The following is a 72,089-nucleotide window of genomic DNA, read 5'->3' on the forward strand; positions in this document are numbered from 1 at the left end:
TGTCTTCAGTCCTTTGGGACATCGTTGCACTTAAGTAGTAGTTTAAAATCAACAAAACAGTGTAGAGATTATAAAGATGAAAGGACTTGAGCTATGTCTGTCTTTGTGCGACTCCTTCGAACGTAGATTATAAACCACGGAGCAGCGCTGGGTGTGTGTCATGATTAGCACACATCTGGCTCCCGAACAGCATGATTTTTTTGAATCATTAATTCATTCTTAAAAGTAGAAAATGCACATTTTTTTTTTGTTTTAAAGTTAAATTTAAAAAATCCTAAAACTTTGGGTCAAAAGTTTATACAGATAAACGTCAGAGACAGAAAAGTTTAACTGGCTGCATTTACTTTCTTTTTAAAAGTTTCAGGTACTTTGTGTGTGTGTGTTTGTGTGTTTGTGTGCACACATGTGTACTTATGTGCATATGTGTATAGAGTGTGTGTGAATGTGTGTGTATGAATGTGTGGATGTGCATGTGTATTTGCCTGCGTATGTATATATGTGTGTGCAGGAGGAGGTGTATGCATACTCTGGTGGGTGTGTGGAGGTCAGGGATAACTTTGTGGGGTTCATTCTCTCCTATGTTTGAGTGTGCTCTGGGGATTGAACTCAAGTACTCTGGCTTGTGTACTAAGTGTCTCTACCTGTTGAGCCAACTTGCCCGCCCTAGTTTTTCTTATTGTTTATCTAACTTCATGTTTTGTTTACACCTATATTGTGTGTATGTGTGTTATGGCATGCACATGCACACACACACACACACACACACACACACACACACACACACACACACCACACTTGGTAAGACAACATCTTGTCTTCCTTTGGCATTGCTTCCCAATCTAAACTCTGCCTGCCTAATTCCTGTAGGAGCAGTAGGAGACGTCAGGGCGTCTCATTACTAAAAATTCCAACCACAATCTACTCGGCTATTTCTTACAGTCTATAATATCTGGAGATGGAATTTATCCCGGGGGCCTGCCAGCAGCTAGGAAGACGATGATGCCCCTGCTAGCATACCTCAAGCTGCCGGCTCCATGGGCTGTCTTAGGTTTTGAATGAAAATCGTTCTTTTGTGCTCTTGGTATGAACAGGCTGGGCTACCTATGCTCTAAAGCAGTTTTCCATCCTCGGGGAGGGGGCAGGTAAAGGAGCCAGCCATTGAGTTCATGTCAGAAATAGTCCCTGTTCCCTTTACTAGGAAACCCACTTGGTTACCGAGCTACCATGGGCTACATCCGAGCGGGGGTTCTAGGTTATATCCATATGTTGTCCTTGGTTGGAGAAACAGTCTTGCTAGGCAACAGAGGAGGACATGGCAGTCCTGAAGATACCTGATAAGCTAGGGTCAGATGGAAGGGAGGAGGACCTCCCCTAGCAGTGGAATTTGAAAAGGACAGGGAGGAGATGAGGGAGGGAGGGTGGGATTGGGAGGGAATGATAGAGGGGGCTATGGCTGGGATACAAAGTAAACAACCTGTGATTAATATAAAAAAATTAAAATTAAAAAAAGCAGTTTTCCAGCCACAATCAAAAACTATATTCAGGAAGTTTAAAGTTGAGACTTAGTTAAAATTTTTCATTGTCCCTTCTTTTCATGAACATGTTTGTGAAGCAACCAGTCATAACTGATGCAGGTTGCCTGTGTTTCTAACTTAATGTGCTCAATTTAGCACACACAGAATCTGTCTTATTTCTAGGAATTAAGGCTACCAGAGGTTAGACAGATGTGATGGTTCATACCTTTAATTCCAGACTCAGGTGGCTGATCAAAAGAATAGCTGTGAGTTCTAGGACAGCCTGGGCAACAGTGGAAGAGTATGTCTTTTAAAAAAATTTGTGAGAAGTTCTTAGGTAATATATCCTGAGAAAAAAATTAGCTCTTCCAAGCATCAGATTAATTTTTAGGGTAAAAAAAAATGGGAAAAACATTTATAGACTCCAGGAGGCGTGACCCATTGCTTGGTTCTCTTTCCCAAGTGATCTTTGAATTTAGGTGTTCAGAATTAAGGTTTTTTTTTTTTATCAGATAAATTTCAGAGAAACTCATACATTCATACTTTAGGTCAAAGCTACACTTCTGGATCCTGTGTCTGGTTGATCTGCTGACTTGCCTTTCAGCATGAGAGCTGGCTTCTTCTCCAAAGCCTTTGTGGGATAGAAACTTGCTCAGGTGTCGGCACAGTTTGATACAGCCTGACATCAAGCTGGCAGCTGCTGGGAAATCTTGAAGATGCATTCACTGCACAGGCTGGCCTCTGTGCTGAGGTAACAGACTTGAGAAATTAACAGGCATGCTCTATTTTTGTGTGTGAGCATGTTTTAGTTGGATGGGGGATTTGGGGGAAATTATCAAAACTGTGCTTGTGTTTTCATTTTCCAAATGTAAGAGGGACATGGACAGAGTCCAGCAGAATGCTGTGTCTAATCCCAGACTTGTTTCTGTTGCCCTCTATCTCCCTAGATAGGGGAAATGTCCCCCAAGCCTGGCGAGGAATGAGAAGAGAGCTTGGAAATGAAAGGGCAGGATAAAAAATGGCATATTTTGGAACATTTTGTTTTAACTTGGAGATCTGAAAATTGAGCAGACTTGTGCCAAATTGTCCTTTAAGGCCTGGACAGTCTGAGATTTGTAGATTGCATCTCCCTTGCCCTCACAAATGGCTGTCACACGCAGAAATGGTACAAGGGCAGTCAGAGCTGATAAAGTCACCCCGGGGTGCCTGGGGTCCCAGAGTGCACAGAACAATGCTTAGAAGTGTTTAGCAAACTGGGTGAACCCTAAAGAAACAATATTTGTATTTTGAAGTTTATACAGGAAGTGACTGATGAAATCATGACCTATCTGATTGGCAGTTCTGTCTTCCTGTTCATTCACCAAGACTCCTATGGCACATTTGAACTTTTAGTGGCTCCGTTAGTATGTACTAAAACAGATGCCATTAGATTTGCTTCATTGGCTAAGGTGATGTGGGAATGTCTTCAGAGAAGCAGATGAAGTTTATTTTTGATGTGTGGTAAACCCTCAGTGAGCACCACGGTCTCAGAGGATTCCTGTTTATTTACCGTAGACATGCCACTGCTGTCGGGGCCTTTTAGAAGGTTGTGACGGTTTGGGCTGTTATAATACAAAATCGCTGGGAGAGAGGGGGGGGTGTTTAAAAGTCTTCTTTTCAAGTCATTAAGAATGAAATCTAAATAAGTCTATAATAGTTTCCAATAAGAGTTTTGGCATTTGTGATTTTCCTCATTGATTGGTTTCTCACACACATAAATCTCAAAAGTAGCCATTTCTTGATGGAACATTCTGTATATATCTTATAGAGTATGACTACACTGAATATTTACAGTTACAGTCTATAACACACGTATGTGCACACACACACACACACACACACACACACACACAAGCCATTACTTTCCAAGCTCGTGCATGTTACTGTGTGTCAGAAGAAGATCCAGGTCCTGCCAGGGGTTTGCAGGGATGGTCCTAATAGAATTTCTGCACTCCTGGCCTGGTTGTTACTGCCGTTTATTTCATTTGTATCTTCCTTCCCACTTCTTGGATTTCTCATCCTGAGTACTTGGTCTTCTCCTGAAGCTTTCTGCGATGATGAGCAAGTTAAAAGAGCAGCTGCATAGTGAGTACAGAACGCTGAGTCCTGACCCCCTTCTAGAGTTTGGGTTCATCCAAAGAGGCGGTTTTCAACACCAGGTCTTTCCTCAGTTCAGTCCTGCAAGTTTACACTGCTCTGAGGGAGGTAGGAGTCAGCTGCTCTTTGTTTCTGTAGCTGTGGTTTCACTGGCCAGTCACAGGGGAAATCGGGGCCTTTAGCTTTCCATTTTGCAAATAGAACACAGGAACTAGTTTCCATTGTGATAAATCATGTTCTCATTTTCATTTGTCTCAGATGCTGTGCTTTTGGAAGGAGGACAGGTAGGAGTCTGACTTTAGTGTCCGTGAGTCCTTCAGTCACGAACTAAGATTCTGGTATTTGAAATGAAGACACAGAACTAGCAAGGAGTGATAGAGCCAAATATATTCTACCACCGTGTTCAGACACACACACACACACACACACACACACACACACACACACACACACACAGAAACTTGCTGCTTCATGAAAGACATATATTTTGTTTTTACCAAAATCAATGGTAGCTTCAAGTAAGCCAAACTTAAATGAGTTTTGAGTTTGGATAAGCACACTTATGAGCCCTTAAAAATTTCTAGAAAATCAACCCATCCTCCTATTGCAATGACTGAAGTCAGAGACGGGCTTTGCTCTCCCACAGCCCACACTTGACAGCTCTGCAATGCGCATGGTTATATTTAAACACCTGAAAGTTGCCTCATTGCAGCCTGTCTCCACTCTGAGGTGCAGTAATGGGATAAACCCATCTATTTGATTAGAAGTTGACAATCAGCCAAAATAGTAAAAAGCCTCCATTTCATTTGCATCTGCCAACAATACTGTATTTGTTATAGGCATTTAGTTTTCCTTTAAAAATGCACATATCACCTTTACTTTTTATTTCAGGAGGGCATATGTTAACTTGCTTAAGTCTGGAAAGAATTTCAAAGTGTAGGTATCAAAATTTATCAGTAGCTGTTGGCACCCTTCTGTTTTCTTTTGTCCCCTGTAGCCTGGCCAGCAGCGAGCCAGAAGCTTCAAATTGTGATGAATTTTCTTGGAAACAAACTTAACCTTGCAAAGAACAGAATCTATACTGAGCACCCTCACAGCCAGGCACCCTAGGCTAGACCACGACAAATCCCCTAATAATATGTTTATAATAATAATATAATAATGTGCTTTTCTGACATATTTGTCATTTTATATTTTTTCCTTAAAAGTACCCCTCTTTTGTCTACGCTTCATATACCATAAGACCAGGGTCCACCTGTACCCCTGTGGGCCTCTAAGCCTATGTGCTATTTTCCTTCCTGTAATGTAGGCAGTAGCTGGCCTGACCTGAGCAGCTATGGCTAATCCTACATTCTGGTGTTCCATCTTCTGCAGCTGGGATAGCTGGCTGACTTACCCTGTGTGGATATGACTCTGTAACAGGCATTGATACATGTATGTTTAGTCTACACCATCCATGTCTGTAGGAGAGAGGGAGAGATTTGATAAGGGATTGGCCCATCCTGTCCTTGTGGAGGCTCGAAAGTCCAAAAGCTGGAGCACAGCATCTCAGTTCGAGCCTAAGGTCGTTAGGCTGTGGTGAAAGCAGCAGAGGCAGACCCTCTAACCCAAATGCTGATGGCTGGGGGAGCATCAGGCTTTGGCTTCATTCAGATGTTCAACTGTGGAGAGCACCCATATTTTGGAGGTCTGTCTGCTGTACTTAGTATACTGGGTTAGATATTAATTTCATCCTCAAACATCCAGAATATTGTTTGACCAAATATTTGGACATTGTACTCTATCAAATAAACCAGCTGTTATTTCTACAAAGGATCTCTTTATACTCGGGTTCATAATGAACATTTTTTAAAAGAAAAGATTTGGGATTCTGTTTCATGGATGGATTATATAAAATGTCATCATCTGTCCTATGTTTACAGAAACTAGAGCGTGACGGGAGAACTGCCCTGTGTTTGAGGACTCCTGAAACACTAACGTACTGAAATGGCTCAAGGAGAATTCAGAGGGAAGGCAATGGCCAACTCCAGCTCCACATGTAGGTTCGGAGCTGTCTTATCTCAGGGCAGAGCCTTACAGAAGACATTTGACACTAAGCTGACATAACAGAACAGTGTAGTTAAAGAATATGTCTGCAGAGGTGTAGAACACAATGCAGAGGAAGTCTAGTCTGGCTGACAAAGGACCAGACTGTGACTACAGCAACTTCTGCAGACAAGCTGGGTTATGGATCGGCAAAAAGAGGAATTTTTGCAGTGGATGTCTTGTAAGGTTTAAAATTAAGAAGCACCCTTGCAGCAAAGAATTGATATTTTTCTGAAGATTTCAAGCTGAACTCAGGGGAATGGCAGCTATGAAATAGGCAGAAATTTTATGACAGGACTTCTTTGCTCTCGAAAAGCCTGAAAGGTTTTATTTATTTTTTGATAATGTTAGTCTGTGTATGTCTCTGAGAACTGTTTCCCCTCCTCCTTGAAGCTAATTGAGAATACAAAGATAGTAATTTTGACCTTAAAATGTTCCCATTATTATGTTTTCTGTTGCCTTTAAGAACTATGCTTTTAATAACTATGCTATGTTGGTGGTTTCAGATTCTGGTCTGAGGATACCCCTGGGGAAGGGGGCATTATATTGCATATACTGTCTTACAAGCTTAGCTTCTGTCTGAAGAGTTGTTTGAAGATAAAGATTCCTTACTCCTTTAACCAGCCATGACAGCAGTTGGAAGCTGAGGTAGGTGGGTTGCTATGCATTTGAGATCAACCTGGGCTACACTTGACCTCCTTGTTTCAAAGACGACACATAAAAATGCCCTCCAAAACAGAATGATGACCAATAAACAAACTATCCAAGCTACAACCACAGTTGATTTTATAGCTATTGAGAACATTTAAAAACCTAGATTAATAAAGCTCACAGAAGTATGTGCATGTCTGTGTGCTGGGTGGGCAGGAAGGGAAGGAGAGAGATGACAGAAAGAGGCCCTTTGACTTGTCTAAACATTTAGACACAGCATCTCATTTACTACGTCTTGAAGGCTCATTGAGAAACACAGGTGATCATTTGATGAGCAACCCAGATAGCTGAAGGGCCAAAGCAGCCAGCACTTTGATGAGATTAGAACAGAAATATTAAGAAGTTGATTTTCTTTCCAACTTTTATCAGCAGTATGTTCGAGAACACCCAGATGAGAATCATTATTTAGTCTACCACTCAGTTAGGATTTCGTTGATTATTGAGTCTAGAAAACTCTCTACCTTTCAGATAAGTCAGGAACTTGCAAAGCCAGACAGATGGCTATAGAGACTGGGCAAGGGGCATTCCAGTCACACCAGCCTGGCCTTCTGTCCAAGGAAAATGGGAAGTGTGATTTGAATGTTTCACTTATTATTGCGTTTATGTGTTTGTGTGTGTGTGTGTGTGTGTGTGTGTGTGTGTGTATGACACACGGGCTAGTTTGAGCATGGGAGGCTGTGGGTGTGGCACAGCGTGTGTGTGTGTGTGTGTGTGTGTGTGTGTGTATGTGTGTGTGTGTGTGTGTGGAGGTCAGAAGACAAATTTCAGGAGTGAGTTCTCTTCTTCCATTATGGGTGCCGAGGAGTGAAACTCAGGTTTCAGGGTTGTTCAAGCAGCCTAACTGTCTCACCAGCCTTAGAATGTGATTGTTTTTTCTTTGTAATAAGAGCAATCCATTTTAGATCCTCTGGCTGACTCCTGTACTGACTCCTGCAATGGTTGTCAAACAAGGGTGATTTGGTTCCCTAGAAAATCCTTTAATGTCCGGGAACATTGTGTTTAATGACAGTGGATTGCTTCTGGCATCCAGGAAGGAGAGGCAGAGCTGGGCTAAGCAGCTTCCAATATGTAGAGCGATTCTACTCAGGGAAGAATTATCTGGTTCCAAACGCAAGCTGCCCAGAGTTGAGAACCTTAGGTCTAAGCAGACCTATTAGGTCTGAGTTGATGCTGAGTGTCTGGTTTCTCGAGCACTTGTTATTGCATTCTTCGCTGTAGGAAAACGAGAGGTGCCGTCTGTGGCCTCAGCTGGAAGACAGGCACGCAGGAATCCAGCTTAGTTCCAAATCATAGACGCCATGTCTCTCGAAAGCGCGCAAAAGGACAACATCGAGTCACTCCTGTGTTTGCATGTAACGTAAACAGACGCTCATCCCCACCTCCGGGCTTCAAGGAAAAGATTAAAGTAAATTATAAGCAGTGAGGATAGTCTCTGAATGTCAGATGTCAGTTTAAGTGGCGCTTTGCTCTATTGACTATTGGAATGCTTAGGACCAAAAAAAAAAAAAAAAAAAAAAAAAAAGAGTTTCTCCCGGAAGTGAAGACCAATATTTGTAAAAACACCACCCACCTGCTTCAGGGTGAAGGTTGTAACTGCCCTGGCAGCGCTGCAGGGAAGCCTTTGAGTGCCCTCCCTGCATCAGCAGCTGTCAGAGTTGGTACCCAGTAACTACTGAGATATAAACCTAGAAACACGAGCAAGGAGCTTGGTAGTTTCATTTTTGAGCATTTGTAGTGAGAGAATGTCTCCATGATTGAGAGTTCTACCTCCCCCCACCCCGTAAGCAGAGTGTCCGGGTTGCTCCACCTAGGCGACCAAGAGGACTGTTTGTTTAGCTTCAGCTTTGCCTGACCTTGGGCTGACATCGTGCGTACCCTGTTACCTACCTCATGATGACATTGTTTTTTTTTTTTTTTTTTTTTTTTTTTTTATCATCAGCTCCTGCAAAATGTTTTGGCTACAATGAAAGCTGATATCTCTTACTTTGTTCAAATGGATTGGGAAACAAACTAGTTAAAAAAAAAATCCTAGGGTAGAAAGGGAACCTGAGTGGATTAGAGCTTGGTTTTATGTCACCAGTTCTACGGCTATGGCTTAACGTTTGTAAGCTGGAAACACAACCTGTGTTGAATCGCAAAAGGGACTCCAAATACGCTCGCGTGTAAACTGGTTTACAGGCCATTCTTGAGTTTGCCCTTTGTGTATTGTAGCCTGGTTTCTACCGAGTTATGAAACAGGGCACTTCCCAGCCTTAGGAGTGGGTGTAGTACGCAGAGGCCTCGACACCCCTTTCAGACGGGGCCAGAGTGTAAGGCGACCTCACTGTAATCGGTAGCCTTGCTACTATAAAGGAAGGAGTGTCCAGAGATCACCCTTAGGTCCTTTGATAAAGAGGACTGACCTAGCAGGACAGACTCCCAGGAGGCCCGAGTGAGCCTGTAATCAGAGAAAGCGCAGGGCAGTGTGAGTCCCTGCCTTTGGCACCGAGTCTGCTCCAGTGACAGCACCCTTCTCCAGGGCCAGTGTGTGACCCACAAAAACGGCTCAACGCTGGACCCGTGCTCTAATCAGCCCTCTCTCTCTCTCTCTCAGGCACTAGCAGGAAACAGTTTCTGTTTATTGCTGTTACTCCTTTGGGCTGCTGGAAGACTGGCCAGCTCAGAGCTTAACACCTCCAGGGCAATGTGGTTTTCCTAGAGGCTCGGAAAGCCCTGCCCCTTTGACAACTCAGAAGCAAGGGTGATGAGCATATTGTTTTTCTTTAGTACATTGCTACACTAAAAAAAAAAAAAGCACTTTCCATTTTAATCATATCTGGGGCTGACTGAAGATCATTGCCTGTCTGGAAATTTTATTTAATTCTCAAACCAGAGGAACAGGAATTATCACTAGTTTTCCATTGCTTGGAACTCATCCTGACTCTGGGAGACGAGTTCCAAGACTTCAGGGCTGTGTAGCAACTCGCATCAGCCCACTGGTAAAACTAGGTCTCAGTCATCCTGAGAGCCGGGCATCATGGTTCCTTTACAGGGGAAATAGAAAATGAAGAAACAAAGATTTTTTTTTTTTAAGTACAATGATATTGAATAATTGAGTTGTGATTTGCTTTAGGTGTTTTGAGTCTGAGACACACTGCTCTTTTTATTACACTCTTCTGAATAAAATTATTTAGTGCCATAACTGACCATGCAAATATCTATAAAAAAATTTCATAGTAAATTATGCTTAGGTGCCCCAAATGTTCGATTGCTTAATATAATCTGGGTAGCATATTTTCTGTGAACGTATTTCTCTAGTACTTTTTCCTGAAACTAGAGCTGTAGTTCACCATGATGTCTACCTTGGTATGTGGCTCCTGGCTGCTCTCTGAGGCTCACTGGCCACAGAGTCTGGGGTTGTCGCTATTTTTAACTCATGGCTGGACCTGTATCTGTAGCCAGTTGCTCTCCATTCTATGATCTCCTCCAGGACCACATGTTGGAAGAGGTCAAGACTGGGAGAAACTTAAAAACATACTGGTCTTTTCTTCTCAAATCAGGAATGGGTTTGATCTGTCTTTCACCCCACATAATTCTTTCCTCTATGAGAGCCCTATTTAGCCATATTTCTACCTAGAAGCAATTCAGTAGCACTCTTCAAGCCAAAAGATGGCCTGACTGGGTCTTGAAGCAAGACTCGCTACTGCTAAGCTGTAAACACAGGGAGGCTCTTCGCCTGGGACTACCATGTATGCAGAGGCACTTCTTGTTTCCATCAGAAGGTTCCACTGAAGATCGGAGCTCAAGGCATTCATCCAGCAGGGCACATAATTATCCATCAGTGAGACGTTCTAAAGGACGCCCTGCAGACCTCTGTGGGAGAAGGTGGTGGCACAGGAGGCCTGTTGTCGTACGTGGACGTCGGAAAATGAGCTTCAGTGCTTAAAACGCTTCATAACTCCAAGTCAGCCCCTGAGAGGCTGTGACTGTGAGAAAAGGCAGCTGATAGTTACATGTCCGCCCATTTAGTCCTTGCTCCCTCTTCCTGAAGCGGGTGCTGAGGCTCAATGGAGGTTCCATGACAGTTTCACGGTCACATCACGGTCACGCAGCCGGGGGGTCCCCATCCCATACTCTTGTTCTAGAATCTACACAAAGACTGCAGGGCTTGGCTCTTTCTATACCCAAGCAAGGTCACTGCAGGTTGTCCACTGAAGAGGCAGTGGTGAGAGGTCATGCTGGTGAAGGAGCCGAGCTTGGCCCAGTCTAAATGTTGGCATAGGCTGGGTCTGCAGCAAAGGTTATCGCTACAAACAGATTAGCCCTCCTGGCTGTCGTGCCAGTGGTGTGGCTGACGTCAGCATCAACCCACACCAGCTTTTGTTTGTTTGGAGCAGAGGCCCACAGGCACCTCTCACAGCAGATTGGTCCCTGTGACAGGCCTCTGCCACTCCTAGAGACATCTAGCGGGGTCCTCCCAGCGGGAGGGATGAAGCAAGCAGGGCTCATTTCTGATGCAATATTGACAGCTCCCTCAGCTTGCGACCTCAGGAGTCAGTGAGTGCGCATGCCGCCCATTCCTAGTCGGCTGCAAGAAGCAGACAGCGTAACAGTCCTTCATATTGCTTTGCTTTAAAATCGTATGTATTGATTTCTGAGTGAGTCCCCTTGGAGATTCTAAATGACTCTGGTTTTGAGTCAACAATATATAGAAACCACAATTTTTCATTTTGTTGGATACTTCAAAATAGATAACGTCCAGTTGTTCTCATTTTTCTTTTCTTCTCAGTTTTTAGTTCATAATCACTTAACTCTGCAATCCTGCTAGGCTTGGAGGTAGGGGCAAGGAAACTATGGAACCCAGAGAACTTCAGTGAGATTGGAGATTACAGGGCACTGCAAGCAGATGTGGGGGAGGGGCTCTCTAGACCGGGATCCTGCCAGTCAAAAGCATCAGAGTTGTCCGTCGGCAGCAGCGGTGATTTTCTTCCAGGTCTTGCCATTCCTGGATGCAAAACGCTCCATGGCTTCCACGATGCTCATGCCTTCTTTCACCTTCAACAAGACCACGTGTTTTTCATGCGGCCGCTCGGTGCTCAGCCCGAACAACTGGGAACCATTTGTGTTTCCTCCAGCATTTGCCATGAACAAGATGCCAGGACCTAGACACTTCAGGATGAAAACCTCACCTTTAGATTTCTCCCCGTAGATGGACCTGCCAGCAGTGCCATTATGGCACGTGAATCCTGGAATCTATCTGTCTATCTATCTATCTATCTATCTATCTATCTATCTATCTATCTATCTATCTATCTATATCTATATCTATATATCTTTCAAATAAATGAAACAAACACGTGGATATGCTCAGCACAGGAGGCTAAGATCTGTGGGGAGGGGTGAGCTCTACCAGAGGAGGGGAGCCTCTGCCTGGGTTTTGAAGCCACTGAAAACTTGGCAGTCATGTGCACACAGGCAGCTTAGCTATCCTTTAAGGGCTTCCGTTTCTGGAGAATAAAATGAAAGCAATTGAAATGATAGCTTAGAGTGTTGGAGCAAAGTTTAAATGTCCCTTCCAAGGGCAAAATTGTAAATAGCGGAATTGGCTTTATTGTCAATTCAAGAATTAAGTCACATATCATATATACATATATATGATATATGACAGAATTATTTTCTTATAAGGCTGAACCTGACCAGTAGACACAGTGGCATCTGTATGTGATTAGGCCATCACGTGAATGGTCGCACAGCTGCTGTGGCTTCCGGCACAGGACCTGTATGTGACCCAGCCTGTCAACACTGTAGCCTGGAGGAGGAAGAGGGCCATGAGCCCTTAACTGAGGAGCTGTGAAACATTGGCGGCCTCTGGGGAAGGAAGAATCGGTGTCCTTTAAGGGCGTGGCTCCTGGTAGGCCAACCACCCTTCTGTGAATGTTCTCATACCCAGGAATATTGGGGCAGTACAAACTGGAGTCAATGGGTTAATAAAAAGATGGAGTTGGGGTGGGTAAATGACTGGGGACAGATCTGGGAGGAGTTAAGGTGACTATGATTGAAATACATTGTTGAAAACTTTAAAGTATTATTAAAGCTACTTGAAAGATTTTCATATATCGTAATTTTAAGTGAACACACCAAGGAGCAAGGTTTTCTTGTGGTATCTACACACACTTGGTTTTAGCGATTTTCCTCTGCTCCTTTCCCTCACCTCACTGTCCTACCTGCATCATATCTTTGTTTATACCTTCCTGCTCCTAGGACCCCTGCCACATTGCTGTATTGTTCTCCCTACTGCGCATTCTGTAAAACTCCTTTCCCTCTCTCATAAGCCCCTTCCTAGTTTCCTGGCCTCAGCCCATACTCACTCTCACACAGAAACACACGTGTGAAAGTCAGAAGCTAGGATCTGCATATGGGAGAGAAGACGTGGCTTTGTCTTTCTGAGACTCACTTGAAATCACATTTCCCAGTTCCATTCATTCCCCTAAAATTGTCATAATTTTGTTTTTCTATATGGCTGAGTAAAGTTCCGTTTGTGCACACACACCACATTTTCATTATCTCTTCATATGCTGATGGCTGTCTAGACTGCTTCCCTCTCCACGATGTTGTGAATAGGTCAGGAATAAACATGGATGTGTGAGTGTCTCTAGGATAGAACAGTCTCTTGTTTTCCTCAGTGTTCTTGAATGAATGCTTCAAATCACTGCACGCCCCCTCCTCCCATGAATCCCTACTGAAGCTAACTGGTTTCTTCTCTGACTGAAGGTAGAAGAGACATATATTACTCATCCAGAGGCTAAGGAGAATTTTGTGTGCCTCTTGTGGAGAAGTCTCCCCTGAGAGGGCTTCAGAACAGTGGTGGGCCGGTCTGTTTCTCCTGTCCCCTGTCATAAATCACACACTGACATCCTGTCTCTCGGTTGATGTGCGCGTCTGTGTAGGAATCGTCTGATTTCCTCCCCTAGTCAGTTGATCAACAACAGTGCGTTTATTCAGCCCTGTCGGCTCTTCCTACTTAAGGACTTTTCACACTTGTGTGTCTGTGTCTCACCCTGAACCCTGTGCTTCTTTATTTGCTTTCCTTTGCAAATAAAGCCCTGATAGCACAAACCTCAAAGCAAGGAAAGCAGCACAGGGGAAAGGAAACAGCTTGGAGCGGTCCAGGTGCAGAAGGAGCCAAGAGCCAGCCCTACCTCATCCTATCTCACACGGCTGTCCTCCCCGGCCTTGAGAGTACATGACTCTGTTCCAGTTATCTTTTCCAGGCCTCACGCTACCACTCAGGCTGGCCAGGCTGTGTGCACCCAAGGCCACTCCACCAGAGTGTACCAGTCCTGTTCATGAGAGAGGTTGCAGGAGCCATAACGTCCCATGCACCTGTATAAACACTCTGAAACCACAAGACAAAAACAAAAACACAAAAGGAGAAGACGTCGAGGCTGGAAGTCTGGCTCAGCGTTTTAGGGCCTTGCTGCTCTCGCAGAGAATGGGATTTTGGTTCCCAGAATCCATACAATGGTTTCCAGGAGATCAGCTCCCGCCTCCTCACCTCTTCTGGCTCCTGCACATGCGTGATGTACACATATTCACCTGGGGTTCACACACACGCACTTACATTTTAAAAAATAATAATTCTTTTAAAGACGAAAAGAGGTAAAACTCAGCTTAAGGAGACTTTCTTCGAACTCTCTGAATCCACATAGTATCATTTCAACACAGTCAATAACTGAGCTAGCTTAATCTTTTCTTCTGCTGACTCAATCTTTGATAGTGAGCACTCAGGCCGCACCTTAACTGTGTCTGCTCACATCATGTCTGGTGACAGCACATGACCAGTCAGTGTGTTTTTAGCTTCGGGCTGTGCCACAGATATCCCAGATAATTAGATCTCTAGAGTCAGGGGGACGTGGGGAGGTGTTTTGTGCTCTAATTTGTGTAGAGAAGCCGTCTAGACCAGTGGAGGCCTCGCTCCCACTGAGTTTTTACACACACTGCTCCTCTGCTTCCGGGTCCATTCTGTCCCACCTGCTTTGACCATTCATCATTCGCTCGTGTTTCTATAGCAGTATCACTTCTTCTGGGAGGCTGACCTCCATTCTCTCTGAATCCCATTTCTTTGCTTCCTATAACTTATTTGGATTTTTTTTTTTTTTATGATACAGTTACCGGTGAGAGGACTTCATTAAATGTTACTCTGACAGAACAGACAGGTCGTACAGGACAAGTTCACATATGGTTGTGCTCAGCCTGAATCCCAGTTGGAAGCAGAACCCCTTGTGCCTAAAAGGGGCTCGGCTGTGATGCCCTGAGTCAGCACCAGGGCCGACCTCATGGACGTATGTCGGCCTGTTCCGGCAGTACTTAACGCTGTTGTTCTGTATATAAGCCCTGCATATAAACACTTCATGCAGCGAACAGAAACCGGAGTGCTGCCAAGGTCTCTGGGGGGAAGAAAGCCCTCTGTTTAATACCGCTCCTGGTCAAAGGGTGTGGGTACCTCTGGCAAGCACCCCTCTATTCAAGCACCGCCTTCATCTGTTCCCTGGTGCAGCCGCCCTGTTTTCTCACAGAGGTCAGTGAGCCCAAGTTTTTATCTCCGACACATTCAAGGCACTTCATCTTTAACACCCACTTTAAAACAAATGCGTTTGGAAAGTAGGTCGGTCAGTGGTGTGAAAGGCTGACAGCCCAGGTGACAACACATGCAGCGTTTTGAAAGACAGGGTTGTGCAAGTTCTGATCAGAATCTCGGGTGCTGGGAATCTGCGGGAATAGGCACCGTTGCTCCATGTCCTGTGTTCCCTCTCCCCATCCTTCTAATACTCCTGCCAGCAAACAAAACCCTCATGCAGGAGAGCTGTAAGTAACGACTGTGAGATGCGTTACGGGCACAAGGTAAAACTGTTGCAAATCATTGTGTGTTAATGATAAGCATATCATGTTCACGGTGGTGGCTATGACTTGGTTCTCTTATGCTATTAGACTAATGATGCTATTAGACTCAATTCCTGGCCCTGAGTGAGCATTCAGGAACTCTCTCTCCTTTGTTCTGTCTTGTTCATTCTTTGCCTGTTTGACTCCGTCTCTCTCTCCCACCCAATAAGCCCTTTACACGAGATCTGTTGTGGCGTACCTGTGCAGGGCTGCCTAAAGGTTCCCCCAACCCTCTCTGCTTTGTCCTATCAACATCTACTTTTACATCTCAGTGAAACTATAATTAATATGCGATTGCTTTGCTTATCTGTGGGTCTGGCTTGCACCATATTTATTTAAAATGGCCTCCTGGAAAGAAGTCTGCCTAGACATTTCGTGGGTGATGAGGCTTACTATCTGTGGTGATTTGAATGAGAAATACCCCCCATAGGCTCAGGCATTTGACCATTTGGTCCCCGGTTGGTGGCACTGTTTGGGGGAGGTTTAGGGGTTGTGGCCCCCTGGGAAACTACATCACTGGGAGTAGGCTTTGAGAGATTCAAGGCTTAAGATGCTTCCCCCTCTTTTTCTCAGCTTCATGCTTGTGGCTAAGGATATGAGTGCTCAGCTTCCTGTCCCTGCTACCATCATGAACTCATCCCTCTGGAACCATACACCAAAATATACTTGCTTTCGTAAGTTGCTTTTGGCGGTAGTGTTTTACCACAGCAACAGAAAGATAACTAATACGCCATCCAAGACATTACTTTTATTCACACCTAGTTGGTTCCACGTCCCTTTGCTAATGGTTTCCTCCCTTCCGTCACCACAGCCAGAGCTCCAAATAATGGGCTCATTATTTCTACCGTAAGTGGCCCTGTCCTACAATTCTACTTCTCTAACTACACAGGGACATCTTGGGAACCTGATCCCCACTCTGCCCTGTTCGCTTCAGTGGCCATCTTGTGCTAGTTTGAAGTGTAGTCTTCACACAGCTGACAGACATGTCTTACAATGTGGACCTTATTTTCTGACACTCTTTTACTGAATACTCTTGTATAGTTTTCTGTCTTGCAGGTTGTAACTCTTTAGCCTGCTGTAAGCCCTCGTGCTGGGCCAGAAAAGCCTAAGTGGATTCATCTTGCACTGTCCTCCATGTGATAGTGCCAGCCACATCCTCATCAACATTAGGTTCCACAATTCCACAAAAGGAGCTAAGAGCCTCTCATTTTGTTTCTTTTTTTTTTTTTAAGTGTGATTTTCACAGCACTCCAATTAGGTGGGGACTGTCATCAGCTCCTTTTCATGGCAGTGGAAATGTTTCTAAGTTGTGTGTGTAGAGAACTGAGATTTTATGTGGGCTCCTTTCTAGGGCTTGGGTTTGTACCAATTTCCATTTTCATCATGCTCCGTGTACCTAATTGTGGCACATGTGGTCAGTCACCAAGCATTTGCAAACAAAACAAAAACAAACAAACAAACAAAAAACCCAAACAAAAAACAAAAGCCAACCAAACAAAACCCCCAAAACAACAACAATAACAACAAACCCTCCCTTGACCAGCTGTGGCCTCTTCCACCTTCTTGCCATACTTTCCTTTCAGGGATTCTCTTTACACAGCATTTCCTCAGAAGGGCTAGTCCCATGGGCCGCAGCTCAGCCTCCTCTGTCACACCTGTCTCCCCTCTCCTACAGCTCCTGCAGCTCCTGCAGCTCCCTACAGTGTCGGTGCTTCCAGATCTAACAGCCCCTCTGGATTTCCTAAGGAACAGGAAGCAATCTTTATCATTTGCAGTATTCCGGCGCCTGGTAACATGGGAACATGGCAGGTTGCAGAGAATACCAGAGAAATGAGTGGGTATAATTGGAGGTGGAAACAGGGCTAACCTTCCTTAGTCACTTGCTTCACTAGTGTTAAGTTGATAGAAGTCTTTGTCTTTTATCTGCACAACTCTTCCTCTGAACTTGTCCAGCTTCTATAGTCAAAGATGAGTATAAATCATTTATTCTCTCATTTATTTATCTTTAAAAACACATATTGAGTTCAAGTAAACCTCAGCTCAATTTTGGGATGCCAAAATGAAGAATAGGAATCTCTGACCGCAAAGTCCACTGTTAGGGAGAGTGAAGACAGCTGACTAATGTATGTCCTTGCAGAAATACGTTTTGTTCAAGACTGTGGTGGCCTCCGTGCAAGTCTGTGGTTATGAAAGATTCTTTTGTGATATTACTATCAACCAATTATGCCTGTGTAGGAACCTTTTCTTCATATGTGTGGTCTCTCTCCCTTTCTGTGTATATATTCTTGAATGTGTGCATATGTGAAAGATACCAATAGCTATCTAGAACAAGAAAGCACATGCTTAGCATGTGTATTATGTAATGGAGTGAGGGGGCATGAAGAAAGGGATTTCTATTCCATTTAAAGATACTAAAGAGGAATTAAAAAAAAACAATAAGAAGGAGGAATATGGAAGTTGTCAGAATCAAAATGGAGTTGCTAATGCCAGTGCCACCATTTTTTCATCACCACCAAAGCAAAGCAAAGCAAAGCAAAGCAAAGCAAAGCAAAGCAAACCAAACCAAACCAAACCAAACCAAACCAAACAGCAACAACAGACCCCCAAGTGTCTGGGGACATGATTCAGTGAGTAAAGTGCTTTCCAGGCAGGCACAAGGCCCTGAGTGCAGATTCACTGCGCCCATGTATAAAGCTGGGTGCACCTGCATGTGTCTGTACTCGGAATTGTGGAGAGCAGAGACAGGCAGATAGTTGAAGCTGTATGGCCAGCCTCGCTGCATCCATAAACAGCAGGAGAGATGTTAAAAAAAAAAAAAGCTGAAGACACATGACATTGCTTGCTGCCTGGCTTCCACATACATGCACACACATACCCCACATATAATGGAAGGGTTTCTACATAGTCGTAATTGCTTGATAGTAATATCACAAAAGAATCTTTCATAACCACAAAGTTGCACAGAGGCCACCACAGCCTTGAACAAAAAGTACTTCTTCAAAGACGCCTGCGCAGGCACTGTCTGTTCAAGTCAGACTGACGCCACTCTCGTCAATCATTATGGTCAAGAATTATAGCTTCAAACTATCTGATACCGCCTTCTTCATTTGCCCCTTGCCTCAACCCCTTTGAATAACTCATAGCTTTCTGCAGCATGCATGCTCTCATTGTAGCGGTCAATCTGCTACTCCCCAGTCAAAACCATTCTCTGGGGAATGTCTGCCCAATACAGACATCTTTAGATTCACGTAAATCTTAAAGGATGCATTGCAGAAGAACTAGGAGGGCACTTCAGAATTCAAAGAAAGCTTACATTGAAAGGTGATAATGAAGCAGCAAGAATGCAAATACGTAAGTACAGTAGCTTGTGGGTGGCAGCCTTGCAGGGCAGGAGCTGACTATGAGAGGCAAGTGGAGCCCAGGTCTACAGAGATTTGAGGCACCATGCCCCAAAGAATACAGACTTGATTCTGAAAGCAGTAGAACAGCAGTGGAAGCATTTGGGTGAATGAAACGCTTTCCACTGTTTGTGGTTCTAGAATGCTTACGCTGGGATCCAGGCGGAGCCCAGGGAACAATGTCCTGAGTTAGAACAGCCGCTAAGGCAGTGGGGAAGATGGAGCTGAGAGCTGCCCAATGGCCAGCTCAAACAGAGCTTGCTAGCCCAATCCACTCGAGGCTGCTCCAGTGGGAGGTGGATGCTGTGACTCCAGTGGGGGTTTGATGGTCTTGGATCCTCAGGAGAAATCATGATCCAGAGAGTGTTGAGGAGGAAGAATGGTTTGAAATTGAATTTGTTTAACCCACTCAAGACAGTCCCTTAAAAACATTCTTCTTTCAACTATTACTTTTAAAAACACTTCAAAAACTTTTACAACAAGAGTATCTTCAATAAGTTTCTTTTTATAACAAGCTCAATCAAAGTTATTGTGGGTTCTGCAGAACACTGGGGACCCTGGGACTCTGAAGGATGTAGGCAGGCAGAGGTCCTGGCCATGCAGTGCTGCCTTAGCCAAGACACTGCCATCTTAATTTCTTCTGACACTGGTAATAGATTCGTTTGGAATTCTGGAAGTGACTTTGGAGCTTGGGCTGGGGCAGGCATGTATGAGGCCTGGGGTTTGAGCATCTGCATCCAGAGAAAGAGGAGGCACATGACTCTGAAGCTTTCCATCTTCAAACCCCCCAGATTGAATCTCAGTCACTCAGTCACTCACACGATTTGTCACTGTCTGGAACGCAGTTCTGTGTTTTGGGGCATTTGTTTTATTCTGTTTTTGTTTTGTTCAAGTTTTTGTTTCTAGCTCAGAAAGTGGCGATCATATTGGGAGCTTCCTTTGTAATTCTACTGTACTTATCTGATTCTTTTTAATTACAGATGAAGTTGTTTTTTGATATGAGAAATATGCAAACATCTCAGGCCATAACGGTCCCTGTTTCTCTTAACAATGGCATTCAAATAAAACATGTGTCACCAGAACAGGCTGCAGGGTCCCTTCTGCATGACCTCCCCCTCCCTGCTCAGCCAATGAAAGCCAGCTAAGCCACAAATCGGCCGACAATTAACACATGCTGTGTGTTTGCGTTTTTCAAATATTTTCCAACTCCCATCGTGTGCTTTTGTGTTCAAGCCCTGCCAAAACCTCCTTCGGGGCCATTCCTTCTAGGGTTCCACCCCACCAAAGCCTCCTCCAGTGCCATTCCTTCCTGGCTTCCCAAGTCCTTTGGACAACAAACAAAAAAAAACTTCCCATAGGAAGAGAAAACACAAGCTACACAGGGCTTAACGCAACTTTCTCAAGTTTCTGCTCCTGCAAGCACTGTTTCTTAAATGTGTTATGCTTGTATCCCTTTGATTGAACACTTTAGCTTTTCAGTGTGCCTGTTACCTGGATGAACAGCCAGAGGACTTCTGGGAGGGACTGAGCTGAGCACTCTGTGAATCCTGCTGGTAACAGGTGCGCCTATTCTGCTGGCACACAGCATTCCCCGCTGGTCTCAGGACTCAGGTAATCTCATTTTTCCACCTACACTTATGGCAACTATATAAAAAAATCCATGAAAATAAAATAAAGATGTTAAAAGTACGGATTAGTATTTAATAATTAATAGTGTAGAAGCTGATGCTCCCTTGCCCCAAAGGAAGAGATAACTGTTATCCATCTTTGTCAGGAAGATTGATGTCTTAGTTGATATCATTATGGAACAGGTGGGAATGGCCTCCCTCTTGTCCCCACAATTCCTGCCTGCTTTTCAGCTTACTAAGTGGGTCATTCTATTATTACAGCCAGAGCGTGTCAAGCCTTAACGATTTCTTATACAAAATGTCCTTGAAAAAAAGACAACGAGGTGTCAAAAGGCAACAGAAACTTGTTATCACTGTACTACACATCTCTGGAAACGTATTTGAGTACGCCTTCATCTCTCTCAGTGTATGTTACCGTCATCAGATCTAGCAACAGCCAGCTCTAATGCTCCTTCCATACTTTGTGTTCTCATTAAATTTCACAACATTTAATAAAAATCATTAACATTATAAATTTAAATTCAGCTCAGGGTTTTTGAAACAAGCTGGTTCTACTGTGTATCCAGAAGAAGGGGGAGGAATAATATTATAAAATTTAGGGATGTCTATTCCCTATTACTTTAAATTGGTGTTCCTTTTTCCCTCTGTTGATTTTTAAAGTAGAATTTTGTTCTGCAATTTTAAGGCAATGGAAAAATTGGAGGGGGGTAGCAAGAGGCACCTCTGAACACAGTAATATTTTAAGCCTCTTTGGTATGTACAGATAAAATCTGCTGTAGTCAGTGTGTGGGATCTTGATTATGCAGGCTTGGATTATTTAAACAACGTTTATGCAACATAAAGAACAATTGTCTAAAAATACTGCAATCATGTCCTCACTCTCACGGCTACGAGTTCACTGGTGTCCCTGCTGTCATGGAGGGACACCAGCTCTTGACAAGCCTGCTTTCAGACCTGCTGCTTTTTGATGCAGAATTCCAGCTAAGATCCCCAGTTATCAAGTTTCTCCTGTGCATGGAAACAGGATCACACACAAGAAACAATGACCCACATGCAACGAACTCCAGGTTGCCATCTCTGATGTGCAAGTACCCCTTGTTTCCACAAATGTGTAAGACGGTAGCATTGAGTTGATCTCGCTTCCATAGAGGAGGTAGTATAAGAAGGTTATATACAAGCTTATATACTTCTTAAAAGCACAGTAATTTAAACTTAAAACACAACGTCTTTCTTGATGGCTTGACATCTTATTTTGAAAACTCAGGGGCTCGTTACAGAATGTGGAGCTCACTGCTTCAGCAGTGCAGGCTAGCAGCAGGCCTTGGGGACCTCCCCATCTCTACCTCCCCCAGCCTGGGATTAAATGCACAAGATACCATACCTAGCCCCAGGCTCCAAAAGTTATTGTAGGCTTTGCTTTGCCCACCTTAAGGCCTAGCTTCCTTCTGCTAATAATATGAGTTTTTCTGTTTTTTTTTTTTTTTTTTCCTTGTGAAATAACTCAGTATGTCTGTGAACTCATAGTTGGTACTTTGAATTTCTTCACTGTACCTAAAAAAAGATTTTGGGGGTTGAAACGAATGCAGAATAATCTCTGTTGTTTTTAATTTTTATTTTTTCATATGTTAGAAGGCCCAGAGAAGAATGCCCATAAAGAAGGCTTTTATTGTGGCTTCAAGATGGAAAATTTGGGCTAACCCATAAAATTACAGAAAAAAAAAAATGCACTCTTTACCTTGAAGAAGGGAAGCCATTTTTAATGGTCCAGCGATAAGGTGAGAGTCCACTCTACTGGATGTAGCATGTGTCTGTTACCTGGATGAACAGCCAGAGGACTTCTGGGAGGGACTGAGCTAGCACTCTGTGAATCCTACTGGTAGCAGGTACTTGTATTCTGCTGGCACACAAGCATTCCCCGCTGGTCTCAGGACTCAGGCCTTCAGCATGGAACACGTTCTTCGAAAAAATAAAACACAGGAATGCATACTGGGGAGGCACTAGACAAAGTTCCGAGGTTCCGGAATGAAGATCTACTGCTAGGAAACAGGATTGCTACTTTTAAAGTTTCCACATGCATGAATGGAGTTACAGGAAGACATACCTCGTGAGGTAGGAATTAATATACATAGAGATGTTAGACTGAAGCCTAGCACAAGGAAGTTATCTGTTGGCTAGCTGCTGTGGCCACTGCCTCAGTGCCTTATTGGTGACACACTGAAGGTTGTCTTGGCTTTATTCAAGCAATCACACGTTGAGATGGAATTCTGATTAGGAGAGTCTGCTAGGAAGCCTGAGCCAAGGCAATCCAGAATCTTTTGGGCTCGCATGCAGAACATCCAATTGGAGAAGATTTTCGATCAATAGATGATAGTGACTTTTTTTTTTTTACTTAAATACCAAAATGCATGATAGTCTTGTTCAACTCCTTCCTTTTGTAATAAACCAATAAATAATTTAGCTAACATTTAATATTCTAGTAAGGAAACAGAAAGTAGTTCAGGAAACCAGTCTAAAATGAGCCTATAAATCCTGAACTGAAAAAATGTGCCTCATTTTAAAGGTGAATGAATTGGAATATACTTAGTAGTAGGGTATGCTGCACCACAAAGGATCCAGGTGACGAGGAAAGGGACATTTGGATCAGGGCACAATAATAACATGTGTAGTATGTTTTTAACTCTCTTCACTAGCTCACCCACTCAGTAATGTTTAACAAGGCTTTATTGATTAGAATAGCCTTGATTTGTAACTGGGAACAGAAGATCACATTGTGGGCACCTGGCCAGTTCTTGTACACAAAATCTGCAGGCCAAAGATTTCATTAATAATTGATTTGAAGGGGATTATACAAGCCCTCGTGGGCCTGTCTTTTGCCAGCGTATTTCATTATAATGCACAGCTTGATTTATGAATAACTGTGGGATATTAACTCAGGAAGGCACTGTGGACTGGGAACTGGAGGACCTATTCAAGGGCAGAGCTAGGTTTTCTGTCTCCTGTTGCAAAGCCTTTGACATGAGTTGTATGTGGGCTGTTTCATCAACAGGATCTTGAACATTGGCCGCAGATAGAAAGACTGTGAAGCTCAATAATTTACAACATTTCTACAAGAAGCTGACCAGACTAGACCCAGATGCTCTGAGCTTCGGTCCCTGGCAAGTAGAACATGATCTTGAGTGGTTCATCTCATAGTTTACAACTCCATCAACACTGCATGATGTATTCACGTTGAAACTGTAGATTCTGCTCTGCACTGCACCCAGAAAGTGAACTACAGTTAGCTGGTCATGGCTGCTCTCCCCTCAACCACGTGTCTGCTGGCGTCTGAAGGCCGAAGATCTGTACTTGGAGCACTTGAGGTTCTTGGCGTGCTGTCTTCTGGCACTCATCTGGCATCACTGATGCCCGACTTCTTCTCTTGAGTGTTTATAGGTTATGATGGCTGTTTCACCTAGACTGCAGGATTAATGTTGGTTTTGGTTCAGTTTATTCTCACCTCTGTGGCTGGTGGCCAGCATCAAAGTAGTCCTGGTCCTTCCTGACGGGTGTCTGAAGGTCTACAGGTTCCTGTCCTCTGGGAGAGGAGTTCTGAAATTCAATCCTTGACAGGAGTTTATTGGTTAGGTCCATGGATGTAGCTATGCTAATCCCTAGATTGCTGTGGTGGTTCCAGTTTTGGATCCACTTTCCGCCATGACTAGATTCACACAGCTGAGTGCTCTAGAACAAAGGAACACAGTAGATTCTGTGTCTATCTGATTCTGGCTGGAGAGGAGCACTGGACTCCTGCTACCCACAGCTTACTAGCACTCTAGAAATACAAATGCCATGCTTCAACCTGACCAGTCAGTAACTCCACCACCATGTTCTATGGCTGGTGAGGCTGGTAGAGAGAACAGATTCTCTGTCAATGCACAAAGCCTTAGGATAGAAACACAGCAGTGTGCCTACACAATGTAGGTGGTTCTCATCAGGCTCTACCTCCAAGAGCAGGGGTGCTCAATCTGTGGGCCTTGACCCTTTTGGGCGGTCGAACAACCCTTTCACAGGAGTGGCCTAAGACCATCAGAAAACACGCATAATTATATTACAATTCATAACAGTAGCAAGCTTTCACTTGATGTAGCAACAAAAATAGTTTTAGGGTTTGGGGGGGTCACCACACCATGAGGAGCTTATTAAAGGGTAGCAGTGTTAGGAAGGTTGAGGAGCACAGGCCTACAGCTAAGGAGTACCTATGAAGTAGCGTGATCTCCACTCTCTCAAGTACTTGTCTGGTGTCTGACCTTTAAACGTGCAAAGCCTTCATAAAACATGCAAAGCCTTCTTAGGAACACCTGCCATAGAGCTTACGAACTTGGTTTGTACAGGTCCTCTTAGCAGGCAATGGCAAACATTTTATCAGAAATCTAGATAAGAGATACATCCTCTCTGGGCCTGATGTTTGTAGAGCGAAAAGTGTCAGAACATGAAAATGAGCTGCCATGCTTGTGTTCCTATACATCTTCTTCATAAACAAGTCCACGAACCATAACTTGTAGACACTAGACATGTGACAATACTCCTGTAGGCTGCTCTTGAGGAATATCCTTGTTACACTTGAGTAGAGTCGAAACAGCTGACAGGGCTAACTAAGCAGGGGAAAGAATGTCAGTGACTCTAACTGTGGGCATTCCTGCCTGGGGCAATCAGAGACCTCCAATTCTTTCTGGGATTTATCTCATTTCTCTGTGTGAAGCACCTTGATTCCCTGCTCCACCTTTTAAAACTCTGTGTAAGGACTGCTTTCTCTTTGAGGCTCTTATTGTGTTAGACCCAAGAAAGATTGGCTCTCTTAACTATGTGTTACCTTTAAGTTCCATGAGAGCGTACCACTATCACAGCACCATGTCTGGCTCGTGGTAAGTGTCCATTTATGACCTGATGTTTTGTACTTGTTCAGAATTGCACTGAAATTCTCCTTGGTCGTGGCACTCTAGTGAGTGAGCAGTTCCTTTTGACCATGGCATTTAGCTTGTTACAGCTACCCTGGAGGTCTGACGTCTCTGCCTTGTAATAATACAGAAACCCAAGGCCTCCACTTTCAATGGACTCTGAATTTCAGTCCACTGAGTCCTAAGTCCCATTATGAATGTGTAGAGCTTTAATCTTTTATAGGTCAAGCAGTTAGAAACCATAGAACGGACAATCTCGAGAAGCCAAGCGTGAAGACAGAACACTCTCGAAGTCTATGGCCACTGGCTCTGTTTACACATGACAAGGCGATCCAACAGGACCGTAGAGATGCTTACATACTCCAGGGTCCTGTCAGCTACACGCTGTCTCTGGAAACAGTCCCAAGAAGGGCCAAGTGCCGGCAGAGCTGGCTGTGGGGAAGCAGGAAGTTGGAGACATCAGTCAGACCTCAGGCCATTTCCACCTCCCTGTGGTCAGTCCAGGCAGCCCACATTTTGAGGAGGATGTAGAAACGAGACATTCTAGTGTGCCAGCTGACTCCAGCGAGGCAAAGGAGAACCTGTGCACGTCTTGTTATAATCTGTGGCCTGGCAGCTTCACAGCCATGACAGCCCATCTTGTTCCCTAACCCCCTGGGTGTTCGTTTGATGACTGGAACGCTGGCCTCAACATAAAACACTACAGTAAGTGCACCAGCCAACGCGTGGAATCATGGGAGTCTGGCTTTTAGTTTTGCGAGAAATGTCTGGTATGCCTGTGCACGTGGAGAAAAAACGTCAGCCCAGCCTTCTGTCCTGGCAAGTCACGGAAGATGGAGTGGAGTTTGTGAGGCCTGACACTTGAATGGGTACAGCTAAGGAGAGGGACGGCAGCAGGAGCAGCGGAAGAACTGTTTTTTTGTTTTGTTTTGTTTTGTCAAGATTTTAGTAAGCAAATATTTTAATTGCATGAGCACTGCAGAAATACAAAGTGCTGACCAGGTTCATGGATGAAATTCTTACGAAGACTTAGAGGTTTCGAGACCATCAAGTTAGAATTGGTTGTCGTGATTGTCTTATTAAACAATTTCGAGTTACTTTTAAGTTAGCGTACAAAATAATGAGCTTCATGATGAACTCGCTCCTCTTATTATGTCCTGAGGACACCCGCTGACCACCTTTTCCTCTGCGCTAATGGGGCTAATGTCTTTGCAAAGTCAACAGAACCAGAGCTGAGCTCGCGCGTAGCCGTGCTCTTGTGGTGATTTAAGTAGCCTCCTGTTTTTCACTCCACAGCTTGCTTCTCCTTAGGTTTTGGAAATTACCTTTTATGGGAGTGTTTGTATTTCTTAGATAAGTGGTTTAAGTAGAATGTCTATTAAATCATCATTTCAACTAGAAAGCAGACTCATGTTGGATGATGATGATGTGATTGCAAAGGACAATGTGAATATGCAAGTGTATTTATAGCCAATAAATTGGAAAAACTGAAGGACAAACAGGAAGTTTCTGACTTGGAAATTATTTTATTCTTCTAAAAATATTTCATGTTCTACCAAACTTTATTACAATGAAGTGGATGCAATATATTCAAAACCTTGTTCCGATACTGACAAACAACTCATTTTCAGGGCTTCTGTTTTGCTGGCTATTAAATGAAGGGACCATTTTCTGGAGGAAATAGTTTCAAATGGCAAGGATGGCTAAAGTATTGTGTTTCCTACAATCCTGCATGTCATGTTTTTGCTCTGGTACATGATTTGGTGGAATCTAATTGTACATTGTGGAGAGCTGAGATTCAGACGCCATCTAATGGCGCTGACATCCGCCCTCAGAACTGTAAAGAACCTCTAGAGCGCATGTGCGAGTTGCGAAAGCACGCCAAGCCACTGCCCGAGCCCGGGCAGTCAGACGGGGTGATGAGTGAGCAGCCAATCAGGGTATGACACGTCACTTCACGTCACTTCACATCACTTAGGTGCGACCAGGGCTTATATAAACAGCGCCACTTCGGGGCTCAGCGTCTTCCTCCTTTCATATAATAAAGCCTGCTGCAGAAGGATCCTGTTGTCCGTGTGCGTTCTTGCTGGCGAGACAATCACGTGGCTCGCAACAGTACATTAAGGCCAAGTTCTTCCGAATGGCATTTAGGCATCTTCCTACTGTGGTTTCAAATTGCCTTTCTATCTCATTTCACTTGTGGCTGCTTCCTGGGATCTTGGTTCTTTCTCAGTGTTTCTAAAATTTCTTCTCTTAGGGAGATTTTAACAGTGGGTCTATTCCTCCCACAAAGGTCCAAAGGACAAAATGAGGTATGAATCTGCCAAAACTGATTCTGGCGTAATCTGTGAGTTTACTAGGCTTTCTGACAGAGCAATGGAGTTTGCAGACAGCAGCGCACACAGCCTTAAAGCCACCACCCTGGAAAGCCTACATCCAACAGGAATGACACCAGGAATGACACGTGGAGTCACGGGAGTTTGGCTTTTAGCTTTGTGAGAAATGTTAGGTATGCCTTTCTGTAGATTGTGCCCCTCCCCAGTCCTTCACAGTATATAAACTTCTAGCTCTCCCTTGAGGTCATGTGCAACTAGGGCAAAAGAGCTTGCCTCTAAGTGGGAGGAGTGGCTGGACACTCAGGTGATGGTCCTGTGACCCTCCCTGACCACCGTTCTATGAGAGAGGTCAAGGTAATCAGCCCAGCTGTGGTGATCTGTCACAAGTACACACAGGTACACCATCATGAAGATGGTGGCAGGTTGGCTCTGAGACCAGTCCTCTACAGCACTCCTCCAGTGAACACTCTCAAGTTGGGCTTCCTGTTCCTCATTACCCTGGGATGCTGCACCCAGTTAAAAAAAATAACAACCCCCCCCAAAGAAAAAACTAAGGCCCTCTCAACCTTCAAAAGTTAAATCAAGTGTCTCCTCTTTGGACATCGTTTGTCTAGCTTTAGCAGAATGAATTTCCCTCTTTGCCCTGTGCTCACCAACAGTAGGGCCTTTAGCTAACAGACCATTCTTTGTTCCATATTTTGCTTTTCTTTCTTATCTCCAACGTTACGATACTGATGTGGGAACAGGTCTGGCCTCTCAGACATAGCGAGGCCTGCAACTGTGTGAGAACCAGAAAGATGCTCTGGGCTGACATTCCTCTGCACGGTTTGTTCACAGCACTGTCCAGGGCAACGCCTGCATCAATTTCAAAGGCTAACAAAGCGTCCTGACTGGGGGATAGGAAGGAGAGGGCAAGCCATCGATGGTGGCCAAGCCTCTGAAGGAAAGCAGACTCTAGACCCCACGTGCAAGACAAAATAGCCTTGATTTGACCACTATTCAGTGGAAAGCCTGAAGTCACATTTAAAAGTGTTATTTTGCTGAAAACTTGAAGCAAGACACATGAGGAGTCAGTAGTTGAACTGGTCCTTGAGGCATAAGAAGAATCTGAAAAATGTGTTAGGCAAGGGGGCTTTCGGATGGCATGACACTTGAAGATTCTCAAGCTTTGGAAAGCCGGGGAAGAGAAAAACACACTTAAATATAATTAATTGTCTGGGAAATTAGGGCACAGAAAAGACAGTTCAGTTGTAGCACAGCATGGCGCGGATACTGATGAATTGCCACTAGGTGACGCTGTTTCCTCATCTGTGAATCCCTGCCGTCCGCAGCCCGCAGCTGGGTTGAGAGCTGGTTAAGATCGATGCCAGGATTCCGGCTTTGCCCAGCCCCAGCTGGAGCAAAGGCCAGGATAAGGGACGTCCTAGTTTCACTTGCATTCCTCCTTTGTAAAATGAAGAAGCCTGGTATTGGCAATTCTGAAAAACTTCTCCAATTACTTTTTTTTTTTTGTTAACTTTAAAATGATAAGGTTGGCTTATTGGCTTACTGCCTTTTTGTGAAAGCAGACTCTTGCACACAAGCGCTGCTCTTCAGCCAAAGGTCAGTCAGATAATTAGACAGAAAACACACGGGCGAGAATCAAGTGAACAAGGGCACATCTGTGCACGTTGGTTCGCTTCCTGGGCCTCCCACACGGTTCCGACACTACGACCTGATTTGCGCACACAGCGGATGCAGAGCTACACGGAATCTTAAAGGCGTACAGAGGGCTCATCCTCTATCTCCGCAAACGCCTCTCCAGGGGAAAAGGCTGCTGTTCTGTCACCATGCTTTTTCTTTTTCTTTTTCTTTTTCTTTTCTTTTTTCTTTCTTTCTTTTCTTTTCTTTTTTTTTTTTCCAGCTTTGTAGTTCTAGAACTTTCTTCTTGGCCCTGGGTCAGCCGGAGCCTGGGCTTCCCTGTGTGAATCTCATACAGGAGTTTAATGTAATTGCTGAATGACGTGGACACCCAGATGCTGGAGTGAACTATGGTTCCTGGCTTCACCTTTAGCAGGGATCCAAAAGGAGTGCTTTGCTGCCGACGTTTTCAGTCATGTGGTTATCATGCCGAGAGTGCCTGGGCCAATCACCTTGCTTGTCTCTTCCTAGCTGCTCATTAGTGGAGCCCAGATCTTTCCAGTGCAGAGACAGGCTGTTTTCCCCTTGGAGGGCGTTTGTCTGCTGTTTCTTAGCAGTTGTAAACAAAATAGCCCACCCTTGGCCTACCATAAAAATACCACCTTGGTAGGAGGGGAGACCTGGGGACAGTTAAGGAGAATTGGCAGCGTGAGTATGGGGTGGGGCAGAGCAACAGAGTCTGAAGATAGGAACATTTAAGTCTACTACCTACAAAGGCGTCGCACGCCTTTTTCCATTTGAGTGATGTTGGGTTTCAGCTTTCTCCTTCATCTAACGTAATGGCAGCAGCTTTATTTTTAGTAAATATTGAAGTCCCAGTTCTTTAAAAAGAAAGACAAAAGTAACAGTCTTCAAGTGCCCCAACGCCTGCCTCTCTCCTCTCTGCCGATGGCCCAGTATCTTTTCTCACCAGCTCAGTTCAGCTCCAGCGTTCACAGCTAACAAGGTTTCATTACCGTGGAAAGGGAATTTGGCCTTTGCTTCCAAACATAGAGTTGAGCTTGATACAGCCTCAGCAGGAGACAGATTTCCCTTTTTTCATCTCTGTGCTTCCCTGGTGTGTAATCTTGTCTTTTGAAACAGTTGCAATCAGAACAAATTACCTAAGGAGTGGGGAATGGAAAGCTCTCACAGCCGTTGTGGGTATTTTTTTAGTTTTCTTTAACAATTGGCACCTTCCCTCAGTAATTGAAAATGATCCAGGAAATCTGTATGTCCCTGGCAACACTTCTCCTGAGTGAGCTAGGCTTTCAAGGTGACAGCAATTGTTTCATCTGGTATGGGGGGGGGGTAGGGAGACGCTGAGGAAAAAGAGAACCCCATCTCCTGGCCTGGTTCCCTTCCTTCAAGGTGGGCAAAGTTTTTTTTTTTTTTAAACCATTGGCTGCTGGGGCTGGGGAGAAAGAACCATGGCTTTATGTTTAGTCTAGACCCAAACTTCATAAGCCTCCAGTCAGGTTGGGTATGAGTGCTAGTCAGTGGGGTCGCCGTGTAGCTGTTTCCCTAAAACGAGCCTCCGAACTAGGAAGTTCAGGGTCTATGGTTCTACCCTTGGTGTGTCAAGGCCCACGAGGTTGGACTTCCAGCACAAACGATAAAGATGGTAACCCTCTGAGTCTGTCCTCAACTCTTCCTTGGTCCTTCAGTCCCACTAGGACCCACATTAGTGTCAGGAAGACCTCATTCTGCCTCAGAAGCACTGGAAAATCTGTTTTCTTCCTGGAACCAGAAAGACGGTGTCCTGGCTAGTTTGTTCTGTTTTGTTTGTTTGCCTTTTTTTGTCACCTTGACACAAACTAGAGTTATCTGATAAGAGGAACCTAGATTGAGAAGCCACCTCCATCAGGTTGCCTGCAGGGAAGGCTGAAGGACATTTTCTTGATGAAGAGTAGATTGTGGAGGGCTCAGCCTACCGTGTGCAGGGCCACCCTGGACAGCTGGTCCTACGTTGTGTAAGGAGGCTAGGCAAGCCATGGAGAGCAAGCACATAAGCAGCACCCTCCATGGCCTCTGCTTCGGTTCCTGGGACAGGTTCCTGACCTGCTTGAGTGCCTGCCTTGACCCCCTTCAGTGATGGACTGTGATCAGGTCATGTGAATCAAACCCTTTCCTCCCCAAGTTGTTTTTTTAATGGTCTTTATCACAGCAACAGAAAACATGCTAAGGCAGGGCAGAGGCTGTCTGATTTCACTAGTCTTCAGTGGGTGTGGGACCGCTGGGAAAGGAGCTTGAAGGATCGGTGTAGGAGTTCATGATGCCCTTGGGAAATGCTTAGAGGAAACACCTGCCACTTCAGGTGCCATTTTTCCACTTTGTACTTGAGCTAGAGATGCGTGGAAATAAAGGCAGTAAGGTTATTTTCCTGGACTGAGTGATAACTCATTCAGAATGCCGAGGGAAGCATATAGAGCTGGGTGTCACGGGGAGGTTTACTGCTGTTCACTAACAAGAAGTCAGGTGGAGAAGGCCTCACACTGACCAAGTTCCATCCTTCTCTGTCAAAGACTCCTTCCCTCTCTGTAAGGCTATGTGTGAGCATCAGTTTATAAGGCCTAGAACAGAACATATTACCATTAGTTGGATGGAAAATGAGCAGTTATTAGAAGGAATTCTGAGCCTTGTGTTAACCAAGACTAGTGAACTGACAGCATGGGCGTGTCTGCAGAGTTTAAGGAGAGTTCAAGGCACAAGAAAGACTCAGGTGTTTGGAGTGGAGGGGATTTAAACACACACACACACACACACACACACACACACACACACACACATACACACACACCCTGGTTAGTGTCCTGGTTAAAATTAACTGCCAACTTGACAGCCTACAATTACCTGAAAAAAGAAATGTCAGTTGAGTAATTGTCATTATCATGTTGGTGTGGGTGTGTCTGTAAGGGATTATATCGATTGTTAATTGATGTAGGAGGGGCCATCCCTCTTTGGGCCATCCCATTTTCCCGGACAGGCTTTTCTGGGCTATGTAGGAAAGCTAGCTAGTGGGGTCCCAGCACTGAGAGGGGGAAGTGGATCTGGGGTCTCACCCCTCGCCAAGAAGCAGTTTGCAGTTGACTCCTGCTGGCAAAGGGAAATTCAGTTTTCTCCAGTTGAGTGTCACTGGGTACATCAACCACACTCCAGGTTTGGCGCATGCCTGATAGTAGTTGGTCAATGCAAAACAAACTCTGTAGGTTTTTATTGGTGGACTTTTTGGATTTTTTTTTTTTTTGTCTTATTGTTCCTTTGCTTTTTTGTTTTGATTTTCATTTTTGAGGGATTTTTGGTTTGTTTTTTTTTTGAAAGAGAAGGTAAAATTGAGTGGGTAGGAGACATGGAGGGTCTGGGAAGAGTAAGGGGACAAAAGCATGATCAAAATATACTGCCTGAAAAAATGCTTAATTTCAAAAGGAAGGAAACTTAGATAAACGTGCGTCCAAGAGCAGGCCAGCAGATACCATCCTCTTATGGCTTACACTTCACAGTCTTGGGTCTTGCCTGAGCTCATGTCCTGACTTCCTCAGGGACGGGCAGGAACCCGTAAAATAAAACAAAACTTTTACTGCCCTGTGCTGCTCTTGGGTGGTGTGGGTTTTTTTTGTTTTGTTTTGTTTTGTTTTGTTTGTTTTATCACAGCAACGTGAAGTAAACTAGACCAGACAACAGTTTAGGAAAACGAACTGGCATGCTGTAGCGTGTAACACCAGGAGAACACCGAGTACAGTGGGCTCAACAGCCCTGGGGTGGGGTGGGCTTAAGTAGGGAGCAGTGCGGGTCAGTTTTGCAGGTGTCAGAAGGAGACACTTGGGGCTAGGAGGGTGGAGGACTGAGGGGGCACTCTTGGTTTTCCAGCAACTGAGATGCTGGGTATGTCGCCACCTAGCACAGTCTTTGGGGGGCCATGCAGTGCTCAGTGTTCAGCCATTAGTGGCTGTGGACTCTGGGGTCAGAGTTCAGTAACCAGTTTTTATCAGGTTTCCTCCTCCTCCTCCTCCTCCTCCTCCTCCTCCTCCTCCTCCTCCTCCTCCTCCTCCTCCTCCTCCTTTCCCTTTTCCTCCTCCTCTTCTTGACTTTCTCCTTATGCTGCTCTGATGTTTGAGGCTTTAAGCACTCTTCTTGTCTTCCTTTAGTCAAGTCTATTTTTAAAATGTTTGACCAAAAGCTAATGAAAGACCAGGATAATAGCAAGAGTTGAGGGTAATTTCTGTTTAAAAAGGAGATGAAATATAAAAATTACTAGACTGTTCTTTAAATATAGAACAGCAGCATCACCTCCATCCACTCAAACAAAGCATCACAAGAAGTGTAATTGTAGATCGTAACAGCTGCAGCTGAACAGCATCTCACGTGGACTCCCGAGGCAGCCCGTGTGAAAAGGGAGGCGGTGAGTCACGAGCCCAGAAGTATTGGCTTCTGAAGAATGTGTCAATTTCTAAAACTGATCATGAGTAGAGGCGTGTCACAGTCAGCTCGAGATGTTTGCTGTGTGTGGATCTGCTACTGCAGAGTAGGAACGGTTTGTAGCTGTGATGACGAAGGTGGTGAGAAATCTGCCATTTGCAATGGCACAGCCCATCCTGCTCTGTGGAGGCAGAGCTGCCTGGGTGACGCTGGTGGATGTGGCAAGGGCCAGTTCTCTGCAAGGGCACCTGTGCAGAGCCTCTATGTGGACTTGGACAGTTTTGTCCTTAAGAGTCCTTAGAACAAAGAATAGTGACAGACTATCCCTTGTTGCCAGGTCGGGGGGGGGGGGGGGGAAAGGCATGCAGCATTCGATAGTGTTGCTTTTGTTAAAATTGTCCTTTTCTTATAAAAATTAGGAGTCTGGTGAGAAAGCAACTAAGTAGCCGTACATATAATAGCGCAGTCACCGGGAGCCTCTAAGAGCTGCGAAGATGGGCGGGTAACTCGAAGGTGTGGCCAAGCATTCTTAGCTAGCGTGGGGTGGCAGCAGCGTCCTCAAGAATACACGAACTGATGTCTAAAGGGTGGGAAAATGAGAGGATACTGAGTTTAGGGAGAACCACACCACTTTGGAAGTCCTGTGAGTCCAACATAGCTAGAGGATAAACGGCAGAAGGAGACAAGTGAGCGGGGAGGCCAAAGAATGGCTTCAAACTGAACCCGCAGGGCCGTATATCCAGTGGAAAGAATGTGTTCTTTAAGAGCAATTGGAAAGTCCATTAAGGCTCTTAGAAGGAGGCTAGCATGACCCAGTTTCTACTTCTAAGGTAATCACCCTGACTGGAAAACGGGCTGGAGTAGGGCAGCCGTGGGAGGATGTGGGGCTAGACTATTCTGAGGCCACCTCTTGGCCATGGGTTAGGAGTGGGGAGGTGAGCTTAAGAATTATCTTACCCACTTTAAGACCACGATTTGAGAATGGCTTGTGAGAGGAACGCATGTTGGGGGCAGCAGAGTCCATTCAGTGTGGGGGGCTTGGGGGAGCTGAACAAGGAGATGACATCTGATCTAGAGACTGAACAATGAGAAATTAAGGGTTATTCTAAGAAGGAGTAGCAAGAGTAAATTCCAAAGTAAGTCAGAATGCTTCAAGGAATGGCAAGCAGTCTTCTTGTCTGCATCTTTCTGCCAAGTCACACTACTGCTACCTTTTAAGACCTTGACTTAGACTGTTCTTGAGTCACGCAAGGGCCAGGAACTTATCAAGGGCTTCAGCTTCCTATGATGTCTCCACCGCCTATGTGATCTCAGGTGCCCAAACAAAGTCCTAGGAACCATCATTACCATTGCTTCCGGGCCTTCAGCACACCTCCGGACCACTAAGCTTTACCTTAAAGATCCAAACACCTCAAAACCAAGTTTTCTCGAAATCTATGTATTCTGCCTTCTGCTCAAGCAGCTGCCACAAGCTGTTGCTGCTCACACACCCGTTTACTCTGGTCTTATTTGGGATAACTAAAGTCTGGGAACTCTCAGCGTAGTTGTTCCAGTGACAAAACAGAATCAGCAGAGCGGATTTCGAATGCTTCCTCACCACCTCCCCACAGCCCACATCTGAATCCCTAGCTTTTGCTGCATACACTGCACCTCCCTCCCCACAACCCACATCCGATCCTCCAGCCTCTGTCTGGAGCTCCCACTGCCCCTGTTGAGGTGGCCCATCCCCCATCCAGAGCTCCTTTACCTGTTCACCTTGGCCTTACCCTTCCAAAGGAGATCCTGGATAGACTATTTCTTCTCTCTCGTTAATGTTCCTCTCTGCTGAACTTCTGCAATCTCCACGAAGTATGTGTCTGTCTTAACAGAAAAGGATCACCCCTGCCCCGTTACCCTGTTTCCCTAGACAGCGAAAACATCACCAAGGACAGATCTTGGGGAAAAAAAGACATGAAGGCAGGAAGAGGGCTGGGCTTGCAGGAGGAGGAAAGGGGACAACAGGAAAGGGTAACCAGGGAGGTGAACTAGATCAAAGAACATGCGATATGTATGTAAATGAAGAGGTTATAATAAGAGGGCTGGAGGGGTGTCAGAGCAGGTCAGAATACGATCTGTTCTTGCAGAGGACTTGGGTTTAGTTCCGCGAATGTTCCTACTCAGGGTGGTTGAACCCACTGTTCTTGCAACATTTCCCCATACATAACATCACTTTCCCACAATGCTTCTTCACTCTGCCCATGTCGCTGGCTGAGGAGAGCTTCCCGAGTACTCTGCTTAGGTAACTAATCTCCATCTGCAACATTCCTCATTTCCTCTCTATGTCCTACTGTTCTTCATGGTGCTTATGTACAGTGCTTATGGACATCCAATACACAATGCTGTTAGTACCCTGGAAGCATGAGCCCCGTGTTTCTGTCAGGGAATGTATCTCATGCTTGTTACGTGCTCCTTTAACAGTCTGTTGCCAGATGGTGGCTGGTTTTCCTTGGCCTGGGATTCGGGCACCCACATGCTTCCAGTCTGAGTCTCGGTCTTCAGGAATGAAGAGTCCATTGTACTGAGGGAGACCCAGGGGAAGAATGATAAGGGGCACACCAGGTTCTTACAGTGCTTGTTAGAAGCTGCACACGTGTCACTTATGTTCATGTCACGTTGCTGAGGGCTCTTCAGATGGACTCTGCTCAAGACAAGAGAGGGTGCTCCTAGCAACAGGTCCACGCAGGAACTGTGGCACGCCTAAGATTGCCCCTGCCAAACACTTTACGAGTGACAGTGCCTTTCACCTGAAGGAAGGCACCCTGGAGACATGCTCACACCTGCTGCCTTCTAGCTTGTAAAGCACAGAACAAATAATACACGGGAATTACTTGTCTATATTTTTCTTTTCAACGAGTCCTTATTTTAGAGGAGGGGGGCTTTTTGCTGGGTGTGGGGGTTGCTTTCCTGTGGCTTTGTAGCTAAGCAATGATGAATCAGCCGGGATGTAACTGTTTGACTTAACTGCCCTCATATGCAAACGGCCTGTGTTCCTCCGTGGGAAGCTTTCACTTTGTTCAATGGTCTGGATGTTAAATCTGGGGCACAATTCCAAATTGTTCCTGTGGGTTTTTTCTTCTCCTACCTGTTCTCTTAACCTGTTCAGTTGAATTAGTGTAGCTCAAGAAAGCATAGAGTGTACAGTTCCAGCACTCCGGGCTGAAGTAGTGTGATGGATGTGACTTTGGACTTGAAGCCAAGTTCCAAGGCTGTTATCCAACCTTCCTTCTGAATTGTGTGGCTCCCTGCAGTAGATAGTTCATGTTGAGTGCCTTTAAGACAACAAAGTAAGAGAAAATACGTATGGACCTTTGGTGGATTAAGTGACCAAATATTCCAACATTTGAAAATGTTACAGCATTGGTTCAGCAGTAGTCAGGTTGATGTAATCTATTTACACTTTTAGATGTTTCTAGTGTTTATATCTTTGTAAAAGTCAAAGATATAATCCCCAAATAGGTTATAGAATGTGAATGATTAAAATATGCACAAAATGGTGGTTTTATAGAATCTTTTTGTTAAAAATCGGAAAGAAGGAATATTATTTGAGGATAGATAAGCCCAAAGTACTCACCAACCAAGACTGTGGACATGAGGCTGAAGGACATTACTGAGAAATGTCTAAGGGAGAATATGGCAAATGTCCCAGAAACCCCTCAGGCTCTGATTCTGAAATTTTCAATTGAACAACCACAGTGTTTATGAAATAGTTTGTATCTTGAGGTTAAGTTTGGAGAACATCTTCTTTGACTTTGGCCATGTAACTGATGTTTGGCTATATAACTGAGATATGGCTACTTCTATATTTCAGATTAGCCATCAGGAAAAAAGGGGAAAGCCCACAACCTCAGAAGCCCAGGAAAGCCAGGTATGCCGCTGGAAGTATGCAGGAAGATATCTTGGTTGTTGCTTATATATTTTAGATGACTTCATTGATCATGCATTTCTAGTATATAGTAAGGATTAAATATTAGGAAGAAAAAGATTGATGGTAATATATGGCATTTTCCCCTTAGGTTCCTTCCTTCCTTTCTTCCTTCTTTCCGTCCTTCCTTTCTCTTGGTATTTTTCCTCAGAACTTCAAACACTAGCCTGAACTGAGTGAGTTAGTTGTCTGAGTCGATTGATTGCAGAGACACCTGCAATCCTCAGAGCTGTAACTGCCCCAGTTGCTTTGGTGATGGGGGATTTCTTTATGTTTTCCTCCTTTGCTCCAAATGTTGACTATAATCTGATCATCCACGCGATTCCTTTCTGTTTTAGCTTTCTGAGTGTATTGCGATAAACCATACGCCATGCAGCTTAAACAACAGAAATCTAGTATCTCATAATTTTGAGAGGACAGATTGTGGAAAAGATCTGTACCACACCTGATCCCTAGTTCCTGGTAGTTTGTGGTTATCTTCATAGTTCTGACTTACAGGACTGTCTTCCACTCCGGGCTGATTTCCACGTGGAGTTCTTGCTGTGTGTCTGTATCAGAATTTCCTTCTCTTTTAACTGAACCCATCATGATTGGTTATGGGTATGCTCTACATCCATAAGAGCTCATATTTCAATCTGCGAAAATTGATTTCCATAACCACATTCTAAGGTATAGGTGGGAGAAGGATCAATATATTGATTCTCTAGTTTTAAAAAGTATTTAATAGTCATACATGCATATAATGTATTTGGACCAAATTCATTCTCCATTGTCTCTCCCCCAATTTTCCCCATTCCCCTATAACATTATTTCTGATTCCATTATCTATCTATCTATCTATCTGTCTGTCTGTCTGTCTGTCTGTCTGTCTGTCTATCTCCTCACCTTACTTGGAAAGCACTGGTTGGATAGCCTTGTGGGCTGAATTATACCCCTGAAAATCCTTGTGCTGTACATGAATGGTGGCTATCGCAGGCACAAGACTTGTACAAAAACAATCCAGCATGGATGAGGGAAAGGCCCATGAAGCTCCATACCTTTCCGAGAAATTATAAGAAATTGATGGATGCTGAGAAATTGATGGAAAGAGAGTCAGTTTTCTTCAGGGATGTGAGCCCTGAGAGGCTACCCATGCTCCAGGGTACAATCCCACAGCCATGCGCAGTATAGATGAGAGAGGAGGAGGCCTAGCAGGTGACATTCACATTGTGTTGTTTTCATTAGCTTTTTGAAAGTTGGTACAATGTGTGTTTTGATCTCATTCCTCCAACACTCCTTAGATCAACCCAGAATTGTACCCTTTCTAAAAAAGCCCTTCAAGGCCAGTTTGTGCCGCCCAAATAGTCTTGGATATCTGAACTTCCACTGGGACACTTTCCAGACTCAGGGAAGACACTCTTAGAGAAAACTGTCCCTTCCCCTCCCATCTGCTACCTACTGCCCTTTGCCCCACAGCTGGGGCGGGACTGTGCCCAGCTTCCCTCAGCATGCTGGTATTTGCTCTGGCTGGAGCTTGAGCATGGCCTGTGCTCAAACTGCTGCCACAGTGTCTATGAGTTCATACGGGCAGCTGCCCTGCTGTATCCAGAAGATAATACTTTCTCATAGCTGTTCTCTGCTTCTGGCTTGTTCACTCTTTTTGCCCACACTTCCACAATGACAAGGGGCTCTGGGAGGGAGTGCAGTGTACCCCTTCTCCCGCTTTTTGCTCTGTATCCAAACCTGTTTCTGTTGTTGTTTTGTTTTAGTTTTTGTTTAATTTTATTTATTTATTTATTTGCTTCAGTGATATGTTTTCCCCCGAGAAAATGCCAGAGGATACTTCATATTTCCTTTCTCTACTGAAACAGTTTGTGCCCATCTGCAAGAAAGATGTAATATCTGCCCTACATCTTACCTGGCAGGTGTCTAGTAGGATGAAATGAAGCAAAGCTGAATTTGGAAAACCCGAATGGAAATGCCTGGTGTATCTGAGTGCTTACGTTGCTTTTATGTTCCCTGGTGTTTGAAGCCTGCCTTGCAAGCTTTGTACTTACAGAGATCTGTGACCGCTCACAGGGTTTCTAACTCCATGTGCCTGGAATGAGGCCTAGGGAATAGTTTTAAGTGCCCCCCCCGAAAATGCTGATGCTTTGCCAAGATTGGAATTACTGATCTCAGTCAACTTCTCCTTTTAGAGAAAGCATAGTCGATAACATATTTAACTATATTACTCACATTGAAGAGAAAAGTATTGATCATTGGTTCCAACAATAGTTGCTCACAGTTAGTTTTAGGACAGAGATTTTGTGGCTATTTTAAGGGTTCCAGGATGAAGTTGGATGGGAGTTCCTGGATTTCAGTCTTGTTTTACATATGAAGTATATCTAAGTACCCTGCTTAGATATGCAGCCAAAAACTACTAATAGAAGGAACGAGCCTCTCTAGGCAGATTTCATTACAAGTGAAATGAGGCTATTAATGCCTGCATTGCAGGATTGTTGGAACACTACATTGGATAGCTTATTCAAAGTCGCTGGAATTTAAAAAATAAACTTTCATTAATGATCATTCCCCCCCCCCCAAGGTGACAAGAATATTGCTCAGCCTTAAATAAGGCATTTAGTCTCAGTGAAAGCTTTGGAAGACAGGGAGAAGGAACGTAAGTGCTGTGAGAGAAGGAGAAAGACAGTGAAATGCCAGGTTCTGGGGATGGTGTTCATGGCCCATTGAAACCATGAACTTACCATAGCTGCTTTTACCTACAATGGCCCTGTACAAGACTGGTCCAGTCAACTGTCAGCTGACTGACAGGGGAGTGGCTCTTCCTCACTGATGAAATACTGGTTACCAACAGGTCCCTGAAGACGGGGAGTCATTGTTTTCAGTTCCATACTTTGAGGTGGGCTGACCATGTTCCAGGGGATGGTTTCAATCCATGGTCACACAGATGCCCCTGGCCAAACTAAGTAAGTGGGTCACAAAACACAACCTAACAAAAGACGCGAATGTAAGACAGGACTTCGCAGGAAGGAGGGAGGTTTAACAGGAACGTTAAGGAGGGAAAAGCACAAGAGGACCGGAATGCTTCGTATACCTATATGAAATTGCCAAAGAATTGTTAAAGAATAGCCTTAATAAAAAGACCATTTCTTTTTATTCTAATACTTTCATATAGTTGAGTCATAATCTTTTAATTTTCAGAAATGGAGAACAGTTAAAATTCATTAATTTTGACTGCACATTTTTGCTTTTTCTTTTATACTGTTTGATTAATATCTCCTGTGTTCAGAGTTTGAAGTGTGTAATTATTATTACTTAATATTTTCAAAGTACACCAGGTCCCCATACTGCTAGATTAATCTTGTGGAAAAGTGAGAATGTTGGCAATAAGTCTTGCATGCTGAAGTAGTGGTAAGCTAAGAAAAATCCGGTGTGACGAATGACCCATTAGCGATGGAGGTTTCAGTACACGCCGCAGGGCAGGACAGAACCGAAGGCACTGGACCAGAGCAGGGTTAAGCATTAAGCCTTAAATACGGTGTAAACGAGAGCGCCCCAGCATTCCTGTGAAATGTTTTAAGTAAGCATCTAGCTCTTAATGAGTCGCCATTATTAATGAATGCTGGTCTTCTGCTCTTGGAGTCTTGGAGTTATTTCTCTTCCAGCAATGCCTCTGCTGTAGCGAGAGTTTTCACATTTAGGAGGAAAAAACAGGAAGAATAAGGGAAGCACAAAGTCTATTTGCATTTAGTTGGGTCTTAAAAGCTAAATTATCGAACTTTTCAATGCAAACTCCGTGTTCTCTCTAAGTTGACTCAGGTGTACTTTGAGACACCCAACCAGAAAGTCTAAGAATATTCTTGATTTCAACTTCTCTAAATGCAAGTTGGCAGCAGATGTTAGCACGTGCTTTTGGTTCTAAACCACTTCAGATTTTTTTTTTTTTGCCTCGTGTGGGATTCCACATTCTTGCTTACACCCATATTAGAACTGTTTCACTAATGATCACAATTAATAATCGGGGTGGAAAAATTCAAATAGCATAAACCTTTAATTTTTAATTTTTACATATATTTCTGGAATTAGCAGTCCACAGCTCCCCATAGCTCAGCTCCAGACAGAACAGGACATTTCTGTCACTCCCTGCAAGGTACAGGAAACATTATGAGGAAAGAACAGACAGAGTACAGGAGATGAAATTAGGGAAGCATGTTCTGAAACACGCTGTCTGTATATGACACAGCTGTTGCATGAACGAGTTCAAAGCGTCTGTGGCTACCTGCTCAAGCCTGTACAAAGTTGGGCCAAAGACATATGGGGCCCTACCCCTCCCTAAAGGAAATTAATGGTGGCTGGGTAAAGAGAAATCATTTTTCTCCATGCTGTGGTCACTAGTAAATGTGCAGCCCCATTCTCATGTAGGCACTAAATGCAGCAGGACACAGGTATGCGTGCACACACACACACACACATGCACACAAACACACTCATGCATGCGTGCAGTAGGAGGTAGATGGGAAGAAGTAGGGGGGAAAGAGGATAAAGAAGGAGAATGAGAGGACATGATTAGAACACATTGGTTCTTCTGATCACGTTCACATTTATATGTGAAAAGAGTGAACAAGTTTAAAAAGATACTGCCTTCTTCTTATGTTTACTCCATCCTAACAGATATGGGTGCTCCACGCTAATGCATGTTAAATATGTAGTCAACTCTCTTCTAAACATACACAGTCCATGGTGGTTTTTCCTCTTCGGTTCCCAGATAATTACAAAGAGACAGCATTTATAAAGCAAGTGATAAGATGAATGAAGAAAGGAGAAAAAATGGAAAAGAAGGAAGTAATTTAAAAATTCCAAGAGATTCCTCCCAAACAGTATAGGCTGTTGCCATTGCTCCTGGTTACTTCCAAGAACTTGAAGGTCAGACACCACATACTTCTTGCAAAGGACTTGGAAGAACCGAGCTGGAAGCCTGCTACTGAGGACCAGCTCTCATAGTATTGGAAGATGCTCTGTAAGCCGCCAAGGGAGAAAAGCAATCAGTAGTCCTACCCAGCTGTAAAAACTGCAAACCACGGCAAGCACAGGCATGGAGAGATTTCCCCAATGGCGCAATCTATATCTTGGTGTTAACCCATAACTGCCTAATTGAACTTAAGCCTCATGGAGCAGGAGTGAATTCATGCCTCGTACTGTAAACCTCTCCAACCCCCCATGGCTCATTAGATTGTAGACCTTAGAGGAGAACCTATTGCAGTCTCACTGCTACTTTCCTGAACCAATATCATCTCTAACTTTCTCCTAAATACTTAGCCTTCCACCCACAGAGAAGCCTAGCTCTCACTCCCAGCAGAGAAGCTTCTTTTCTTTTCTTTTCTTTTCTCTTTTCTTTTCTTTTCTTTTCTTTTCTTTTCTTTTCTTTTCTTTTCTTTTCTTTTCTTTTCTTTTCTTTTCTTTTCTCTTTTCTTTTCTTTTCTTTTCTTTTCTCTTTTCTTTTCTTTTCTTTTCTTTTCTTTCCTCTTCTCTTCTCTTCTCTTCTTTTTTTTTTTTTGTGGTTGGAGGTTATAGAGATCTACACCTTGTCGAAATACAGAGAAATAATAAGTGACCATGGGGTACCCAGCCTCAGTTGGCATATCTTTACTGCAACCCCTGCATCTAAGGCTCAGAGAAAATTGTAGAGGAACGGATAGAATGAGTGTAAGAGCCAGAGGACCAGGACACCTGCGGCAAGAGAGCAGTTTCTAAAGGGGACAGAGAAACTGCACTCACAAAATAACAACATGGTTGCCTAACTAAGACCTGAATAGTGACACCACCAGTGGTGTGCCAGTGTGGTTGGAAAAACTCCTCTAGGTGCCACCACTACATCAAGAGCTACAGGCAACCAGTGGCCACAAGAGAAGAGGAAGCTGTTTCTCCAGGGGTGAACCCATTGGCAGGTTTCTTTAATCCTAAGGGGGCAACCCTAAACACATGTACATAAAGGCAACTTTAAATAGACTTAGTAGTTTGTTTACATGTATACGTATATACGTATGCATACGTGTGTGCATATGTAACAATTACTAGAAGAGGTAATAAACTTGAGAGGGAGTAGGGAGAGGGGCATGGGAGCAGGTGGAGGGGAGAGAGAGATGAAAGCGATGGAAATGCAGTACTTGTGCACAAAATTCTCAAAAAGTAAGCTATTTTAAAAATGAATCCAAACTAAAGAGACATGGTCCCGCTGTTCCTCAGCAGGTAAGTTTTAGAAGATGACTGCCATTTCCCCCTCTGGTTCTGTGATCCTTTTAGCCAGTCTGTAGGTGCAGAACACTACCAGGCTGATCTTACCCACATTCCAAAGGTTGATAGCTTAGGCTGAAGAAAGAAGGAAGCCTTACCCAGAAACAAGTTCTAGAATTTGACGTTTATGTATGCACAACTAATAAAATCCAGGGCTTAATTTTGTCTTGGTTTTGGAAAAACGGAATGACTGGTTAAGCAGGCCCTGGTTATCCTGTTTGGCCCAGTGGGAGCAAATGCTTCCCACACTGCAAGCTTAGCCTCTCTGCTGTGTACTTTGCCTCCCCACGTCGGGGTTTTTTGCTCAGATGCTTGCTATAAAATGCCTGTAACTGTCTGTGAAATTGTGCCATGGCAGTGGTAGGAGACCGGTTCTCCATAACTTCCTGGCTTTATGTGAGAAACAATAACTTGGGGATTAAAGTCTCTGGTAAGATCTTCTCTTGCTATTCCTAAGCAAAATACGATTTCTCCTGCCATAGCTCATTGCTTCAATATAGACCTGGTTCTTTGATCCATTTAGCCGGTGAGTATGTGCTCACTGGGTAGCAGGCGTGGTGCTTTGCTGAATGCCGCAGACTGATTTTGCGCTGAGCGTTGTCCTCTGACTAGACACTTGATACCATGTAGACAAGGAAAGAACGTGATTTCAGCAGCAAGTAATGGAGGAAGCCATTGCCTTTTAGGACTAAGGACTCTAGAGCTATAATGACATCAATTATTTCTATAAAAAGCCACTGCATGAAAGGCTGTATTCCAACACCATGATTTGAAGAAAGAGATTTATTTATAGGTTAGCAGGGCTCATACCCTGTCTGGACGATTCATCTCTCCACAAAGAAATCCCGGGAGAGCTTGCCTGATTTCCAGTCTTTCCACATTCACGATGAAAAGAAGCAGCCAGCTTTACAGGTCACTATAAATGTCTCTCATCTGTGTGTAGTTTTCCTAGCCACAAAGCTCAAGGTTTTTCAGCCCCCAAAGCAACATTAAACTAAATGACAACAGTGACCACCTTGAAAGCTAAATTAAGGTGAAACAAAGAATTTTTTGAATTCTGAGTTATTTTTTAACATAGCAGTCTTTAAAGTCTGAGAGGAGAGTATCCCTCCTGGTGCTGGAATAGCCAGTGTTTGGTTTGCTGTGTGCTAAGTGCCTTAAACATATACAGTTCCTCATAACAACCCTAAAAGACTGACACTGTTTCATATGAGGAAATATAGGTGCAGACGCTAGGCAGTGTGCCTAAGGGATCACAGGGCTAAAAGTTGTGAATTTGTGGTATGAGCTCAGACTACCTCCAGCTCCATAGCAGATCTCTAAACTACTGCCTTAGGCTGGGCGAGGAGGAACCTAGGGAGGAATAGCTATCAATCATCTTCTTCCTGGTTTTGACGTATATAGTCACTATCTCTTCTTTCTTTAGGACGGGAAGAAATTGAAATATAACAACTAGAATGGTACACAGTGTCCCTCTCCTTGGAGAGCTGAGATGTGTGAACATGTCAGGGGCTGGAGTTGTAGCAGGGGAGAGGTGGAGACGGGGAGCCATACGGACCACAGGCCCACTTCAGAATGCCATGGTGTGGAAGAGAGCACTGAAGACTCAACAAGCGCTTAGCCTGGTTCTTATCTCAGTAGCTAGTCTCCGACTCAACTCAGCCTCTTCTGAGTTGAGCCTTTTCTGAGCCTTTTCTGGCAGCAGTGGTGTCACAGGGAGGGAGAAGCAAGCAGTAAAGGAATCTGGTAGGATGATGGAAACAAAGTATGCCTCCTTTTTTTTCCCTTTCAGACCTAAGGGAGTTGGGACTGGTCAGACTGTAGGTAGTTCTCATTCCTGTGAGAATAGAACTGTGTAAGAGAATCAGGGAGAAATGTCTGTGGGGTGATGAAGGGAAGTGGAGTTGTTTGGAACCCGTGCACTTCGAGTTAGCTTTGCTAAGGGTGCCGAGGACCATGTTCAGAAATAACTCCAGCTAAGGGTGGGCTCTGTGAATGTTGCCACACAAAGGGAAGAAGGCTGAGGGAGGAAGCACGTGCCCCGGGGAGGCTCTGTCTGTGTCTCCCGAAGCATTCATGTCAGTCAAACCGGTGTGTGAGCGCTCTACCTGTGCATAAAACACTAATAGGTACAACATACATGTAACAACTTAGCTAGTGCCTTCTGATGGCGCCATTGCCTGGTGAGTATGGGTGGGTGTAAGCTTACCTTCAGGGCCTTGAATGGAAAGGACAGTTCGGGCAGTGGTGCTTTACCAGCAGATAAGTCAGCATGCCACTAATAGACAGGTGTCTACCTGCTTGCGTTTCACCTTTCTCCCTGCAGAAAAGGCCTTACTTACAGTGCCTGGGAAGCCCTAAATGTGACCAGCAAGGGGTGGCCCTAAGTCTGGCCAGAAGGCTCCCAAACCAGCTGAGTAAAGAAAAAATAGAGTGAAGTGTTTGCTTTGTATTTTTATTAATCTCCATGATGTTTGCCTTTTGCCGTTTGGGACTTAAATAAATACACTTAGTGAATGGACATTCACGTCATCGCTTAAGTTTATCCTTTTGTGAGGGGCCAGAGGGAAAGCAACTGTTTAACAAGGTCTGTCTTCTCTGACATTCTCTGCCTAACTCTGACCTGAGATTTACTTGATCACCTAAAGCAGGATGTCAGCTTTGTAAGTGAAGGTATTCATGACAGTTCTGCTCTAAGTACAGCATTGAAACATACCATGCTTTTCAGAAACAACTGTCCTTGGCGTGTGCTTTTTGGATGCTAGCACTTGTCCTGAAAAGACAGACAATGCACAAGAGCTCTCTGGTGGATGTGAAGGATGCCTTGGTTGGGGCCTTTGAAAACCATGAAACCCCCATGGACTGGCTTGTGGCATTGTTATGTCCTCCTTTCCCACCTGGCACGTCCATCCTAATGGGGGCCTGAAATAGGCAAAGACAGCAGGTGCAGCCAGAGGCCTGGGGTGGTGAGAAACACTTGTCTGTCTAGCCATGAGCTTCTGCTCTTCTGAGCACTATGCCCATGATTAGCTGTTGCCAGGGTGAGTTTTAACCTCATGGGCCTGTGTCAGCACTGTGCTTAAGATTCGGCTTCCTTGTACATTCCAAACCCCCTTTGGGTATGCCTGCTCAACCTTTTCTCTCTAGGTGAGAGCATTTCCTCCAGAACCTGGTTGTCTGGACAGTAATCCTTCCTATGGATGCCACAGTCACTGTTTCCTGTCTCAGTCCCTGTCAGGCCATCTCACATTCTGTCTCTTGACTATTAAACTATAGATTCTGAGGTGACAGGAGAACATTGTATCTTGTCAACAACCCTGCTACAGTGCCCAATACTGTCTCTGTCTTTGTGGAAAGAAATTCAGTTAATTCATGTCAAGAGCCTAGTGAAACTATGGTCCGGGAGGCTTCTTTTCTAATATTTCTCTTTGTATTACAAACTCAACAAGTCTAGGTAAATAATTCACACTTTGCCAGACATTTACTCACCCAATGGGAGTATTTGCTGACAAGTCAGTGTAGAAAGCTAGAAGTCCTTGGTTTTTCTAATCTTCATCAGCACATTTCTGGTGAAGATATGAGACCCAAATCCAAAGGTTGTCCTCTCTGCTATGAAGTTGGAAAGAGGAAAATGAAGATGAGCTCAATTTCTGAAGACTTGAATGGACAGTAGATTTGCTTCCAATTCACATCAAACAGTTCTGTTTTGGATACTTCATGAAAGTTTATTTTAAGACCTCTTTAGCTAGGTGTGGTGGTGTACGTGTGTTCGCAATCCCAGCATCTGAGAAGCACAGATAGGAAGATCGTGGGTTTGAGGCCTCTCTGGGCCTCAAAGAGACATGCTTTTAAAAATATGTGACTATATAAATGTCCAGAAATCCCTGACTATTTGATGATGTCGTCTGAGAGTGGCAGTCTGAGGAGCCATAGAGAAGCTGGTGTTGAGGAGATAGCACACTGGGGAAAGAGACATCAGGCATCTGTAAGGCTACCTCACGGTGGCCGATAGAGAGGACAGGGATAGGGACAAGCCTTGCTGCAATAAGTGAGTGGGAGCAGCAAACATGGGAAGGGAGATGATCAGGCATGGAGTACCCCAGTCAGGGGCTCACAGTATCTATCCAAGCTGTTGGCTGAGAGTAAACAAACTGTGTCTGTTTGGTGGCATACATTCCATCCCTCACGCAACGGTTAGGCAAGCCGTCAGCCCAACAGTGCCCAAGCTCTCCTTAGCTTTGCGTACTTCCTGTGTGCTTGTCTTCCTTCTTCTTTTATAATAATCAGATTTCTGATTGTGAGTATCTGTCTCATGTGATTTTTTTATATCATTGACCCCCTAGTCCCAACATCCCCCATACGAGCCCCCCCAATTCTCTCACTGTCACTGGCTCAGTACAGTCCTAACCTATGCCCTTTGCAGAGACTGCCCTGTAGAGACTGTCTTCTCTGTGTTTAGGGTGTTGTGTCTAGTTTCCAAAGCAAACCGTCCCGGTGACCAGCCCCCTCGGTCTTATCAGTTAAAGCCACTGTAAATGAGTTGGCTGCATAACCTCGATCTGGCTACATGCAGAATGGGTGGGGAACCAAGGGAAGGGTCAGGTCGTGTAGGGACCTAGAATTCTTCGCATGCAAGGGGCAGGGCAAAGTGTGAAGAATGTGCTGTGATTGCTGTAAGAGCTAGGTGCCAGATGAGACTTGGAGCCTGGTCAAAGAGCACGGCGAGAAGAAATGTGGGTCAGCCAGCAACCTGCTCTGAAATGTCCCTGAGGGTAGCCCTTCTGTGGGTCAGGAAGGACCAGAGGAGCACGGCTTTGCTGACCACTTAGCTGGACTCTGATCCCGCTGTGAGACATGTGTTGCAGTGGCTTTGAGCACCTGACGTGGCTTTGAGAATCTAGCTTTAGTATAGAGTACTCTATACTAGCTTTAGTATAGAGTACTGCTTAGCACATATGTAACTTTCAATTCAAGAAAGCGTCTCCCACTGTGGGCCCTCTACTTTACCTACGCTGGGAAAAGGAAGCCAAGAGTGGATGATGTCAAAGTACTCTCTCAAGAGATGAAGGCAAGAGACGGAAGCATATGCCCTTTCTCCTAAAGGATAGTGTTCCTTAGCTCTTAGGATGGTGCTCCTTGCACTTCTAAGTGCAACAAGGTAGATGATAAAGAGAGACGGGGGAGGGAGCAATGTGAGGCGATTAAAGGGAAGCACCAGAGGAAAAGGTCTATGACGCACGCACGCCAAGGTTAGAACATTCTCAGATTGCACATGCAGTTCTCCCAGGACTTGGTGGGGGGTGAGGGAGCTCCTTAGCTCCCGGGTTGGGCCTTTGCTTCTACTTAGAGGTTGTTGTGTATTCCTCAACACTGCACAGTGGCTTGACCATAGTCACTGGTTCCGATTAATACTAAATGTGCTTAACAAACCAAAGCATGCTTTTCCAGCAAAAGTATAGTGTGAAAACACAACTAAAAACGGTAACTAAAATGTAAGGAATTAGGACCACGTGTCTCTGAGCTGCCTGCATTTGGGTTTAGGGTGCGGTAGACACGATAAGGCTTGCTGTTTCCTTTCAACTTTAACTTCTTGTGAAATGGGGCCTCACTTAGCCAAGGCTGGCTCCGAACTTGCGGGCAGCCACGGTTACCTGTAAATGTCTGGCTTGTTTGCCGTGACTTGGTAAGTGATGGGATTACAGGCACGTGGCAGCATGTCTGATTTACCTGGTTCTGGGGACCGAACCCAGGGCTTTGTGCATGCTGGGCAAACCCTCCACCAATGGAACTCCATGTCCGGTCCCCAGCTTTCATTTTCCTTCATTCAGCCAGTTAGTATCTATGTATGCCGGCTAAGTGCCAGGTGTGGTGTGAAGTGGGCTCAACTCTTGTGCACTCGTGCCTGATAGAAGAGATGGAGATAAATGAAAGCATCACCCACATTTGTAATTACCAGCTGTGACAGGAGCCATGGAGGAAAAGTGCTGTCTGCTCACACGCTTGTTTGCCTGAGACCCAAGGTACTGATGGGCAAGCAGTGCCAGGCTCTGGGCTCCATGGAGACCTGAATCCAAAGGTGGTTCTCTCGGCTGTGAAGTTGGAAAGAGGAAAATGAAGATGAACTCTATTTCTCCAGACTTGATTGGACAGCAAACATTTTCTTAGACTCAGGGCAATATATATTTTACTCATAAAAGCTGTGGGTAATCCTTTTCTCGGGTCACTGAGCATTCTCGTTACACTGACAGGACTTTGGCTCCAGCCCTATGAGGTGGAGACGTTTTCCAATGTTGGAGAAAAATTAATTTTACAAAGGCCCCATAGAACTTCAGATGACATTAAATTGTTCCCCTTTACTTAAAAATACCATTTAATGTATTGAAATGAGCACTAGCAGTAAATACAACATAATTAAAAATAATCAGTATAATAGACCAAATAAAATAAGTTAATTAAAACAGCCATGGATATGACATTTTTATTCTCTAGTTAATTTTTTAAAACATCTTTAATAAATTCTCATGAAATTAGCTTTCTAATTTTATGGCCAAGATGATAAATTCCAAATAATACATGAAATGAGCCGTTTTGATTAAATTCCAGAGTTTATATATTACGATAAATTGACCATCCGGAATTTTTCACATTTAAAACAGGCATTGCTAAACCTGTGAATTCCTCTATGATCATATTCTCTTCTGATTTTAGAACTTACATTTTAATATTTATATTGTTAAATTTTACCTTTAAAAACTGGGAGCTTTGCTTTCTCGCCTCCGTGGCATGATCCATGTGAAGGCTAATCTTCATTTCCAGCTGGGCTGGGTTTAGAATCACAAAGGAGGCACAGCTCTTGATGTGTCCTGAAAGGGTGTTTTCAGAGAAAACCGTAAAGGGAGGAAGGTCAGACAGTCCTGAATGGTGACACTGTCCCATTAGCTGGTGGCTCAGGCTGAATAAAGAGGGGAAAAGATTAAAGTATTCAGCACTCAGCTTCCCAGCTGTAGAAATGACGACAGTGTGACCAGATTGTCTCTCTGCCTTACAGTCCTGCCCTGCTGATGATTTTTGTATTACCGTGGACCTTCTCTCCTCAGACCTTGGGCCAAAAGAAACATTTCTTTCCTTTTGCTATAGTACTAAGAAGAGTAGTCAGTGCCTGCCTGTGCCCACCATTTTTTCCCTGATAACCTTTGTCACATCTCACATTAATCTACATAGAGTCAGCAATTACTTAGTCATTTATTTGGGCACTAGATCCCAACTGATATTTCTGCTTATAAAAAGCCTCATTTTAGTGTTCAAATGAGGGCTTAAGTTGTAATTACATGTTACCAGAGTCAGCTCCTTGGCGATGGCTCAGGGTTCCATCTTGATTCTCTTAGACTCAGAAGCCCTGTGCTAGCCAGGGTGGGTGACGTCTACTGATAGCCTGTTCACGCTTTCCCAGGAAGTCTCAGCATCCTCCAGAGGCCATGAGTCACTAGGAGGGGGTCTTTCAGTGCCGCCATCTTGTATATCACCAGACCTCTAGCTGGTGTATGGAGACAAGCATGACTGTGTTCTGACAGGGAGGAGGACAGCCTTCCCAAGTCAGATGAACAGGAGCAGGTTAGAAGGATTTTGTCTTAATATGGGACACGCTTCCTTCAACCCTGACTATGCCAGTGAATGCCTTTCTCTCCCAGCTTCCCAGCTAACTGATGACAGTAGACTTCTCCCACTAAGGAGCCTGACATGTCCATCAGCAAGGCCCGTGTCCTAGATTTGTGTCCACCCTCATTCCCAGTAGCGGGGATGGACATTTCTATGCTGACTGCCAGTAGGAAATGGAATCCCAGGAACGTACACAGGAAATAGATTCATTGTGTCTGTTTTATGCCTTGATACTTTGCACTTAAAGACACCACAAGAAGCAACTGGTGAAGGCTGCCTTGGCATCTGTTCCTACACTATCAGCGGGGTCTTTGCCCAACATCTCCCCAGCACCTGCTAGTAACTCCCTCAAGACTTAAAGATGTTTCTCTTTCTCTCCAGTTGGTATCTTTCTCCTGTTGGATGATATGGGAAAATGATGGAATTGACAATATTTCAACTTTTACTTTGGTTTACAAGAATCTTTAGAGACAATATGCGAACCAGGCCACTACTCTGTTGGATGTTTCATTCTTTAAATTGATGTTCTCTTTTTTCCCCCTCCCCTCTTATGGCAACATCTCTTTTAAGTCATTTGAGTATTGTTGTGACTTAAGAAAGATAATCAATCAACCAACAAGAGAGCCAGGAGGCTCCAATCACTCTAAATCTAGTCTGGGGCACAATTTTCTGATAAATGATCAGGCTCTTGCAGTTTTAGAGTCAGTATGCCCAGGAGAGAGGCTGGGAGGAAGAAACCAGGTTTCTTTGAGGTTGGCTCTATGTGACAATCCCCACTGTTTAAAAGCATAGTTTATTGTCTCCGAACCAAATGCCAGGCTTCTCCGTGCCATGCCACTGAGCTGGAAGTGAAGGGACCCAGATTCAAAGAGGGAAGCATAAGCATCTGACTGGTACAGAGCACAGTCTTGTGAATTTTTAGGGAGATCTTGTTTTCCAGCCTCATTCAAAAGAATACATCTTGTTTAAAGAGGTGATCACTTTGATTGTTATAACCTCCTGTCTTAGAATTTTAAGTTTTACTAAGTGACATAATGACTCATGTGACATTCCAGGGTGTCACCCCTATGGCTTGTAGAAGCCTCTATTCAGTCTTTGAGGATTCCTCCTGAGGTCCCTATCTCAGTCCCAGGCCTAGGAATACAAGACCAAAGAGCAAGCAAAAGTTGCAGGTTGAAAGGGACTGCAGAAGAAAGGATACAAATTTGTGCTTGAGGACTGTGCTGCTTTTCCAAATGGCACTCCATTTTCATTCACCAGCAGCCCCTACAAAGTATATAGCTGGCCATCGATGGAACTTTCCATCCAAAGTCTTCTCCTGGGCTGTGAAGGCTTCAGTATGTCCTTTAAATTTCCTGTGCTGAAACCTTAATCCTGAGATTCATAAACTTAAGTTAGTTGGAGGATGTTGGGAAGTAATTGGGATGGGGCCGCGTCAACAGGAGGAGGAGAGGGTGCCCAGCAGTTTCATTTCCAGAAAGTTGGCAGGCAGTGTTAACGCATGGCTGCACGTTGGGATCCCCTGGATAACTGACATGTGGCTTCTCCCCCTGTACGTCAGAGACTGTCATTTACACTTGGTGAAACCAGGACCTGGATAAGATTGTACGAGGCTCTATCAATAGTTGATCCTGTCATCAAGTATCTTCTTAGCCAGAAGTCAAAAGGAACCCTTCTCCCCGAAAGTTGTTTCTGACAGAGGAGAAAATTAACCATGAGGCCAGGGTTTATAGTTTAGAAAGATTAATGCAATAAGAACGGTTAATTATATATTGCACATGCAATATAAGTATATGTGGATATATTTACCCATGCATAGTATATATAGTATACATCATATATGTCAGAGATAGGATAACTTTTTCCTTTCTTTTTTCTTTTTTCCTAGACAGGGTTTTTCTGTCTAAGCCTTGGCTGTTCTGGAGTCACTTTCCAGACCAGGCTGGCCTCAAATGCAAAGAGATCCACTTTGCCTCTGCCTCCCGGAGTGCTAGGATTACAGGTGTGTGCCGCCATGCCTGGCAGAGATGATAATCTTAACAACATTCATAAAATTACTGTGTGTGTGCGCATATATGTGCATATACACATGAGCTATGTATGTATGTATTGTTATATACACATATACTTTATGTGTATATTATTATATATATACACATATACATGTATACACACATATATAAATTTAACAGGTCTGAGGATGAGTGCCTTAGTTCACAAGCTAGAGTAAATGGGGATTAGAGGTGATAGGAAAGGAACATAGCAGAAACACCTTTCTTCCTCTCTCTCCTTTGACTGTGTGAAGAATGTTGACTATCACCATGACAAGTGGGGCATGTAGGCCAATTTCCAGCATTTGGATTTTATCAGCAGTAAAGCTGAGATTCAGGGAAATGAACTCATTTGCCCACATTTCACAGGAAGAGGAAAGAAGCTCAGGCACCCTCTTTCTAAGCACACTCGGGTGAGTCCCCATTGTCCATGAAGGTTGAGACTTGGTCATTTCAGCTTCATCTCCCTCACTGCCTTGATGTGGTCCCCCGCCTTCAGACGCTCCACTCTGTCTCTGCTGAATCAGGATATACGATTTTCTTGAGGAAGCCTGGCACCAAGTGAAGGTACCGTTTTTACTTGCTAGTCTGGTGTGTTCGTCAAGAAGATGCATTTTAAAAATAACCTGCTCTGCAGTGTTTGCCTTCAAGTTTGGGGAAACATGAATATGAATTCAGTTTAAGCGGTGATTCATATCTTTGGCAGAGCTCTTGATTTGACTGACTTACCCAGTATCTGACTCATGTGTTGTCAGATTTGTATTGTTTAAGGATAGACGGGCATGATGACTCCTGGAGGTTCTGTGTTTTCCTGCTTAAAAGAAAAGCTGTTGTGATTTGCAGGTTCAACGTCCCCCAAATGAGCTTGTTGCTGTCAGCAATAAAAACATAAGTAATACACCATGGTTTACAGTTTATGAAAGTTAAGACAATGGTTAATAGTGTCATGCTGCATGGATACATGTAACACACATGTGAGAAACATCTATCTTTCGTCTATCATCTATCTATCTATCTATCTATCTATCTATCTATCTATCTACCTATCTATCTAAAAGTCACTGTTTTGTGACTTTTTCCTGAGGAGACACCAACAAATGTCTAATTATCCCAGCTAGGGAGAGACTCAAGAAACAATCCCACTAAAGTCCAACTTGGTGAACCAAGGAGTTTGTTACATACCTGTCTGTTGTCTGTCTATCTGTCTATGTGTCAAGAACACAGCTGGGAGAAACACTATCATTTTTGAAGCTGGCCTACAGTAAAATATCTACCTTAGTCTTCACTTAACTAGATTAATTATAAATTTCCCATGCAGGTGTGCAAGCTGAGTGTGCATGGACACTCATCCCAAGGGCCTGACTTTTAGGTCAGATGAGTGTGACCCATCTGCCTTTATTTTTGTTCTCTGTCTCTGTCTCTCTCTCTCTGGTTTTTTAACACAGGGTTTCTCTGTGTAGTCTTGGCTGTCCTGGACTCACTTTTTAGACCAGGCTTGCCTTGAACTCACAGCTATCTATCTGCCTGCCTCCTAGAGTTCTGGGATTAAAAGCACGCGCCCCCATGCTTTGTTTTTATATCCCTATTGACCACAGGTAAAGATTCTCAAGGTGACTGTGAAAATTAATATTATAAGCAGTTTTTAGTTTTAAATTCCTTGGTTTGTTTCGTGAGTTTTAATATTAGTTACTTTTTCATTGCTGTGATAACATATTATAACCTAAAGGAAGTTTTGGAAGAAAGACTTTATTTGGGCTTTTGGTGCTAGAGGGGGAGATGTACATAATGGCAAAGGCATGGCAGGAGCAGAAAGCTGAGAAACCACATCTCCATCATGCCTCAGGAACACACACACTTACACACACACACACACACACACACAGAGAGAGAGAGAGAGAGATGGAAGGGTAAGACTAGAGGCTCACCTCCTCTGACATACTACTCTAGCAAGGCTCTGCATCCTAAACGTACGTAACAGAACCTCCCCAGACAGTGACCTAGCTGGGGCCCAAGTACTCAGTCAAATACCTGAGACAACACGGGGCCTTTTCCATTCAGATCATAAGTTTGTGGGGATTATACCATTTTCAACGAAAAGAACATCTTTATTATTTTCTCTTCTCCCTAAGAGCCATACAAGTCAAGTTCCTTATTTCCAAATACAATATTTGCCCACTCCATTGTCTATATATTTTTGTGAATGTGTATGCATGCATGTGCCTGTGTATATCTGTATGTTCACGTATGAGTGCTATCCACCTGTTTTAGATCAGATCTCTCATGGGCGTGGAACTGGCTGATTCAGTTAGTTGGCTGGTCATCCATTCATTCCCCACCGACCTGCTTATCTCTTCGTAGATAGCACAGGGACTATAAATGCATATCACCAGTCCGGCTTTTTTTTTTTTTTTTTAACATGAATTGCAGGGATCCAGCTCAGGATCTCATGCTCGAACAGTAAGCGTCTTATCAGCTGAGCCCAGTCCCCATGTCTGCCATTCTTGTTAGCTTGGGTAAGGCACATAGACTTTGAGCAAATGCACCTGCTGCATCCCAGAGGGCTGCCCGTGGCTTTTCCTTCCCATCCTTCACCTCAGTGAGATGTATGGGAATATGCCACACCAGGAGCCAAATGCTCAAGTTTTGGGTGGCACACATGAGCCTCTAAATCAGAGCATCTAAAGTCATCTGCTGGTAATTTAACAGTACTTGTATCATCATCAGAAATCAATATTTTTTTCTTGGGGCAACCTATGAAATAGAAGATATTTTAAAGCACATAATCTTTCCCAGAGCTAGTGATTTGGAAGGAAACGAATTGGCTCGGGAATCTAGACTAGGCGCCCTAATGAGGTTATGCAACATATACTGTTTTGGGACCGGAGTGATGGCTACATGCTGAAGAACACTTGTTGCTCTTGTAAAGGAGCTGGATTCAGTTCCCAGCACCCACACAGTGGCTCACAGTCACCTGACTCCAGTTCCAGAAGATCCAACGCTTCTTTCTAATCTCCACAGACATCAGCCACAAACAGGCAGGCCTTCCCTCCTTTCCCCCTCTCTCCCTCTCTCCCTCCCCCCATCTCTTTAATATAAATGAGCAAACAAAATCTCTAAAGAAGACAGAAATCGTCTTAACTTCCTCCCTCTCATGGCATGCTGCATAACAGAATCAAAGAGAGACTGTGAAAAGGATCCCTTCTCTCTGCTGGAAACATAGATTGATTGGTGAAAGTGTTTCAAAGGATTCTAGTAGCTTTCCAAACTAATTAAATATGTATTTGCATATGAACAGTTTAGATTTTTATCTGAAAGGGTTACGTGTGACGGTCTTAGCAGACACCATCAACCAGCTCAGTATAATTATTGGTGAGTAAAACAGTTAAGACTGCTAAAATTCTCTGGAAAATATTTAAAATCTAAGACCTGCAGATCTGTAGATGTAGGCAGATAGCTTTAATTTTTCTGAATGTTTTTCTGATACATTTATGTTGGGGGTTGGTCTGGTGCTGTATATCTAATTTTTAATTATTGACTCCCCAAGATCTGGCTACACCCCAGATGAGCACATTCTCCCGTGTGCCAAGTGATGCTGTGTAACCTTGCCTCCCAAAATTATCCCTGATTGGCTAATGAAGTTACCTACACTGCAGACAAGAGAGGTGGGGCCAAGGTTTTAAGGCTTTGAGATTGCAAAGTAGCATGAGGTGGTACTGGAGGGGAAGGAAGAAGGGGAGCAGGTTGGCATAGGTCAGAAGGATGAACTAGAAGCACATGGCTGGAAGGAGCTTACTCTGAGGATTGACATGATGAGAGAAGCAGCACAAATAAAAATGTGCAGGTATTTATGGGAGTCTTGGTTTGGGACCAGACAAGATAACTTAGAGGGTTGAGATCTGCCCAGCCCCAATGCATTAAGGCTTAGTAAAACACTAACGGGTTTCTGTGTATTTATTTATATAACAGTGGGTTAAGGAGTAACTGCTGTATTAATAATCATACGAATCGATATTAAATATTAATAAATTATTGTCACCGCATTTATGTTTTGATTTGCATAGAGAGGCATACTCAGCTGCAAACAATGGAAGCTACTCCAAACTCTTTAAAATAGAACAAAAAATATTTTGAATACAGGGACCCAAGGGGTATTTCAGGGTCTGTAGCTCTCTATCTCGAGTCTGCATACTTCCCTTTAAACAATGGCCCATCTGAATCTGAGTTACATGGATTATTTATTGAGGTAAAACATGATAGCAGCAGGCAAGTTCAGATATCACTTATCTTACCATGCCTTAGAGGGTGGGAGGGAGGGAAGAAGAGAGGGGGAAAAGGAAAGAAAGGGAAGGAGGTGGGAGAGAGGAAGGGAGAGAAGAAGGGAAGGAGGAAGGAAAAGAGGCAGACAGGAAGGGAGGGAGGGAGGGAGGAAGGCCCTTCCTTCCACATCAGAATTCTTAGCAACTACTCAGCGCATTCCTGGCATGCTCTCACCTCTTTCACAGGTCGCAGAGGTTTTGGGTAGCCTCATTTAAACAACACAACCTGACTCCTTTGTAGGGAAGAAGTGCACCTGTCACCTGAGGAAAAGAGGAGTGAGTGGGGGGAGGGGCTGGGGCCCTACACACACAAAAGACAACAGAGGCTCAGCATTTGGCACTTCCATGACTGCTTTGATGGAGCAGAAACTTAGTGCCAAATTTGTCTTGATATTTTTTTTTCTTTTAGTGCCTTTTGGAGATGTATGCATGTGCGATTTTATTTTATTTTGTTTTGTAATATATATGTATGTATATATGCTTTATGAATGATTGTATTCATTACAGGAAAGTTCAGTTTTTATGGGAAATGTACTCAGTTCTTGAGCTCTGCAGAGTCCCTGGCTTTGTGATTGTACTCTTGGAGCTCTCTACTACAAATAAATTGTTCAGTGTCTACGTGAAGATGGAAAAGAAAGAAATATAGAATTTCAAAAAGAGATTAATTCTCTAATGATTTCATGACATGACCTTAAAAAAAGCTCAAAGGCATGCAAATTGTTCTCTACTGCAACAAAACACTGAGAGATGAAGCATTTTAACTAAAATTGTATAAGCATTTTTAATGAATATCATAGAGTTCTGGGACTCTGAGGAAGACAGAGTACAGGGGCAGAAGCTAATGTGATGTAAATATTCTGTGCTGCATTATGAAAAGCCACTTCTTGGCAAGGAGGCAGGAAGGGAAGGGAAGGGAGTTTGTGAATAACACAGAGGGGTTGTGGAAGGAATTTGTTCCTGGGAATAGGAGCTGCTTTTCCATGCTGAAAGCGGCACACATGAAACACAGCTATAGTGGAGGAGTAAAACATGTTATTTTCTTGAAATAAAATAAACAAATACCAAAATATCGCTGCCTGAAAATGCAAATTGCATTAAGCTCACATAAGTGATTGAAAATGCCAGGCTGTACTGCATGTTCTAAATGCATTTTATTAACATTTAAAGGAAGAATTGTGAAGCATGCATTCATGCACACACACACACACACACACACACACAGGCACACATAGTGTGCCCGTGTGGTGATGTTGAGTCCCAGGGTAACATGGTTGGCAGGAAGGGTGGAGTTCTATAATAATGCACCTCATGTCCTCAACAGCATGAAAGTACGTACAAGAACTTATGTCAGGAACTTAACCTCAGACTTTGTTGCAAAACAATTAAGAAAAACCTGTAAAAGGAAATATTGGAAAGACAAATCTATTGTTTAAAAGTCTGTGTCTATGTTTTCAGTTTCCAAATCTTCTAATATCCTAAGGAGAGCAGGAACCCAGAGTCCTGAATCCATCTGCACTGGTCGTTTTCTGTACAACAGAAGAAAACTTGGAAAATAGAGGACAGTGAGGAGACTGAGACAGTGAGGCTGTGAGGCTCCAGGAACAGAGAAGGGCTGACCTCTGGGGTTGCTTCATCCCTGAATAAGGGGTGTTCTTTGGAATGTGGCTCTGGTAATGACCCTGAAAGTTGCCAGCCCAGTATCCATTTTCTTTCTCTTCCCAATTAAAACTCTTCATTTTATTCTGAGAGATGACATAAATCTACTAAAGGACTCTATTTCCTGGTCTCCCTTGAGATTAGAGACTGCCAGAGGAGGCTAAACACGTATCCCTGCGTAGGTTTCTGAGAGACCTTTAGAGACACTAACATATCCGAAGCATCCTTCTACTCTGCCCCCTTTGCTTTTCTGTAGCTGGGACCCTAGAATGATTGTTGGAACTTCAGCAACTATTTTTGATGACCACAAAAACTTGATGGAAAATGTGCCAATGATGGGAGTGGAAGCTTCATCCTATGCATTTAATGGGTTTTGCTTCCTAGTTCTTCCAGTCTTTCCTTTTATTCTGCTTACACATCTTAATTTAATGAAGCTTTGTACTTCTTTACTTGAGTGTGCTATTACTATTTGGATAATTCTGTGTGGCTGGAGTTATGACTTTACTTAAATGGTATAGGAAATCAGGTGTAGGTATTGTGTTGAGAAAGGTAAAATTTCAGAAATCCCCCCAAACCTGCTGAGAGTCTACAGTTAAACAACAATAAAGCCAGATCCTCTGGACCTTAACTCAGGTTTCAAATACAGAAGTACTGTTTCAGACAATTGTGCCTGACTAATTCCTTTTATTGAGATCAAAATAATAAGACTAAGAGCTTTAGGAAGACTTGAAATCAATCTTGGCAATGGAATCATTTTACTTCGCCAAGCTCTCTGGTCTACCTATTAGCTGTTCTTTTCAATATAGGAGCAAAGCTGAAGCCGCCAGCATTCTTGAATCTAGGCTATTTACCTTTCTTGGTAGATTGATGACAGGAAATTAGTTTTATTATATATTTCCTGAAATATAGTATGTAGTCTAGCCAAAAAGAAAAAAAAACCCCACATGTTTCTTCAACTGACTTCTAGATGTGAATTTGTGGATGTAGCTAGGTGCTGGGTTTAGAGTTGGCAATGTATATAATGTACAACTTTCTGTATAGACAATAAGATTTGTGACGATAAGTAATGCATATTTGAGAGAGTAAGCTGCACGTTAAACAGACACACACATCATAGTTATAAATTATGATAATACTATAAGAGAGAATAGGATCCTAGCAAAAGAAGAAGGTAGGAAAACCTCATTATACTGGGTATCCAGAAAAGGACTCTGACCGATCGTTGCACTGAGACTTGAAAGATGAGAACATTTTATCTGGGAAAAGGATTGAGGGGGATGAATTCCCAGCGTAGGTAGAGAATGCTACAGAAAACGGCACTCCGGTGGGAAAGGGAGACTGCCTTCATCACACAGACAAGCGGCAGAGGCAGAGAGGCCAAAGTATGCAAGGCTTTGTACTTGTCTGCTGGGTAACAACCTGCTAGAGAACTTAGTGGCTTGAAAGGCTGACCATCTGTTTGTTAGATTCTGTGGGTCCACTAGCTGAACCGAGTTTTTCTGCTGGTGTTGCCTGGATTCACTCACACAGCAGCAACCATCCAATGACTAACAGCTGGTAGCCCCAAACAGCCTTATTTACTTTGTATCAGGCTGCGTTTCACTGGGCAGGCTCTATCTCCACATTGCATTTCATCCTCTTAGGGGGCCAGCCTGGATTTCTTGGCGTGGGTATCTCAAGTACTGAGAAGGCAAGACAAGGTTCCATGCAACTTTCCAGGGAAATTGTTCGAAAAGTGGAAATTGTTCCATGTAATTCTCTGGGTCAGAAAGTGTCACAGGGCACTTTGTGTCTCTCCTCTCTTAACTCCACTTGGGTCCCAGATTTTGAATCTTATAGGTTATCTTGAGAGCTACAGGAAGTATAAAGGACTCAAGGTACATGGCACAGCTCTAAGGAAATACCAGCATCTGAAAGTAGGGTTAGCCCATCGGGAAAGCCATAGAAGCTTAGATGCTTACTAATTATTTGAAAAGAACCTTGAGTCCTTTGCCTCTGGGGTGCCAATAGGAGTTAGAAAGGACAGCATTAGAGTTGCCATATCTAGCTGCGGGATGACTCAGCAGTAGTTCCCGTGGTCCGAAGACAATAAGGTGGAGATTGGCACTCAGCAGATGTCACCACAGATAGGCAGTAGACACGAGTTAGGTCCAGCCTTACTCCTTACAGTTTTCTAGATTTGGATTAGATGCACACTCTGAGGTAAGGAAGCGGGGGTTCGCCAAGGCCGAAGAAGTGAATGAAACTCAAAGTGGAAATGAAATTATAATAAAAGGAAAGAAGAGCTAGGATGAGTGACATGGCTCAGTGGGTGAAGGTATTTTCCACAGAAGCTCCACACAAACCCAATCCGTGAAAAGCTGAGGTTGGCCTCGGGGATCCCTGCACAGCCCACAGCATTCGTGCCCCTGTACACACACATCGTGCAATAATAATACATTTTTAACAAACATCCAAGAAGATTTACTTCTTGGATATATGTGGGTTTGGGACTGAAATAGAAAGCCTACTTCATTGGATTTCATATGATCTATAGTTCAGTTCTTAGATCAGCTAGAGCTAGCAATCAAGAAGTCTGCCTTTCCTCCCCTAAGATAGGCCCGCCCTGGCTCTTTACATTGCGGCTTAATTTTCCCACCTTCTCAAGTTACAAAACTGGAAGCATTTGGCACGCCCTCATTTACATTTGGAATATTTCATACACCATCATGCTTATGATATTGGTCCATGCTGTTGAGTACAGTTGGTTCATTACTTGCTGGTATTCTATTGTATGGCTAATAAAACATTTTACCTAACTGCTCCTATTCTGCTGTTGACAGGTACCTGGGTTGTTTCCAGCTTGGGGCCACTGTGAAATATATACTGTGTGCATTCTTTACATGTTGTTTGGCAAAGCATCTGGATGCACTTCTCTTGTTTATATACCTAGGGGAGAAATTATAGGTTTCACTGTGTGTATACAGGCAGGATTGGTAAATGGTTCAAATTGTTTTCCCAGATGGGTATACCGGTTCACACTCCCACCAGGAATTAAGGAGAACTCTAATTTTCTCCTACATATTTGCTAATACTCTGTTGCATTGCCAGTTGAAAATTTCAGTTACATTAGAATGTATGTGTATACCTTTAAAATAAGGCATTTAATTTTCATCGTCTAGTTAGTAGGGGTGAGCCTCATGTCATGTGTTAATGATCTAATTTTTTTATTTTACTCTGTGGAGATCTTGTTCAAATATGTTGTGCATTTTTCTACTGACATCGTCTCATGGAGGTATGGAAATTCTTTGTAGATTCTGGATCCCAAGAAATACACACTGTGGGGCATATAAACATTATATGTACATGTTTGAGGCCTTTTCATGGTCTCAGTGATCCCATTAAACAGGAGACCATCTTGTTTCATTGCGATTCTGTCTTTCCCTTCTCAGTTTGTGTTTTGTGCATCTTTGCTAAGATTTTCTTGTGTGCCCTTGGCCCTTTGTATCTCTATATGAGTCTTATAAACAGCTTGGCAATTTCTGTTTAAAGAATGCCTGCTGTTTCTGGAATTGCCTTGGGTTCAAATTTTAGGAAGATCTATCACTTGAAGGCTTGGACCTATAGGAGCAGGAGGTGTTTATCTGAGGAGCATGAGATTTGCGAGGATAGGGAATTTTCTGGGGAAAAGAGAGCCATGTGCAAAGACCCAGTGTATAAACAGACTCAGCAAAGAAGCTGAAGAAAGCAGATTGAGATGAGGCTGGTGGGATGGAGTCAACAGAGCAGAAGGCCACAGTGGGCAGCTTGGGTGAGCAGGGCCCAGAAAACTTAGATTTCCTTCTTTCTTTTGTTCTTTCTTTGTTTTACTATTGAAAAATCCTTTGGAAACACGATTTTACTTTATCATTTATTAAACTTTTTTAAAGGTGATTTAATTTTCTTTTCAAAAAGCCTGAGAAACCCACACAGCTATAATTTGATTCTCTTTGACTTAACCCAAAAAATGCAATAGGAGTTTTGTTGGGTTCTGGGATTCAAAATTGGACTGAATACATGTGTGGGTACTTTCTGAACCTGTGTAACTCCCACAATTCCCTGTAAGGAGCTTAGCACACTGAAACATTCCTCTGGAACTTGCAAAACGTCCCTCAACACGACTCAGCGTATGCTCGCTTCGTAGTGCTTTTATTTTTTGTGTACGGGAAAGCCACACGAGAGATGAGTCACCCGTGTGTGCAGGCGTGTGAATCTGGGCCCATTATCCTCAAGCACCCACAGGGAACACTTGCCATTGAGAGCCCCTAATCAAAAGGTCTTTTGTTGCTTTAAAGGTCTTTTGTTGCTTTTTCTAGCCTACACAGTGACTATATGATTTTGAATGCTTCAAAGCATCTTTCTGTTTCCTAAAAACAAATCAGCTCCCTTAGCAATTGCGGCATGGCTCCATGTATAAAGCCTGTTCAAGCAGGTTCATGATGTTATATTCATATCAAACTGGGGGTCCATTTGCTAGAGAGCAAATTCCCAGCATGCTGTCTTCACGTCCTCTAAGAATCTGGTTCAGTAGTTGAAGACCATTATCCATAGCTACATTGTCGGACCCTTCTGAGAACGCAGTGATAACCAAAGCTGAAAAGCAGGTGTTGAAGGCCTTACTTATCCTAGAGTTTAGGGAGTCAGGGTCTTATGAAAATACCACAGGGCAAGAGGAGAGAAGGTAGAATTGCGTGCAATCATGGAGAATGACTTTGAGCCAAGTACTGGTTTCAGCCATTGTCTTACCCAGCTTTGTCAGGCCTTAAAAAAAAAAAAATGTAGCCTCAGCAACAGGTGTGGCCTGATTCAAACTGATTGTGTACTTATCACTCCCGAAACCCTCTCATTCAGGGACGTCGGGTCCCGAGAAGGATCTGCATCTGCTGCTAGACACAGCAGGTTTTCTGCTGAATTAAGAACTGAGCTTTTGCTTGCCTACCTGGGTTCCTTGTAACATTGGGTAAACTGGTTAGAAAAAAAAAATTCAGTGTCTGACTAATGGTGAAGGATCTTCATTTTTAGTCCAAGATGTGGTTTCACTCTAAAGTAGAACATGGAAGAAAATGGTGGATGTAAGTTGTTGTAACCCTAGGGGTCTCTGGGCAGTCTCTTGAAACCACCACCACCATGTAAATTTGTCATTTTTTTGACTGGTGGCAATCTGGGATGCAGCTGTCAGATTCCAGATGAAGAACAGACAGACCCCAGGAGCGAGGTTCTGTTTCTCTCAGGAATGACTAGAGAGCTTTAGGGTGAGGCCCATGGAAAGAGTTTTCCACGGAGTGTTACCATTAGAATGAGATTCTATTAGAATGACATTGTTGGTATCAGAGGCCAAAAGGTGGTATCAGATACGTTGTTGGTATCAGGAGTTCCAGAAGCCTGTGATGATACCTAAGTATTATGGCCGTTTGGCTAGGCCACTGTGTTGATGGCAGGTATTCAGGCAAAAGTCCATGCCTGACTGGCTTACAGTTGAAACACAGACCTCTTGAGGCCCAGGCCCAGCCCCGGGTGGTCCAGAAGTGGTAGTCAGGCAGGCTCTAGTGGCAGGCTCTAGCCAGCCTAGCTGACAGCCAAGCCCCTGGGAGTTCAGTGGCAAGTCTCTGGGGAGGAGGGGAGCCCTTCCTTCCCAGAATAAATGACAAATCTCAGGCAGCCATGGGAGAAAGCTGATGGTATCATTTAGCATCCAGCATGTTTATTTCCTGTGAAATCGGGGATCTATAAACCTAGGGCAGTGGGAGAGGTTCCGAGGGTGGATGTGTTTGACTTGATGGGGATAGAGGTGCTAGGGATACTTGATTTACATGCAGTGGTTCAGTACCTCATTTACATGCAGTAGCACTGTCCTGTTACAAGAAGGAAAAGACAGTGATTAATTATGCTATGGGTAGGGAAAAATCTCCAAGTACAATGGTCGTTGGTGGAAAGTCAAGACACCAATATACCTTATTAGCATAGGATAGGTATCTTCAGGAATCCCCAGGTGCTTGCTTATCCGAGGGCTATGTGACAGTCCTTACAGGTTTTTAGGGTTCAGAGAGGGCACCCCCTGGTATAAAGAGTCTATCATAATAGACCGAGCTCAGTTGGCTATCCAGAAACACCAGACTTCAACGTTAAAAGCAGGGTTCCACATAAATTTAGAGACAAGGTCTGGTGGTTTCATGTGGATGGGGCAATCAGCCCTCTCTGATTCTGCCGGGAGCCAAAGCTATCTATTGAAGCCAAAGTCAAAGCTATCTAGTGGAGACAAAGGTAGTTACTAAAGCCAAAGCCAAGTAGAGAGCAAAGGTCATTTAGTGGAGACCTAAAGCTATGTAGTGAAAGAGTTATCTAGACCCTAAATCATGGGTGATATAGATTGTGAGGACATCCTTTGTTAGAGCATCCATAAGATATCTTAAGATAACATCCTTGTGGTATCTCGCAGGTACAATAGTTAACCCATGAAAGCACTCTTCCTGTCTCCTGCAGCAGCTAATTACCTTCCCCCTTTTTCTGCCTTCTCCCTATTTAAGTTGGGTAAAAATTTCTAATAAACGGAAGCCTTGATCAGACAAACAGAGTTGGCTTTCATTCCTGGGTCTCTTGTCCCTACCCCCCCCCCATTCCTTCCAATCTCTCCACCTTAGGAACCTCGTTGAAGCCCCGCAGGCCGGGGCATGATTCCTTGGAAATGGAAGCTCCAGTGAGGTTTTAGATACTGGCTGAAGAGAGGAGGTACGCAGAGTGCCTGAGCTACACTACAGAGAGGCACATACGGGGCACTGGCCATGGCTCCCTGCTAGAGAGCTGCTTCTGTGTGCCCTCAGTGCTGTGTGTATTATTACAACCCCTCACCTCTCCGTTCACTTCTCCTGCTGCTTTATTTGAGGTGAAATTTAAAGCTTAGTTTGTAAGTCACAAAGACTGGAGTGGAGTGATGACAACAAGAGATGAACGGAAGAACCTAGAAACTGAAGGCTTTGAGCTGAGTGAAGGAATTGATAAAGCTTAGGGCTCTGTCATTTCAGGAAACTGGACAGCAGACTTTTGCATGTAGGTGGAGTTGCTATATATTAGGCCAATTAATTGTTTACTGATTTTGAAAAGCTAATGGGGGGGTGAAAAGCAGTGTGTTTTTGTGCACAACTCATGTTGCTGACTTTGCTTCCTGATATGTTACCTTTCTGCTCTCCCTGGGCAGTTTCAAAACCAAGCAATTTTTTTCCCCTTTCCTTTTTCAAGTTAGAGACAGAGCTGGTGGCATTTTTCATCAGCACTGCTTAAATCCGGATGGTGCTGTGGTACTGTTTCCTGGAGCTGGCATTGCCTTTTCCTCCTTGTCACCCATTTGGAAGCTGCCTGGCTTCGCCATTTTTAGCTTGCATCTCTAAGAGGATTAAGGCTCACAGTTCATTGTCTTCAAACTTCCCACAGGAGGGAATCACAAAAATACTTCACTGCAAAATTCCCTGAAGCTTGGGAGCATTCTGACAGAAGTCAGAGCCTTTATCATCCTTCTGGACGTGCTTTCTTAGAAGTTGGAAACAGCCCATACACAGCTACGGGGCAGCAGAGAAGCAAAACAGAGTCGAAGTACCTAGCTAGACTCACTCATTTATCAAATTTTCATAACACTTTCATAAACAATGCCAACTATAGCAACTGCTTCTCAGTAAGCAGACTCTGGAGACTGGAGGGATACTCACTGAAACAGGGTGTAATAAAATGGTGTTTTATTTTAAAGTTGATCACCTCTGGAAATAAAAATATGACGTGAACCAGAATCTTAAAAACCTCCTTCTCTTTCTCTTCTTCCTCCTCCTCCTTCTCCCCCTTCTTTTCTTCCTTTTACTTACGCTTGCACTATTTTTTAACTGAAGTATTGCAAACTTTTTTTTTTAATATTTATAAAATGAAGAATTGCTGGTAATTTGAGTGCTAGTATCTGACTTAAAAAAAAAAGTACATTTTTCTTTAACTCCTACCTCATACCTAACAAACACTCTTCAATAGTACCTGAGGGTTTAAAAGACTGTGAGAAACCAATAAACCTCACAACTTGAATACTCCTTCCCCAACAAAAGAAGTAATTGTAGGTAGCAAAGCTAAAGCAATTTAACTCCAACGGTAGAATTTGTTATTGAGCTGCTCCCTGATAGCCGGCAGTGACATTCATTAAAGGGCTAGCAGAACAGGAGCCAGGAGAAACTGCTTCTGGCACCTTCTGACCATATGCAGTTACCTCTTAGATTCGACTGAATTACAGCATCTTATCTGCAAAATTAAGTTTACTTTTAAAAAGTGAGTAAGAAGGGAAAAAAATTGGCCAGAGGAGAAACGAATGCTCCTCCGAGATCAGTCCTCAGATCTGAGCCACACAGAGAAGCTATTGAAGGATGAAGATAGCCTTATCTGAGGACACTTTCTGCCAGGGTTGGGTGACATTGCCCCCGCAGCTGCAGCAGCATGTCTGGAGGCTGAGGACCATGAGGGCGGTACTAGGTCATTGATCTCATGGAAACACACAGGGAAGCCTGGCCGACTCTGCTGCTCTGGGCTCGGCGGGAGGACAGTTTCCCCTTGCCTGCGAGGATAGAGACAGCAGCTTGAGCACTCTCTAGGCCTGTCTCTGGAGCTAGATGCACAGTCATTTTACTGGAGCTAAATAAGCATCAGTCTATGGGGCTGGGGAGACAGCGCAGTTGATAAGGTGTTTACCACACAAGCGTGAAGACCTAAGCTCAATTCCTGGCGCTGGCATGTTTGTAACCACGGTACCTGTGCTGGTGCTGCTACACACACACACACACACACACACACACACACACACACACACACCTTAAAATAACTGTCCATTTATGAGAACTGCTGATCTGAGGATGAAGTGTAGTATACCTAGCAAGTGTGTAGACGCAGAATGGACCAATGATAATGGTGACTAGGAGAAGGAAAGGTATGGAGATGGCTAAGAACTGGGTATCAGCCAGAGCAATCTTTCCTTAATCCTTGTATAAACTAGCCTCTTACTAAAATCCATAAGAACAAATAATAGCAGCCTTCCCAATATTTAAGTTTTAATTTTAATTTTCATTCTTAACTTTCTATTTTGGACTAAGAGAGAATATTTTATATTTAAGGTATTTCAAACATCCCAAAGAAACAGAAAAAAAAAACATACACACACACACATAACAGAACTAGCCTATGACTTCGGCCTTTGACTATTTATATAAATACATAAAACAATCACATTTTGGGGGAGTGAAATGTTAAAAAAATACAAAACTGTGTGTCAGTGAAGAGTGTTTTGTGTGGCATCATTTTCTGAGGAGCCTTTAAATGAAGGGGTTAACTCCATGCTGCTGAGTAGAGAAACAGAGACTGAATTATCTTACATTCTTCATTCTTGTGAACTTGCAGGAAAAAAAGCAAATGTGCCCATACACTTACCATCATCTTACCAATTCAACCAAATTTTGCACAAGTTAGGTTGCTACCTGCATCTCCTTTACTGCTTGTCAAATATAATCACAATGAAGTAGTTTTGTTCTATTGCATGATGCTTTTTTTGTAAAGTTATAGAGCTATGCAGGATGGTTTGGTATATAATTGGGGCTCATGGGCTGCATCACTGGATGATTAAATAAATGATTCAGTGAAAATATCCTGTAAGGGACCTGAGGATTTGTAGTTCTAGAAAAGTGCCATGCTTTGACTTTACATTTTATTCCTAAACGTGTGAGTCCCTCTATGGACTGATTGGGTAGGACTGAGAGCGGCCCATTGTGTACTGGAGTGTCTTGTGACAAGGACAAATTGCCTGTGAATGCATCTGAAGAAGATGGTGAGCACCATTTGCTATGAAATGCCCACATTGCTGAAAGCCAAGAGGTATGACTGGGAGAGAAAAGATCTGAGAACACTTAATAATCAAATTCAAAATTTCCATCAAATCCATATACATCTTAAACGTCAAGATAGTTGCCATTTTCAAAAGAGCTTTCCTTTGCAAATTGTTTGAGCACAGAGCAGCAAAATTGATGAACAAGATAATAGAATAAAATCCAAATGTAGTTGCTATATTAGAACTTTTCCATCTGCTTCCCGAGATAAGCTTTATTGCAGAGAAGTGATTAACAAGTTGTAGTTCATGCTCTCCCCGATGGCTAAGACCATTGGCAAATGAGATTGGGAAGACATCTGAGACACTCGCCTTCACATTCCTTGACTGTCTGGTTTGTGTCAAATCCTTATATTAGAGAAGATAGTTTCTGGAAACTTTTCTTTCCCCATCTTGACATACTAGCATTTTTGTCTTGTGGTCTAAGTAAGCATTATTTTGTAGAAGGATGCCAGCTGACTATCATCCCAGAACACTGTTAAGTGCTGAAGAAAATTCAACTCAAACACATCAGGTAGAGAATCCTCTGTAGAATCACCTTTGCCAGTCAGGCACTGGGAGAGAAGGCATCTTGGTGAAAGTTAAGTCTTCAGTCATTTTTTTTGGGGGGCTCTGAATCCTCTCTATCAATTGTACGAAATTTGGTCTAGCTCTTGGAATAGGAGGGTGAAATATACTTTATAGTGTGTAGCAAGAAAGAGCATCCCCACTGAGCAGAAAACATTTTGTACAGCTAAGCTTTCTGTTTCTATGTTGTAGTGAGTCATTGGCATGTGTTGAAAAACTACATAAGAATTTTTACCAAACTAAAAGCAATCTTTTGCTGCATCTATTTACTTAATAAGATTCCTTGGTAATTTGTGCAGATATTTTCAAGGTAGAAATAAAACGTCTTCATTTCTCCTAGGCTATTTATGGTTATTGTATGAGAAATGTTTCCCTTGGCCTTTGTTACAACCCTGGACAAGCAGACAAAAGTCGCAGAGCTGTGCACAAAAGCAGTATTAATTTGATGGCTCTGTCACTCATGTCAACCTCTGTCTCATCCAGCAATAACAACAATAAGATGTAGGTTCCATCTCACAGATTCACAGTGTAAAGACAAAGAGAAAGCATTAGTGAGCTGTTATAAAACTCAGCTTAAACAGCACATTATTCCTCTGACGATACTGACCGAAGTTTGGTTATACTTTAAATGGACTTGACTAATAAGAACAGGTTTTCCTTTGGGGGGCATTCTTTCAAATGTACAGTTAAATGAAACCGTTATATCAATGCTTGCATTCAAAGGCCAGCAAAAATGACTTTGGAATGTGCACCTCTTCAGTGCAGTAGCCATTTAGCTGTAATTGGAATTCATTATCTCAAAAACATTAGAGGGTGGGCCATTAAATGCTTGATTATTATTGCTAAAAATAGGTTTCTCTGTATTAAAATGTATGTCTTGAGGTATCAGTATGACACCAAATGAATTCAATATAACCAATATCCTACAAATTTTAAGATATTTTGGCATAGATAATGTTATTTTATGTAATCAAGATTAAATAGGAACAGACAATTTTCCCCAGAAAAAATCCAGATAACTGATACAAACAATCTTCACTGTATTTTGCCTTTAAAAGGTCATGATGTTGAACCCAGTGGCCTGCTCTTTGATCACCTCCCCCTGATGGGCGAGCAGCCTTACCAGGCCACAGAGGAAGACAATGCAGCCAGTCCTGATGAGACCTGATAGACTAGGGTCAGAGGAAAGGAGAGGAGGACCTCCTTATCAGTGGACTGGGGGAGGGGCATGGGAGGAGAAGAGGGAGGGTGTGCAGACTGGGAGGGCTACAGCTGGGATGCAAAGTGAATAAATTGTAATAAGTTAAAAAAAATTAAAAAGAAAATCTAAATGGCAAATCCTGAAACAAAGCTATTTTAGACAGTGAAAGCTAAAAATGTATCCAATTATTCAACTCAAGTTGTAAGATTAATAGAACATTAAAGAACTATTTTACCTATAAAAAATAACAAAACAAAACAACAAGAAGGTCATGATATACTTACAGTTTCTTAAGTAATCAACTCAAATCACCATTCAAAAGGCTTTTGGGGGACCTCAGTTTACATATACAATATACATTAAGTCAGATAGGGAACCATAAATCTGATAAGGAAAGGTCAAATTGTCTTTATGTAACCAATATAGAAGTGAAGAACAAAAATATATACCACTCAGAACAAAGGACAACTCACCAGGAAAGAACGGGATAAATGGAAACAGTTTTCCCAACTAATCTGGAAGGTTCTGTAGAAAAGATCCCCTTCCAGTCTAAACCTTTGACATTTATGTTTTAAGAAAAATGTCAAATACCCTTCTCTTCCTGAATATTTCTAAAAGAGTTCACTGACAAAATATCCTAATTAATATGCTGACCTATCCTATGTAAACAAACTTCCTAAACAGAATTCATGTTATAGGATAATTGATACTTCTCCTATGGGATAATTTCTACTGAACCTTTTTCCCCCTGTGGAAAAAAAA

The 72,089-nt window shown here is 43.6% G+C and overlaps 3 long non-coding RNA genes across 4 annotated transcripts; 1 reads left to right on the forward strand and 2 right to left on the reverse strand.

Annotated features, from left to right (window-relative positions):
* Positions 1–15,166: 15,166 nt before the first annotated feature.
* Positions 15,167–27,387, forward strand: LOC132649454 (uncharacterized). Of its 2 annotated transcripts, XR_009587898.1 has the most exons (4): positions 15,167–15,290; positions 20,235–20,374; positions 22,021–22,166; positions 23,438–27,387. It is a non-coding gene; the product is annotated as an uncharacterized LOC132649454 (long non-coding RNA). The 2 variants fall into 2 exon arrangements; XR_009587897.1 differs by lacking the exon at positions 15,167–15,290 and having other exon boundaries at positions 17,298–20,374.
* A 6,756-nt stretch (positions 27,388–34,143) lies between these two features.
* LOC132649455 (uncharacterized) lies at positions 34,144–36,497 on the reverse strand. Its single transcript, XR_009587899.1, has 3 exons — positions 35,503–36,497; positions 34,694–34,814; positions 34,144–34,316 (listed from the first exon to the last, which is right to left on the reverse strand). It is a non-coding gene; the product is annotated as an uncharacterized LOC132649455 (long non-coding RNA).
* A 10,973-nt stretch (positions 36,498–47,470) lies between these two features.
* On the reverse strand, positions 47,471–50,934 carry LOC132649456 (uncharacterized). Its single transcript, XR_009587900.1, has 3 exons — positions 50,715–50,934; positions 49,912–50,059; positions 47,471–47,576 (listed from the first exon to the last, which is right to left on the reverse strand). It is a non-coding gene; the product is annotated as an uncharacterized LOC132649456 (long non-coding RNA).
* Positions 50,935–72,089: the final 21,155 nt, after the last annotated feature.

The sequence above is a fragment of the Meriones unguiculatus genome, chromosome 20 (assembly GCF_030254825.1).
Source record: "Meriones unguiculatus strain TT.TT164.6M chromosome 20, Bangor_MerUng_6.1, whole genome shotgun sequence".
In the NCBI taxonomy this organism is placed as follows: Eukaryota; Metazoa; Chordata; class Mammalia; order Rodentia; family Muridae; genus Meriones; species Meriones unguiculatus.